General features: G+C 36.2%; 1 protein-coding gene, 2 long non-coding RNA genes, 2 other non-coding genes and 1 pseudogene across 6 annotated transcripts; 3 read left to right on the top strand and 3 right to left on the bottom strand.

Moving 5' to 3' along the window:
- Positions 1-502: 502 nt before the first annotated feature.
- On the top strand, positions 503-5,947 carry LOC140184707 (uncharacterized). The gene is made up of 2 exons (XR_011882159.1): positions 503-2,201; positions 3,565-5,947. It is a non-coding gene; the product is annotated as an uncharacterized lncRNA (long non-coding RNA).
- A 6,330-nt stretch (positions 5,948-12,277) lies between these two features.
- LOC112799718 (protein CRABS CLAW) lies at positions 12,278-14,700 on the bottom strand. Of its 2 annotated transcripts, XM_025841759.3 has the most exons (7): positions 14,472-14,700; positions 14,238-14,393; positions 13,724-13,829; positions 13,591-13,639; positions 13,336-13,411; positions 12,685-12,741; positions 12,278-12,558 (listed from the first exon to the last, which is right to left on the bottom strand). In XM_025841759.3, exons 1-7 carry the CDS (start codon positions 14,565-14,567, stop codon positions 12,553-12,555), a joined length of 546 nt encoding a protein of 181 aa, XP_025697544.1. In that variant the 5' UTR covers positions 14,568-14,700; the 3' UTR covers positions 12,278-12,552. The 2 variants fall into 2 exon arrangements, with proteins under 2 accessions (XP_025697544.1, XP_025697543.1); XM_025841758.3 differs by having other exon boundaries at positions 12,278-12,741.
- Positions 12,658-13,992, top strand: LOC140184591 (uncharacterized). The gene is made up of 2 exons (XR_011881671.1): positions 12,658-13,490; positions 13,613-13,992. It is a non-coding gene; the product is annotated as an uncharacterized lncRNA (long non-coding RNA).
- Positions 14,701-19,230: 4,530 nt separating the features above from the next.
- On the bottom strand, positions 19,231-19,440 carry LOC112804659 (small nucleolar RNA U3; annotated as a pseudogene).
- Positions 19,441-33,145: 13,705 nt separating this feature from the next.
- LOC112804936 (small nucleolar RNA R71) lies at positions 33,146-33,253 on the bottom strand. Its single transcript, XR_003203553.1, has one exon. It is a non-coding gene; the product is annotated as a small nucleolar RNA R71 (small nucleolar RNA).
- A 17,109-nt stretch (positions 33,254-50,362) lies between these two features.
- LOC112804495 (small nucleolar RNA R71) lies at positions 50,363-50,470 on the top strand. The gene has a single exon (XR_003203109.1). It is a non-coding gene; the product is annotated as a small nucleolar RNA R71 (small nucleolar RNA).
- The last annotated feature ends 10,478 nt before the right edge of the window (positions 50,471-60,948 follow it).

The following is a 60,948-nucleotide window of genomic DNA, read 5'->3' as shown; positions in this document are numbered from 1 at the left end:
CAACGAGAGTTTACTATAACTTCTAAACCATCAATCTTCAGTTCTTCAAAATGGCGCCGTTGCCGGAGAATTGCAAATGTGTGCCTTATTATTGGTTATTGTAAATATTTTTCAAAAAAAAAATTCTTTTACTTGTTTATTTGTTTCTTCTTTTCCCCCTTATTTCTGATAACTACTATGAATTTTCACCCCTCTCGCTTTGAGTTTAGTTCTAATTTTATTGCAAGGAATGGAAGCTATAACAGGAAGATGCATCAAGGTCAAAGCAATCAAAGATGGACGGAGCCAAGAGGATCTGATCAACCCTTTAGGCAACAACACCCTCCTAGATATCACAGACAAAGACCATCCTACAGTGCATACCAAGCTGATAGATATGGTGGACCGCCTAGTAGCTACCAACAAGCCCCACCGTATGCTCAGAGACCATCCTCACAACATAACTTTGAACCACCACACTCATAAGCCCCTTTCCACCATTCACCTCCATATGACCCCAATTCTCATTCACCACACCAACCACCATATGAACCATACCCAGAACCACCACCTCAATATACACCATCTCCATATCCTTATCAAGAGGAACCACTTCTGTGTTATGAACCTTTTCTCCCAACAAATGAACCCTCCTATCCACCCCAAACCTCCATGGAAAGCAAACTTGCCTCTATCACTAGTCTCGCCTCTACTCTTCAAGCACTTATATCCCGCTTGGGCCAACTCTCTATACCCAATATTCAACCCTCAAGCTCCAATGCACTTCCATCTCAACCACATAATGATCCACCCATCCCATAACCACCATCCGTGGAAGAGCACCAACATCCATCAATCCAAGAGCAACATGATCCCACTGATACAATTGACATGGAACAAGAGAGATAGGATCATCTTTGCGAATCCATACTTCATAAGGAGCTAGAGCAGGCACTAAAGGTGAAGGTAGTAGAGACCCTTGAAGTTGACAGCACAATTGAAGAACTAGTGAAGAAAGATGACAAGGAGGATTTTGTGCTTGAAGGTGAAGAAATAGTTGAAAAGAAAATCATCGAGGATGAATACGATTTCATACTTAAATACCTGGATCAAGCAAGAAATCGATTACCTTTATGACGTTCGGACATTCAACGAACCCCCATGGTTTCATGTGGGAAATCTACTGAAGAACGTAGCAGGAAAGAGAAATTGGGCACTCCGGTGGATAGTGAGCAGCATGGTTTGATATTGGAACAAGTGGAGGAAGCCAGAATTATTGAAAAAGAAGAGGAGGCAGTGGTTGAAGACTTAGGAGATGTTGAACCTCCATGGGAAAGTCAAGTTATAGAGCATCCTTCAAAGACGTTTGAAGCTGATGTTGAGGAGGGTGTATAACCTCCAAAGCATATCATAGTTGAAGACTTTGAAGGAGATGATCAAGAGATGGATTCAATCATTAATGCATTCTTATCTACATTTGAATCCTCTTCCATTGGACTTGACATGGAGATTAAAGAAGAAGAAGCACAACCTCCCATGCCCTTGGTGCAAAATGAAGAAGAAATTGAATCGGAAGAAATCCACCAAGAGGAAGAGGTTGATATTGAAGAAGCTTGCAAAGAGGTGGTAGTTGTCAAAGAAGAACACAAAAGAGTGGATCTTGCAAGTTCATTAGAAACCCCTCCCCCTAAGTTGCCATCATCCTTCACAACATTCAAGTGGGTAAAATTCATATCCCTTAGCTTTCTAATTCCACTTGAATACAGGCTACTGGAGACGGATAGTCAACTTAGAACTCTTTGTGGCATTAAGAGTAAGAGGAAGATGGTCAGTGGTAAGAATTGTCCTGCAAGGTTCATTATGGTTGTAAGCTATAAGTTTAAATCGAGCTCAATTGAATGGGTCTAGGACGTTGTTTGGTGGCTGTAGTGAGAATTCAAATTACTTATCACCCAGCTGGAAAAATATAGATCCCAACAAAAATGGGTGTAAAAGCAAGGTTTGGGATTCTGACATTTGTCACCCCGGGATCCTAAGAATCTGTTTGAAGCTTCTTAAGGGCTTTACATGCCTAGTTTAGGACCCCGAAGGTTACTGGAGATACAAACATTGGTGGAAATTCCTGGATGAGTTCAAGCACAAGCCATCATAATAGGGAGCTCGCCAAATGTCCAACTTAAGGACTTTAACTAAAAGTGCTAGGTGGGAGACAACCTACCATGGTATGACGTCCCTTTTCAGTTTTAATTCTAATATGTTTTGTTTGATTTTGAATTTTTATTGAACCTGGAATCATGCATAGCATTCATATTAAGCATTGCACTCTGCATACTGTATAATCATAAAAAAAATTTCGCACGCGATGCGATAGCGGTCGCTTACCCATCGGCGTCACAAGTGCGTTTGGAAGAAAAGAAAAGTGAACAGAGAGTCACGCGAGAGTGTGGCTAGAGGCATGCCTTTGGCACAAATTGCCCCACGCGACCGCGTCGCTGACGCATCCGCGTCAGTTGCGAAAAATGCCTCCCACGCGCCCGCGTCACCCACGCGAACGCGTGGCTTTGTAAAATCGACGTAAAGGGTGCATGGCAGAAAGTTATGATGGAGCGGGGCTGGAATGATGCTAGCAGCACAAGCCCTACCACGCGAACGCATCCGCGTCATATTGGAAATAAGGCCATTCACGCGATCGCATCACCCACGCGACCGCGTCACCCTAAAAATTGGCAAAAAGAGTTTCGAACAGGAGTTGCGCGACCGCGAGGCTGCCCTCTCGCCAATCACACAAATCAGGTCACGCAATCGCGAGATCCACGCGTCTGCGTCACCTGATCTTATCGCGCACCACGCGACCATGTCACTCATGCATCCGCGTCACATGCGACGCACAGCTTATCCAGATCAGTGCCAATTATCTTATCTTTTCTTTTCTAATCCTAATTTCTTCTATCTTTTCCTCTTTCTTTCTTACTTTATTTCTTTCACTTCTCATTCTTTTTCACCTTCATTCTATTTTTTTAATTTATTTGCATAGTTTCTTTCATTGCATTATTTTCATTGGTGTTAGAAATTTATTTATTTTGCTTGTGGATGATTCAAAGAATTGTTTGACAATTATATAACTTTTTAAAAGGTTGCTTGCATGTTCAATTTAATACTTTCAAATGACTTATTTACCATGCTTGCTATGTGTTTGTGAAAAAGCCCGTATGGCATCATGCACTTTTCTACATTATTCTATTCTACTATTCAATGCTTGCTTTTCACAAATTTCCTTTACTATTTTATTAGTTAAATATAATTGTCAATACAAACGTTATTGTTAGTTTCTCACGACTAATAATACATCTAGGCTTTTGATGCTTGATCTATGCTACTCATGCCTTTGCCAGCATGCCAATAAACATCTTGCATTTACTTGCCTCAATTTATCATGCCCTGTTTCTATTGTTGTCCTAATTTCATGGAGTCGCAACCATGTGTTAATGATATTCTTCTTTATTTTGGCATGATTCTTACTAGTACTGCCCTCTCCCTTGCTCTACCCCTTTGACTTCATGTCCATCTCTCTTCTCCTTTTTTCAGGCTGGCCACCGGGAAGAGTAAAGAGAAAGACTCTACAATGAGCATCGGCTGAGGAACCACAACCCCCGCCACCTGTACATCTTTGCATGCACCGAGGACGGTGCAATCTTTAAGTGTGGGGAGGTCGATACCGATCTCCACGGGTTAGTTAGTCCCTTCTCAACACCAATTTTTGTTTTTTATTGTTGCATTTGCATGTTTGATTGCATGTTTTTTTGCATATTTTACCACTTAGTTAAAGTAATATTTTCTTTTTCAAGAAATTTTTATAGTATTTCACTAATTTGAATAAAACTTTTTGAAAAACTTGTTTGAAGAAATCTTATTTTGGAACATGGTAAAGCTCAAACACACAAAACCAGTGAGATTTCGAGCCTATTTGATTGGTTGCATTTTATCAACCAATATTTTATTTTTGGTGTGTGTTTTTCTCTCTAAAATTGTGATCTTTGTCTTGCTTAATTCTATATTTCCATTGTTTGATGTATGCATGCACTGATATGATTGAGGCCCTTGTTTCACTAAGTTTACATACCTATATGCCCTTACCCTTTCATTATCCTTTGCAAACCAATTTGAGCCTAATATACCCATTTGTTCTTTACTCTAGCTCATTACTAACTCTAAGCGAAAAACAATAATGTCCTTAATTTGAATCCTTGGTTAGCTTAGACTAGTAAAAGTGCTCATGATTTAAGTGTGGAGAAGTTGGGTTTGAAAATATTTGGTTTGAATAATTGGGTGTTGTATATTTTAGTGAAAATGTGCAAAATAATGGTTGAGCACATATTATTGCATTCAATACTTTAATGATATGCATTGAGAAAAATAAAAAGAAAAAAAGTGAAAAAGAAAAAGAAAAGAGCAATTAATAAAAAAGGGACAAAATGCCCCAAACTTAAGTGTTGGTATCAATACATATGTACTGAACTCAAATTTAGGATGCATGAATATATGGAAAACACAGTTAATGGGAAGTTAGATTTTGCATTTTAATTAAATGTATTGTCTTAAGTTAGGTGGAAAGTTTATCTTAATTAAGGATTCAGATTTTAGTCCACTTGGCCAAATACAATCCTACCTTGACCCTAACCCCATTACAACCCTTAAAAGACCTCTTGATTTGTGTATTGGTGCATTAAATTTTTTTTGATTGTTAGATGAAGAGCAAGCTATAGAAAGTATGATTAGTAGAAAATTGAGAGAATTGACCCTAGACATTTGAGAGTTAGAATGATATACACCACCAAGTAAGGGTTCAGCGCTTAATTCTATGTTCCCTGCTTTCATGAGCTATCTTCTTCTTGAAAGTTATTTGTATTGTATTTTGTGATTTAAATTAGTGAATCCAGTTCATATTTATTCTTCAAAGATTTATTTACTTTTTCACCAAGTAGGTAGAATCATTTTAGCATGTGGTTGCATTCACATTCATAGGTTGCATTGCATGAGTCTTGCCTTTCCCTACTCATTTATTTGGTCTCCTTGAGTTTAGCATGAGGACATGCTAATGTTTAAGTGTGGGGAGATTGATAAACCACTATTCTATGGTTTATATTGTATTTAATTGAGTGGTTTTATCAAGCTTTTCACCCACTTATTCATATGATTTGCATGATTTTACAATTCCTTCCTAGTTTAGTTCTATGATTGAAAACATGCTCTTTGGTCTTAATTTAGCTAATCTTAATCCTCTCCTATTACCATTCGATGCCTTGATCTATGCGTTAAGTGTTTCAGGCTTCATAGGGCAGGAATGGCTTAGAGAATAAAGAGGAAGCATGCAAAAATGGAAGGAACACAAGGATTTGAGGAGATGACCAGCGAGAAGTCATGAGGTCGCATGGCTCACGCAACCGCGTGAAATGGAAGAAATCAGAGTGACGCGATCGCGTGCCTAATGCGACCACGCGGATTGGAAGCTACACGAATGACGCGAATGCGTGGATGACGCGCACACATGATACAAAAAACGCTAAGTGACGCGATCGTGCGGACGACGCGGACGCGTGACGTGCGCGATCTGCAGAATTACAAAAGTCGCTGGCAAAGATTCTGCGCCGCATTTCAACCCAGTTTTCGGCCCAGAAACACAGATTAAAGTCAGGGAACATGCAGAGACACAACATGCTATTCATTACTCACAATTTTAGGTTTTAGATGTAGTTTTTAGAGAGAGAGGTTCTCTCCTTTCTCTTAGGATTTAGGATTAGGATTAGGATTAGGATTTTAACTTCTTCATCACAGGTTCAATGTTCCTTCAATTTATTTTCTACTTTTATTTATTACTTTAGTTGATTATTTGATGTTGCCAATTTGGCTTATGGATTTCTATGTTCAATCTAACTTTCTATTTAATATAATTTGAGGTATTTCAGACTTATGATTAGTTTCTCTAATTTATGTTATTGATGTTTGGGCTCTATCCAAATTATTTTCATTCAAGTAGATTTTATTCCCTTTTGGCTTTGGTTGATTAATTGGTAACTCTTGAGTTGTCAAACTCATTGTTGACTGAAAATTGGGATCCTTAAAAAATTAATTCGAGTTCCAATAACTCTAGCCTTTCCCAAGGAAAGACTAGGACCTGAGGAATTAAAATCAATTCATCTACTTGAATTACCTTCATAGTTAAAGGTTGACTTAGTGGGAGAAAAATCCAATTCTCATCACAATTGATAAGTATAACTAGGATAGGAATTCCAATTTCTCATACCTTGCCAAAAGTCTATTTTACAGTTATTTGTTTATTTTACTTGCCATTTAAATTAATTGTTCCTCATCTTTAAAACCCCGATTTACAATCTTCATAACCAATAATAAGAACATACCTCCTTGCAATTCATTGAGAAGACGACCCGAGGTTTAAATACTTCGGTTATCAATTTATTTAGGTGTTTGTTACTTGTGACAACCAAAACGTTTGTAAGAAAGGTTGATTGCCTGGATTAGTAACTATACTTACAACGAGAGTTTACTATAACTTCTAAACCATAAATCTTCAGTTCTTCAGCAGCCAACAAAGTTATCTTAAAAGGGCTGAAGAAACGACTTGAAGGAAAGAAGGGCTCATGAGCAGACGAGCTAGCCTCAGTCTTATGTTCCTACAGAACCTCCCCACAATCTTCTACCGGCGAAACCCCCTTCTGACTCACTTATGGGGTCGACACAGTCATCCTAGTCGAAGTCGGGGAGCCAAGTCCAAGGTTACTCCTCGGAGGGGGAAGCAAGGCAGTCGAAAAAGATTTGGTTGACGAAACAAGACAAATGGCATATCTAACAAAAATAGCAATCAAGCAAAGGATAGCCCTAAGGTACAATGGCAAAGCACTGAAAAGAAGTCTTGGAGTAGGCGACTTGGTCTTACAGCGCAACGACATATGGCTACCAACCCCAGGAGAAGGTAAACTGGGGCCGCCAACTAGGAAGGCCCTTACAGGATAAGAGAAGTCATCGGCAAGGATGCCTATAAGTTAGAAAGGTTAGATAGAAGATAGGTACCGAGAACATGGAATATGGCGAACCTAAAAAAGCTCTACTCATAAGGTTCTACTCAATAGAAGAAGCAACCCCACGATCTAACGACCTTGCCCCTTCCACTTTAACTTCCTTTGCATTTCTTTCTCACTCTCATTTCTTTTACTTAAAATGTATTACATCAGTTTGTTTTAAATCTTATATATATGCGCATACAATAACTTTGTCTTTTGCAAGATATACGCCGACACGACAAAATAACAAACAACGACAGGTCGACCTAACGGAAACCCGGGATTGATCATCCTGGGAACCAAAGGGACCTAAAAGTCAAAATACAACTTATAAAAGTGGCAAGCGGCAAAAATGTAAATACCATAAAAATGGTAAACCAAACATCAAAAGGCCATGACGGCCCGAATAAGCGAAAACGACAAAGTAGTCAAAAGCCACAATGGTGCGAACGAGTAAACGATAAAACATAAACGGCTTAATCAGAATAAAATGTCAAAGTGTTTATTACAAATAAAAGGCGCCTTAAATAGGCCCAAAAATAAAGACAACAAGTTTCAAAAGGCAAGACAAGGAATACAAGAGCCGAAAGAAGTATCCATCTCAAGGCTTAAGGATATCAACGATCTTCCCATCTTCAACTATCTTGAGGGCCCCCACCAGAGAAATATCGAGGTCGGGAGCTAGCACGGCCACCTGAAGCTTAATCCCCTCCTCAGTCACCTTCACGGCCTTCCGGACCCCTTTTGCAAGCTCTTTGTTTTTCTTCTTCAGGACGGCCATCTCCTGACGGGCAGTCGCTGCTGAGCTCTCCGCCGACTTCAGCTTCTCCTCCAATTCTTTGACTTTCTTCTCAGCAGTGGCAGTCTCATCACGAGATGTATTCAAATCCTTCATCAATTCGAGGTCCCAGTCCACCAGCCTGTTGATCTCTTTGGCATCCTCCTCAACCTTCTTCTCCTGCTCAGACAACTTTTTCTTCAGAGACTCCTCCCAAGACTTTGAGTCTGTCAGATCTTTCTGGGAGGACCGAAGTTTCCCTTCCAGAACATGATAATTTCCCAAGATAGGCTCCACCTTCTTGGCAATAGCAGCAGCTCGAAGAAGGCTGCGGTAGATCCACCTCACCTGGCCAGAGAGGTCATCATCCCTGAAAAATCCTTCAGTACTAGGAAGCAACTGGGACTCGATAAAACCCCCAGCATCAAAGTTCTTTTCCATAATAAAGAGTGCCTTCCCAAAATCCCGCTTCTTCTTCTTCGGGTTACCAACGACTTTCAAACCGTCGTCATCAAGCCCCAGATCCTCCTCATCAAAAGAAACATCCGCCTCCACACTTGGGTTCCCTGAGGTGTTCTTAGGAGGGACCTCAACCTCCGCCGGTTGACTTTGACCAGCCCCGTCAACCCGACCACTCCCCACCCCAGCATCCTCCTAGTCCTGACTCGCCGAAGGAGTCGCTGAAGAGTCCTCACCACCCTCATCACCCCCTTGGATGAGGCTCATCAAGTCAGCCAAAGTTTTCTTTCCGCCAGCCATGGAAACTGTAAGCAAAATGGGCAAAGGCGTGAGCAATAGAAGAGCAAACATTAAAAACGCAAAAAAGTAAAGAACTCACCAACATACAACCGATAGGCCTCCCGATCCCCCATAACCGCACGAGGATTAAGATGTCTCTCGCCAAAAATTGCCAACAAGATGTTGGCGATATTACGATCTTCCGGGTTCAGCCAGTCATAAGATATTTTTATCAAATAATCGGATCCCACCCCAAAACTCCAGTAAGTCGGGATCCGCCTTTCCCCCTCGGTAGTAAGCCAGAAGGGTTGATGACCCTCGATTGGCCTAACCTTGAAAAAGGTAGATTTAAGACCATGGAAGGAGTCCTCAAAAAGGCCAAAGATCCTACAACCTTGTTGGGCCCTGAAGGACATATACCCCTTCTTCACCTTCCTTTGCCGAGAAGGGTTCGTAAGAAGGAAAAGGTAGAGAAAAACGTTCACTGAGGTTGGAAGCTCTAGATATTCACAAACCATCTCGAAGCATCGGATGGCAGCCCAGCTGTTCGGGTGCAATTGTGACAGAGCAACATCACAACGGTTCATAAACCCATGACGGAGGGGGAGAAGGGCAAACGAACCCCCAAAGTCGTGAACATGGGCTCATAAACCCACAAACAGTCAACAACTCGTGGAGCTGCCAGGTTTTTCTGGCAGACATGCTCCCGAGCAGCAGGAACATAAACTTGATAAAACGCTTCCTCAAGACCACCCCCACACAACAGCCTTGCTTGGCACAAATCCTGGAGGCCCTCCTTCGTGACCTTGGAAGGGGTGTCCTTCACATCGGAAGAAACCCAAGCATAATGATCAACGAAGTCGGCTAGCGGTCGCTGAGCCTGATTCGGAAGAACGAGGCGCTCGGCCATACCTACAGTGGGGGCACCAACTTAGTCAGAACGGGAGGACGGAAACCCTTGAAGCAGTAAAATAACAAAACTACAATTCCCTAAATCACCCTTTAGATACCCCCACACTAACCCAAAACTCAAGCAAAATCTAAGAAAAACCCAGTGGTGCCCCCTCTAAAAGAAGAAGCAGCAAAAACAAAGCAGAAACCTAGGCATGCATAAAGGAAAGCACACAAATACCAAAAGGAAAGAGCAAAACAAAAACTATAAAAATCAACGTACCAGGAAAGACGAAGATGTAGGCCGAAAAGTTAAAGCAGCAACAAAGCAAGATGAAGAAGGAAAAGCAGCATTGATTCGAGGAAATAGAAGGAAGAGAAAAAAAGGGTGGAGAAATGAGGGGGCTGTGAAAATAAAAAAGGGGGCAAAGAGTGTAACCATCGGGGAGGAGCGCCAAAAGACAGGGACATATCTGTCATTTCACGCAAATTTCAAATCATGACACGATGGGGCATTTAATGCCCCACGCAGAAGCCAAGGAGGCGGCGTCAGAAACGAGATAACCACGCGTGAGAAACATGAAACGCCATCAACGAACTCTTGAGAAGAGGAACACATCCTGTCTCAGCGAGTAGGACAAACGCGCCTAGCCACGAGCTCCAAACCTCAAAGCTAGCACGTCGGGGGCACTGTTACGAGCCATCACCTGCCTAGTCCAACCAGCCGCCGGGTCGGGGCGCCACCCCTGACCCAGGCCCAAACTATCCCTCGCAAGAAAAATCCAACGGGTCGGTTCCAAGCACCCGACATGGTCGACATCTGACTTTACCACCTGTACGGCCCGGCACACCACGCCTAGCAAACCGGTCGGGTCAGCTTCCTCGAGGCAACACCCGAAGCCCTGACCCGAAGTCCGAAATGATCTGCTCCTTCCACGTGGACAGGGACAGCTCACAAGCTTCCTGGCCAGTGGGCTAGGTCATCTTTGGGCCTGCCCAGTACAGTATATAAGGGGAGAGGTCAGCACTCCCCCCGAGGTACACCTCACCTTACCTAATTTGGCTGTCATTTCGTACGGTCACTGACTTGATCGTCGGAGTGTCTTTGCAGGTGGCCACCCCCTTCATCCGTTCTACCACTGGTTCCGTCATCCTCCAACCCCAGACCAGGAATTCGCTCCAAACCACTTCAGGGTCTCGCCCTGTCATCCCTTCACCATCATCCGACCCGTCAAGCACCCAAGATCATCTGGTAACGAATAATAATAACATAAAATTATAAATTTTTTGAAATTATGTGGTGTGTTCCTACTTCCCAGCTTTATGGATTACAACAAAATAAAATCCACATAGTCAAGGATCACTCTTACAAAAAAGTTACGGAGACAAATTTCTGTCGCCAAGAATTACACTAGCTCCCGTATATTTTAAAAAATTCAGTGATAAAGTTTTTAGTTATTATTTTTTATAAAAAAATTATTAACTTATTTAATTTATTATTATATAAAAAAATTTAATTTTATTAATAAATAATTTTACTATTAATTATCTTAAAAAATAAATTTAATGCGTATAAGTTAATATTTAATTAGATTTTAGATCTATTATACAAATAATAATTAATTTTTATATTTATTTTTTAAAAATAATATTTTTTTATATTTATAAAATTATAGTTAGATATTAGTATAAAAAATTTTATATTAAAAATAATAAAATTAACTCAAAATATTTTTCTTAAATAATTGAATCTTAACTCTAATTATAATATTGATATTCTTTTTGAATTATATATAATAAATATTTAAAAATAAAATACAAATTGAAAAGATAAATGATAAAAATTGAGCTGTAAATAAAAAATAAAAATAGTATGAATTTAATAATTATATATTTTTTATATAAATAATATTATGAGATCACTTTTTAATTATATTTTTATTATAAACTTAATATGCCTGTTATATTTTTGGAATTATATTATTCTACGTACTTTTGTTTTAATTGTAATGAGATATATTTTAATTATCACATTAGTTATATAATATAGATATATATAAAAGAGGTAGAGTAAATGGAAGAGAAAGAGAAATAAAAAAATAAAAGAGAAAGAAAGAAAGGCTTCTTTGATTTTGAAGAATATTTTAATTTAATTGTAATGAAAAAGTTTTTTCTCTGTAATAATTTTACAGAATCATAAAATTTTTAGAATACATTGTATCTCAATATTTTATTTTTATTGTAAAATTTAATAAAATTAATAATATCTAACGTTTTTATAATAAATATTAAAAATTTTATCAAATGAGAGAAATAGTGGAATATAAAATTCGTGTTCTCCTTCAGCGTGTATAATAAATGCTTTATGGGTTAGCATTTTTATTATTAGAAACGCTTTTCAAATAGATAATTTTCAGTCAGGATACCAAAAAAATGCTACAGCGGCAAAATAGGCATCTGGATAAAAAGTTTAAAAATATAATATTTTGATAATAACTTTTAGAAATAAAATGGGTGAAAACGGAAAAAAAATTCTTTAATTTTTTTAAAAAAATTGTTTTAATTATAATAAAATAAGATGTCATATGATATATTTTAAATGTTAAATTAATAATATATAATAAATTTTAATTTAATTTATTAAAAAAATGTTATATGATTAATTTTAATTATAAAATTAATAATATATAATTGATACCATAAATAATGAAAATTGGATTAAACCCTAGCGCTTTTGCCTTGCCAAAATGCTAACATAATAATCAGCAGAAAATTAACATAAAGACAATAAGTATTTCTACAACAATCAAACAGCTTTTGTGTCAAAGATCGATATATATTAATAATAATAAAATAAGTGGCAATTAAGTCTTGCCTTCATTAATAAACTGATGGTCTGGAATCTCGTACATGATGGCATAAAGTCCAATCCCAACACTAAAGGAAATTAAAGACAGCTATTTTAGAACATAACATATAGTAGGGTTTTTATTATTATATATTATCATTATAACTAACAAGAAGTGACACTACTGAGACACTAAATTGACTTGCTTTTCTCTCCGAATATCTCCTTTTGCCACCACTCTCTCATTCCTGCACAAATGAGAAAATAGAAGTTAACCAACATTTAATTTCTATTGGAGATCAATGCGTGGCAAACAAAAAATATTTTTTTTAAAATAATAGTAAATAGTGATAATTAAACAATTATATCCTTACATTGTTTTTACTTGCAGCAACTGAGCTTGTAGGCGAATTTGGAATGAACCTTGCCCACTGTGATGCAATTTTGTAACAAAAACACAAAAGTTAATTAGGAATAAGATATTAATTATTAGATCTGTCTATCTACAAGTTAAATATGAGTCACTAATTTCACAAATGCATACGAATTAAGAAATTATAATCTTAAAAAATCCAAACAGTTTGGATTAATTTAACCTATAATGGTATAAATTACTTAAGTTTACTGTAATGAATGAATAGTGGTATAAGTAAAAAGTAAAAAAAAAATTAAAACATTCCTAAACTATTCAAACAACTTATGCATTATGTAAGATATAATTATGCATTATGTAAGATCTAATAAGGAATATTATCAAGATGAATGTAATATATATAGATGAATTTTAGTATTATTATGTTATAGTAACGATGATGACTGTGTAAGTGTTGTTAAACTAACGTTAATGTCACTTAGAAATATTATAAAACAATAGAAACAATATTATCCCAAGATATTAATGTAAACTTATGTGTATATGAACTATGAATAAAGCATATGCAGTGGTGGTGGTAACCCTACATGTGCCTAAAGCCCTAAACGAAAAGAGAGAAAGAAAGAAAGAAAGAAAGAGAAAAGAGAGATACATTTTTGGCTGCAGCGCTGAAAGCTTCTCGATGTGGGATCTCAGGGTTGGCTGCTTTGATGCGCTGAATCTCCTCTCTGACATTTACATACATCAAATCAAATCAAAACAAAACAAGAAACCCAGTTTTACTTTAAAGTTGATGAATCTGTTAAGGTAATTTCTAGATCTATATATATCGATCTCAGCGTAGTAAAAGACAAAACAAACACACTGAACCTTTTCTTTTCTTTTTTTTTTTTTTTTTTGCACTTACTTCATGAAACGGTTGTATGCAGATGGAAGACGGTGCTTCTTCTCAGGTGCTGTATGCGTGTGTAATATTTGTTAATATTCAAAAGCAAATCACACAAACTTTTGATTGTTAAAGCTAATCAAGTAATACGTACGTTTGACAACAAAAGGTGCTGCTTTAGGGGAGACTGATTCGTTTGATGTAGTTGGTGAGGACGATGAAGATGATCCTTGCCCCTTCTTCGAATCACCGTAGAAACCCTGCTTTTACCAAGGAAGGAAACAAGGAACAAGAGTGAAATCCAATTATTAACTAATAAGTACTGTTAATCATAAATTCTCAACACAATGTGAAAGAGCATATATGGATAAAAAATGTTATCCGCGTTTCCAAAATCTATATTATATATATTTTACATTTTAATATTATTTAATTAATTATTAATTTTTATGTACATTTTTTTCTGGTAATTCAAATCCTCCAAAGATCGAACTAGAGTAAAATGACTCAAAAACAAGATCATATAAGCCATAAAAAACACAACATAAAATACTACCGAAACTAAAAAAATTAAGAAGACAAATAAAATCAATAATATATAGAACAGAATTAATTAAAAAACCAGCCACATACATGTCGACGCCAAAGCTGAATAATTTTGTGTGTACCTGGAGAGTGAGAGTGTGATCAATGGTGGTGGTTTGATGGGTGTGAGAGAAAGGGGCTGGAGGTGGAGGGGGCCTGGTGCTCAGAAACGAGAGGTTGCTGCAGTGACCACACTTCACTGTCACAGTATCCAGCAGCCTCTTGCATGGTATCCCAACCTAAAACAACAACAACAACCACACCATCACCCTCAACTCACCATGCTTCATACATACGAATTCTATTTTATTTATTACCGCAAGCACAGTGTTGCAGAAGTTGCAACGAACGTAGCAGAGGTGCTCAGAGGGTGGAACAAGATCCATGGTGGCTTTCTCGTCCTGCTGGTTCATATTTCAAATGAGAGCAAGTTAAAGAAGAAAAGCGACTAGTGCTAGTACAGTAGAGAGAATGAATAATGAATCAAGAAACAACGTTTATTTCAGTTTGTAGGGTTTTATTTATTCAAAGAGAGGGAAGTGGAGTAGTCATATATAGGAATAGGAAGATAGATTCATAGGTGGTGATTTTAGCTTAGCGTATAGACCCAAAAAGAAAAGAAAAGAAAACATGATTTATTTATTTTTATTTTATTTGTATGTAATTTACTATGATACATAGTAGTCTTGTTCATAGTACCATATTGCTTGCATGCTTTCTTTGCAGACATGAGCATAGCTGCCACCATGCGCTGACACTAATACAAACAATCCACATTCGCCAAAAATCATTCATTTTTCTTTTATTACTATATTCGTAAATGTGAATATATATATAACATCACGCCAATTTCTAATTTTAATATGGGAAAGTACAATAATAACTTTTAATTAATTAATATTAATTAATTTTTTTAAAATTAAAATTTTAAAATTTACTATTTAAAATCTAAAAATTTAAGATAAACAAAATAATTTCATAAAATAAGTTAATTCTCGTCTAACGTTATTCTTCTGATATCTGTGTTGAACTTTTTTTAAATTTAAGTGAATTAACTCTCATTATAAAAGATAATTCAATAATAATTTTAAAAAATGTAAAATAAATTAAAAAATGTAGTTGTAATTTTTTTATTAATATTAATAAAGATATTGGATCAATATTTTATTTTTATATTATCAGAATAATTTATAATTTAGAACTTAGAATTTAATTTTTAAGATTTTGAGTTTAAAATTTAATTAATAATATAATCTTTAGATATTATATATAAAATATATTTATTAACAAAATATTAATCTAAAATAATAAATATTATTGATTGTAACATTCATATTATAATATAATAGATATTATAACCACTTTAAACATACATTTACATAGTAAGAACTTTTGACTGAAAATTATATCGACTTTTTTTTTTAAAAAATCGAAGATATTTTTTATTTTATACATACGTACATACATACAAAATATATATATATATATATATATATATATATATATATATATACAAAAATATCTCATCACACTTTATATTCGAAAGAATAACTTCTATAAGCACATATGTATATAAAAGCCATCAAATCAAATACTCCTATCTTTTTTGACAAAAATTTAATAATAATAGCGAGAGAAAATCAATAACAAAGATAATATATCAAAGAAAAGCACGATCAAAAGCTTAGTAGAATCTTCATCGGCTTTTTCGTCTATTTTCTGAAAAAAATAAGACTGTAAAAAGATAAAAATGTAACCAAAAGATCTCACTAGAAGAGTTGAAGAATTGTTATAGAAATATATATATATATATATATATATATATATATATATATATATATATAATCAAAATTCGTTTAACAGCAACGATCATTGCTCGTCTTATGAATTTTTTTTCGAATTCAATTTATTTTATTTTTAAATCCATCCAATCTTTATTCATCAATTTACCAAACCAAAATCTCCATTTGAATTCATGTGACTGGAACCAAAATTATCAATTACACCACCACAAATCATAAAACATATCATATTTTACTAAAACTTAGTGGGACATATAATTTACCCAATTACAACCTCCGACCTAACATTTACGGCTTCAGATCCAAACAAAATCAAATTACGGCCTCCGACTTAACATATAGTCAAATCACGGCCTCCGCCCCAAATAAAGTCAAATTATAGTCTCTGATCCAACTATAATCAAATCACGCCTTTCGGCCTAAGCAAAACAATTAACACTCAACTACCACAATTTGAATCATCTAATCATAGTCACAAATAATGAAGTTCAGACATAGCAAATATGGCAATTAGTAGTTAAATAGAAATATTCACATAGGCAAACCAAAGACAATAAAGCACACCCAAACAATGGGCAAAAGATTCAGTATGTTGCATGTCTGTCCTATTAGTCATGAGCTTATTTGTCGGTTATAATGCCAAACCTGACACACATCCAATAGCTAATCCGGATGTAAAACACCACAATACAAAGCAAGTGGGATTAAACTGCAACCCTTACATCTTACCCGCTTAACTAGGAGTAAGTAGGACAAACCTCAATCCTTGCGTCTTACCAAAGCAGGTGTTTATAATCTCAACCCGGAACAAGTGGGACAAACCTCAACCCTTGCATCTTATCCAGGTGTTTCAAGTCTCAACCCGAAACAAGTGAGACAAATTACAACCCTTCCATCTTACCTAAGTGTCTTATACCTTTATCCAGAGCAAATGGGGCAAACCACCACCCTTACATCTTACCTAAGCATGTACTTATACCGCTTAATCCAAAATAAGTGGGACAAACCACAACCCTTGAAATTTCTTTCCGAATCGAAAGCACACCTCAACTAATGGCACTAGACCTCTATTAAGTGCTCCACAATCAGCCCAAGGGTCCAGCACGCACCGAAATAAACCAAACACCCAAGTTGCTCTATATAATCTGATCACAGCAATTATTCCAACTTTTATAGTAGGATATTTACTTAAAATTAGGGATAATAAAGAGATTAGACTTTCTTACCTTAATTTACTAAAAAATTGGGATAGAGCCCACTTAAAATCTATACTAGAGTATCTCTAAAGAACCAAAATCATAAGATTTTAACTCACATATACCAAAAATGCAAATTTAATGGGGAATTCAAAAATGAAATAGGGGTTTCGAATTTACTCACCACAACAGTTAGATAGAATTAAAGAAGATTAGGAGAGCAACGTGTGGCTACAAACGGCTTATCAATCAAAACTATGAAAGTTATGAGCGAAAAAGTGTGATGATAAATAGTACAATTGTTGGGCACAAGGTTGTAAGAAAAAGATAAAATACAGAAAATGAGGGACCTGACATGATCTTGAGACCCCAGATCTACTATTAATTTTGCATTCCTTTTGTAATTATACATGCATATTGCTTAGTTAGTGAATTTCGGCTGGATAGGAGGTTGAAGGGTTTTTTGTTACTGAAAAAACCTGAAAAGTTTTGTATGAGGATTAATGTATAAAGCAATTATACCAAAAATTGTCACTAATTACTGTTTGATTTGTTTTGTAATAAAAATTGCATACTATATTTATTGGTTTGTTAATTAAAAATGATAGAAAAAAAGGATTTTTTTTAAGTTTGACAAGGCTATCGCCGCACTTTTAAAGAGTGGCCGTATCTTTCGCTATCGTCACGCTTTAAAAGCATGGCCGTATCTCTCACATATGGCCACGTTTTTTAAGCGGGATAATCTGCAAAAGCGTGGCAAAAAATAAAGCGTAGCAATAGGTCACCAAAAGCGTGGTGATAGAGCAACTGCCACCTTTTCAAAGGTAACCTTTTCAAAAGCGTGGCGGTAGCTCAAAAAGCGTGGCAAAAAGTTATCGCCACGCTTTTTTTAGCTTTTCGCCATGCTTTAAAAGCATGACAATAGAACTATTTTCTTGTAGTATACACTTAGAATTCATCTTCTCTTTTCTTTGTGCTGAATGTGTATGAATGAAGAGAAAGTGTGCTGGATTGTGGAGAATGGAAGGCTTATATGTTTTGGATTTGGGTCCAACATAAACCTGTTTGTGAGTTTTAGATCTGTTAACCGTATGTTAGAACAAAATTTTTAAAATAAGTATCCAGTTTTCGTTTTAAATTTTTTTATCTTTCATAAAATAATATTTAAATTTTAAATAGCTCATATTTTAATTTTAAATACTTTGAGATCTTACAATAATTATATAGCATTATTCAGTGTTGGTAGTGACATTTAATCCCAAGCTCTCATTGCATGCCTAAGAAATATATAAAATCTAATTATACTCAAGATTGGACATGTAAATGGAAACATCAAGAATGAATGTTTACAGTTAACTTATTTAACAAATATGAAATAGATTATGACAGCGTACATACTAAAATTTTTAGTTCTAATTCAATCACAAAAAATTATATCACCTAATAGTTATGAAAAATTACTTCCAATTTATCTCATCATCAGTCATCACACTTAACTAGACATTTAGACCATATTTTTCTGTAGGAATAAATATTGTCTACGAGTAATTAGGATACTAATTTAAAAAAATATGACGCTAGATGATAAAAAAATATCAATTATTTTGGTCAATATTTAAGTAATTCTAAATCCTAAATAATAAGTTTTAAATTGTAAATTCTAATAATATAAAATAGGATGTTAATATAAAATATTAGCTAATATTAATATAAGGTGAGTTCTACCCAACCCCCTCTATTTCAACATGTAAATTACCCCTCATAACGTGACATGTTTTAATTGGATGCTTAGTTTTAGTTTGAGTTAATTTAAACTCAATAAGAGTTAATATGTTAACTAAAGTAGGGTAATTTTGTAATTAAATATTTTTATAAGAGGGATAAATATATAATTTCTATAAACATCAAAAAATAAAGTTATATTTTTATTATTGTGTAGAAATTCAATTTACTCCGGTCCCATTTCTTTCTGAAATGGAAAGAAAAAATCAACTCATTGGGTGTTCCATATTTTGATGAACCAGGAAATAAGTATTTAGAGAAAATAACTAATTAAATGGCTAGGGAAAAAAGATTTGAGTCTGTTAGAACACCGTGAGACCATCTCGACCACAAGGTTGTAGCGCAAACGATCCTCCACCGTTCAGATGGCATGCGCTTTGGAACAATTAATCACACTCTGACCTCACGGTCATAGTTCATCCGCCAGACTTTGGTTCCTGTCTTCTTAGAACTCAAGGATACAGATGTAAGAGCCTATAGAACAGATCCTGTTCAAGTAAGGTCGTGTTCTGTGTTTTGTGTTCTTTGTATTTAGTTATAAAAACTGCTTTTGTTTTGTGAACCTAGTCTAGGTGAGACTAAGTTTACGTTTGCGAAATTCAGAAAATCTTAAAATTTAAGAACGTGAAATCGATTATGATGGCTTTTTATGATGATAGTGTAGAAGGGGAAGACGAAAAAGATGAAAATAATGATGATGATGATGATAATGATAGTGATGGTGATGATGATATGGGATTTTTGGATGGCATTGAAATTAAATTTGGAGGTATTTAATTACATAATCACCCACTTTGGGCTATAATTTAATTACTAATAATTTAACCATAGTTAACATAGCAACCAATTAAAAGATGACATGTCACAGAGGGTAAATTATATGTTATTATAAGAAGGGTAGGCTAGAATTTACCTTAATAAAAAGTATTAGTTTCTTAATATTTTTCTTATAAAAAAATACCCAAAATAGACTTTACCACTATATTATGACTGATTTAGCATAAACCAGTGTGGCTATTAATTAGGGTATTCATGCTTCTTCTATTATATTTATTTATGTATTTTATTCTCGTTTTTTTTTTGGGGTGATCTGGTGTACTTTAGTTAAGTTAAAATTACATATATTATATATAGATAATCAAATACTATGTTATATTAATAAATCTGCCTTATTTGAATTCCTAACAAAACCATACCTTGTTAGAAACATGTGCTGCAAATTCTACTACACAATCTTATGTATCTTGTCACATGTTTCAGGTTTCTTCCTTCTATATATTTATTTTTTAAAAGTTGTGATTATATATTAGTTTGTTAGTTCATTATGAAATTTTGTTTACAATAATTGGAATGAATGCCTGCTGTTACTAGTTATTACCTATAAACGATATGATATCCTGATAAACTTGTTTACCGTACAACTCAAAGAGCCTTGACACTATTATTAATTGTACTTCCTAGCAACTATATAGAAGTTTATTACATTATTGAGGTGATGAAATAATAGCTTTGGTTCGGTTTCCAGTTTCCACAGCCACATGAAAAGTGGATAAAAATCGCAGAGTTGAAATTGAGACTCAAATCCAAAACATTCTGGCTTATTAACAACTGTGGTGTCAGTTTAATTAACTGGTTTGGACCAGCACTTGAAAGGTTTCAATGGGAACTTTTGCTTCTAATTTGTTGGTACATTATATCACGGATAATAAAAATGTTTGGTAAATAATAAAAAATTAATTTAAAATATTTTATTTTATATACGTTAATTACTACTGAAATAATCAAATAATATTAAATATAATAAATGTATAACTATAATATTACATATATAAAATTATATATGTTAAGTAGTTACATAAGACCATTTTAAATTATTGTCTCCTTAAGATTATAGTACACATAAAGGTATCATATGATATACTACCTTTGTTAAATATGTCTGTCAAATTTTTTTTTAGAAAATAATTATTAATGTTTAATTTAACGATAATATTAATTTTTAACAAACCTCTCATTTAATTAGGATAATGAAATAATTATTAATCATATATTTATTTATTTAATATGAGTGTTTTGATTTACTTTTTATTATTGTTATATTGAAGACAATTTTTTTTTTGGTAAAAATGACGTCTTAAAGTTAAAAAATTGTCTTACTATTTTTAATTATATATATGTACAACCTTAATGATACTATATATTATTTATAACATAGGAAAATCTTAGTTGAATGAAGGTGCATATATTCAATACTTTTAATATGAAATTAATTTTTAATCTCTCTTCAAAAATAAACTACTACTTGCTCACACTTTTATCGTGAAACCCTAGTCACCAAAAAAATGGTGAAACCCTAACATTCAACTAGCTCACCAAAGATATAAAATAAAAGTAAATAAATTGATTTTCTTCTTTTATTATTTTTCAACCATATTACGTACATATAAAAAGTTATTCACAAAATCAATTATTTATATATAATACATGTTAGAATATAAAAAAAATATTAAAAATAGTTAAATGATATATGTATTTATATATAAATATATGCTAACTGACTTAGTAACTAATTTTTGGTGTGTACATAATATTTTTTATTATCTTTTAATCATTTTATAATTTAATTTCTTCACAATAATTTCACTTGAGAAAAATAAAAAGCACCTCCCCTAGAATTGATGTTATACATTATTATATTTTTCCTACAAATGGGAACCAATCCCATAAATAATGTTCCTAATTTCAATTGAGGAAAAGAAAAGATAAGACTTTCCCACTGGCTATTATGTAGTTGCTACCCATTCAGCACCTTGCAACCCATGCATGTGCCTCAGAAGCAGTGATTGCACCAACTACTAAAGTGGATGGTGGTAATGAAAATCATTGGAATTAGAAGCCCACCCCGTTAAGGTGGGAGAGGTTCCATGAAATTCATGGCTGCACGCGCGCGCGCATATATTTGAGATGAGAAATAAATCCCACAAAAACAAAAAAGAAAAATAGAAAACTACAATAAAAATCTTCAAGTAACTTCTTCTTTGAACATAAACATGTACCTATGATGGATGACCCGAAAGAAGTCAACTTCAACACATTAGGCAGAACACAGATAATTTTGATTTGATAGAAATTGATTATCAAACAATTAAATTTCTTCATTTGGACCCCATCTTGATCAATATATAATGCTTTATATATATACACTCAGATCAGATCATCAATAATACAAAATAACTATGGTAATTCATGGATACAAAAAATCACGTGCAATATATGATACCATTGGATTCAAGTAATAATTGATATCATAAAAAGCTACTTACACAAAATTGAAAAAATTTTAAGATATAAGAAAAATGTCATTTTGGGATTACAAAGAGAAACAAACACAACTTATCCGGCAATGAATAGGACTAATGTTTTGTGTCTTTAATTTGTATACAATTATATATTCATTTCTTTTGATTACAAAATAAGACATTAATTAAATATTATCCAATTAAATTAGCATAAAATTTGTTATCTCAATTGGAGAAGGTGCATAAATACTTATATTCTTAATACACCTCTTTATACAAGAGTTTTTTTTTTTTTTTTTGAACTGTAATTGTGCACAATTTTTTTTTTTCATTTTTTCTACATCTTTTAATTATAAAAATTTTATACTATATTATGAAATTTTTTTTAATTTAAACTGATGATAAGATGATGTATATAAATAATTATATCTCAAACATAAATAAATTTTTTAAAAAATAGGTGTAAAAGAAAATTATTATTTTTATTGATATAAAATTGAGTACTCTAATTTCAATAAAAAATAATTTTTTTTAATTGATACTTCAATAATTAAATTGTTCAATATAGTCTCTAAAATTTTATTATTATAGTTTGATTTAATTCCTTTGTAATCTAAGAAACAAATTTTGAATCACAAAATATCATTTCAAGAAATAAATCAAACATTTTAAAATAATTTAAAGCTATATATAAAATGAAATTAAATGAAATTCAACCTTCAACCATGGTGATATGATATCACCAGGCGAAGTCCTTGGAAAAAAAAAAATAAAAAGAAAGAAAAGGAAATAGTAGTGAAGGGAAGGGGCCCTGTTATGCAATCCCTCTTTTTGTGGGTGCAGCACTTGAAATGGAAATACGAAAGTGACAGCTGCAAGAGTCACATGTCATTGTCACACTATATAATGGTAACAATAATAATGATAATAAGAATCGAAAAATGAAATAATGAAGAAATTAGGGTTAGCCAGGAGATGGGGTTTGTGTAATGTTTATGTATGTTATGTAGTGTCCTTTTGTGATGGGACGATTCCACAAAAATTTCCAAACTTAGTAACAAATCTAATTCCTCACTTGAGGCCCCTACCTTCCTTTGCTTGTATAAAAAACCACCACCACTTTCCCAATAAATAACCCTTTTCTCTAGTCCCATGAATTCAAATTTGCCAGTGAATCTCACCATCTTATTAACCCCTCTTCTGCTCCTATGCCTTCAATTGATTATTCAATTCAACAGCATATGGGAATTTCAATTTTTATTTTATTTTATTATTAGGTCATATGATACGAGATTCCCTTGTCTTGTTCGAAATCCTATCCTATTGCGCACACATCACATACAACACAATCCTTTTCTCTATTCACATCATGTTAGTTCCTAAATTTAGTTCTGTTCATTAACTTATTTGTACACAATCATTTGATCTATTGTTACACGAACTTGTTATCTATATCGGGAAATTGAAACAACACACGGATACACCATTACACGAATACACGTGTACACCGTCCTATCCTCCATTGTTTCTAGCTATTTACCTTTCACATAACAACAATGTGCCTCCAATCTTAGGAATTATATTCTTGTTTTACACACCCACAAAACACACTTATACACACTACATAAGTATTATGAGTTCCTAAACAATATCCAGTTTCAATTGGAATTTGAACCCGGATATAACTTACAAGAAGCACATAAATATACCATTTGTGCTAGGCTTCCGCTGCACAATAATATTTCTTGAACTTGTCTTTTAGAACACCTTGAGCTACTTACGCAACTTGTTTATTTGCTTTTGTGAAAAAAGAAACTTTCATAAAATTAGGATAAAATCCTGTTATAATTTTTAATGTTTAAACTAAATTTTAAATTTGTTATTAACATTTGAAATATTTTATTTTTATGACAAATATTTTATTTAAATTTTTTTTATCAAAATTAAAATTTATCATCTAAAAATATCTTTTTTAAATTATGATTTTCTTTTAAGTAATAGAAAAATTATAATTATAACGGCTAAAGTGATGATTCTAATGATTTCAGAGTAAATATGATAGAAAAATAAAAAAAATAAAAAGATAATAATAAAATATTTTAGAAGAAAAAAATTGATTTTAATAAAAAGACAAAAGTAAAATAAAATAAAATATTTAAAACAAAAATAAAATATTTTAAACGTTATGAAAAAAAATTAGAATTTAACCAAAGAATTAAGAATTAAAATAATATTTTATTCATAAAAATATTGTTGAGGTTTTATAATACACATATTTAAAAAAATTGCAAGAGATATGTTTAAATAGCAATTTTATTAGTATAAATTTTATTAGTATATATATATATATATATATATATATATATATATATATATATATATCAAAAAAAGGCCTTTAGTCACGAAAAAAATTATGACTAAAAAGAAAAGCAATGACACGTTAATAAGGAATGGAGATTCGTGGTTAATATAGACAATATATATTTTTATTTTGCTACAATTTTTGGCCTATTAACCATAATTTTGTGAACGACATTTAAATAGCCGCAATTTTTATATCATTGTCCATGCTCTACATCGTGGTTAAATAAAAATAATCTAAATAAAATGTATTATTCTACCACACTTTTTTCTGTAGTTAATATTATTAGGCTAGATTTTTTTATCACATTTTTTTCGTGGTTAATGTTAGTGAATTATGCTATGTTATTTTCGAAGTTAACCCAAATTATTTTATTTTATTTTTTCGTGGCTAGCCTGAATGGTCAGATTAAAAACGGTGGCTAATCATGATAGATAAATAAAAATAAAATAAAATGTTATAATAAAGAAAAGTTTCTTCTCGGCACAAAATTATATCATACAAAATTAAAAACATTAACCACATCCTTATAAGTAGTATCTATAGTAATATAAATATGAAATTAAGTAATATATAGTGTTAAAAAGGAAATATCTTAAACATAATACATTTAAACTATTACAAAATTAATCATCGAGGCACCATTATTAGATCTTAATTTTTTTTTGGAGTATCTGTAATATCATTTAAATAAGATCGTGTTATCTCTTTATTTTGTAAAAAAAATTGTCCAAATTTTTATTTAAAAATAATAGTTTAATGTAGTTAACTTAAAAATATAAAAATGCATACCCAATAGTTTTAGAAATGTCTGAAACAATAATTGCTAAAAAGTTGAGCGGTATCATCGATCAATCTAAATATATATATATATATATATATATATATATATATATATATATGGTCCAAATAAATTAACCTGTAAAACTAGGAAAATAACATAGCTATATCTATATATATGATATCTAAGAAGCACATTTGATAAAAGCATGTGACATCTTAAATTAATCTTTGTAGCACACATACACCCATAGCATAAATCATTTAGAGAATATAAGTAAGGAGCTTTCCTTTGCTTGCCTTTTTCGATAAAAATGACTAACTGATAATTATAGGAAATAAATTTATCAGACAAAAATTACATAGGCAAAATAAATATAACATTCAAATAAGATAATGTTATCTCTTAATCCAAGTGATAAAAATAGTAGAAAATACTTGAAACAGGTGACAGCCATAGCAACAAATATAAAAGTAAGTCAATACATAATTTTATAATTGATTTCACAATTGCTTTATGCTCTTCAAATAAACAACCTTCCTAATATATTTGAATATTTACTTATGCAAGCATATCTATATAAAATTGCACAAAAATATACTAATTATTCAAAATTCCTTTAAATAAAAATTCTATAAAATATGTAATTATATTTACTTTTGTTTTATGTAATCATAGAGGTGATCATTCTGGTTGTCCAAATAACTAAACTTGGTAGCCTTGCCACTTCTTCTAATAAGTGAAAACCATAGAGAAGGACGTGTCTTGGTCCTTCCTCAGTAAGCAGTATCAATACAGAGACATTCTACCGAATGAAATCCATTAGTTCTGTGAATTCTTTTATATTAGAATATATACATTATGACAGAAAAATTGCAATACTTGAAATATGAGAAATTTTAAACCTAAGGAACTAAATGGATAAGATCCTTCTAACTTTATATACATATATTGTAACACCCTAATTATCAAAGCTTACGCTTCTGGCTGTGCGATTCTGATAGCTCTGGTGTTACAACGACTTTCAGAGTATTTAATTCATAAATATGAGCTTGTTAAAACTTTAAACCGTATTACCGCTCCAAAATACGTTTTGATAGGTAACATACATACATACATACAATACAACTTATAATACTCACAAAGAATAATTATAAATACTTATTTTTTATTTACAAGTATTTCATATCAAAATCCTATCCCTCTTATAGAACTTGCAAAGTTTGAGACGAGGGAAACATAAATACTAAAACAGTCCAAAATATCGTCTAAACAGAAAAGAAATAAGCTCTTCCGAACTTCGTTGTCCATAACCTGAAAAAGAAAAGACCTGTAGGGGAGTGAGAACATCGTCCTCGATCGCTGGTTCTCACTATGGGGTTAGAGAATTACTATAATAGGATACGTGAAGTAAAATCATTACAGTGATTAATAACCATCTTATGCATACTTTCAAAACTCGATGATTTACCATTAAAAATCTGAAATCTTTTCTGAAAGAGGAAACTGTTATTTCTTCAAAAATTTAAAAGCCTTTCAAAAGGTTTGTCCTAGACAGTATGAATGACCGACTTGTTCCAAGTATAGGTTCATTAAGTCTATGCTGAACCAGTTTAGTTTTTCATACTTTTCTAAACCAGAAACACAAACCAAACATGGCCTTCGGCCCACCTTATGATCAACCACGGCCATAGGCCCAAACAATCCAAACAATAACCAATCACCACAATCCCACAGAGTTTTAGTCGCAAACACAAGTAGAAAAGCTAAAGCACAAACAAACAATTAGTAAGTAGAGCAAATAGCAATTAAACATAGTTAATCACATAAGCAAACCAAGTACAATATGCACACCCAAACAATGTCACGTAGATGCATATGATGAATGCCTGTCCTAGCGGCTAATGAGTCTCATCTGTCGGTTATAAAGCCAACCCGACAAGTCCTGATAGCTAACCATTGGGCTGTCCCTCTATCGTGCATCCCCAACTCTAGTTATTCACAAACATAATCATAATCACGCAACACCCACACTAGTGTTTATCCACGGGGGCGAGCTCATCCAGAAATTTCACAGTATCCGGCCACACTTATGACATAGGGTCAGCAGAGTATTGAGTCTCAACCTGGAGCACGTGGTGGCTAGCCACTGCTTTGACCCAAGGAAACTTATATCTCAGATATTTGGAAGTGCATCAAATCCCATTGTCAATCAATAATCATGTACATGTACATACCCAGCCATAACTCAATACTTATCATAGCCATCCAGCTCATAACATAATCCATAACCAGCCATAATTCATTATCAAATACAGCCATTCAACTCATAACATACACAACATTTCCTTCATAATCCATCTCAAGTTAAATCATCTTTCTTGCCTAAAATACTTTTCTCAAATCACTTTTCTTTGAAAATAACAATCAAGTTCATCTTCGTCTCAATTTCGAAATGCTCATTTCTCAAATAGTTTCAAGCTCATAAGCCACTTTTACTCAAAGTAGGTTCCTGATGAGCGGATAATTTGTACGCTTTTTGGCATTGTTTTTAGTATGTTTTTAGTATGATCTAGTTAGTTTTTAGTATATTTTTATTAGTTTTTAGTTAAAATTCACTTTTCTGGACTTTACTATGAGTTTGTGTGTTTTTCTGTGATTTTAGGTATTTTCTGGCTGAAATTGAGGGACCTGAGCAAAAATCTGATTCAGAGACTAAAAAGGACTGCAGATGCTGTTGGATTCTGACCTCTCTGCACTCGAAGTGGATTTTCTGGAGCTACAGAAGCCCAATTGGCGCGCTCTCAACGGCGTTGGAAAGTAGACATCCTGGGCTTTCCAGCAATATATGCTAGTCCATACTTTGCCCGAGATTTGATGGCTCAAACCGGCGTTCCAAATCAGCTCAGAATTGCCCGGCGTTAAACGCCGGAACTGGCACAAAAATGGGAGTTAAACGCCCAAACTGGCACAAAAGCTGGCGTTTAACTCCAAGAAGAGTCTTTACACGAAAATGCTTCAATGCTCAGCCCAAGCACACACCAAGTGGGCCCGGAAGTGGATTTTTATGTCATTTACTCATTATTTTTAAACCCTGGGCTACTAGTTCTCTATATATAGGACCTTTTGCTATTGTATTTAGATATCTTGGTAGCTATCTTCATTCTTATGCTATCTTAGATCATTGGGAGGCTGGCCTCATGGCCATGCCTAGACCTTGTTCTTATGTATTTTCAACGGTGGAGTTTCTACACACCATAGATTAAGGTGTGGAGCTCTGCTGTACCTCGAGTATTAATGCAATTACTATTGTTCTTCTATTCAATTCAACTTGTTCTTGTTCTAAGATATCACTTGTTCTTCAACTTGATGAATGTGATGATCCGTGACACTCATCATCATTCTCACCTATGAACACGTGCCTGACAACCACCTCCGTTCTACCTTAGATTGGGTGGATATTGACGATTGGATTTTTGACGGTTTAGAATTTCACTAATGAAATCTCGTTGTAAAGTATAGTTTCTAAACCAAACAATAATCCTTTCATACAAAAAGTTGTTTGTCACTAGTACAAACCCCTAAAATTTATAAACCGAAGTATTCAAACCTCGGGTCGTTCTCCCTAGGAATTACAATAAAGTGTCTTGTTATTGGGTTGAGTTATTTTGGGGTTTTGGATAAGAGGCATGAAAGTAAATGGAAATGAAAATAAACTAACAACTATAAAAGGCTCTTGGCAAGGTATGAAAATTAGAAGTCCTATCCTAGTTATCCTTCTCAATTGTGATGAGAATTGTTCATTGCTACCACTTAGTTAACCCTTACTAAATAAAGGAAAGTCAAGTGGATGAATTGACTTGAGCCACAAGTTCTAGCCAACTCCCAAGGAAAGACTAGCTTTAGTGCACTCCAAACCAATTAGAAATCTCTCCAATTATCAATCAACAAAGGAATTAGATAATTCAAGTGTCACTAATTACTCTACCTAGGCCAAGAGGAACAAAATCTACACTAAAATCCTACCAAGCATTTCATCAAACACTTGGAAGGCACAAAAGAAAAGCAAAGCAAATTGACAACAAGAAGAGAATCTAACAACAATTATTGAAAGAAATTAACAACAACAATCAAAAGAAACACAATTATTATGAATTACCTTGAATTGAATTGAAAGAAAGTAGAAGGAACAATACTAGATCCACAACAAAATATAAGAACAACATAAAAGAGATTACACCAAAAGAGTAGGAGAAGAATGAATGTAACTACAAGGAATTAAGAAGATAAAAGTAGAAGAAGATGAATCTAAATCTAGATCTAAGAACTAAACCTAATCCTAATCCTAATTCTAGAGAGAAGTGAGAGCTTCTCTCTCTAGAAACTAGTTCTAACTACTTCTAAACCTAAACTATGACTAATGGTAACTAACATGTGTTTCCCTCTTCACTCCTTGGGTTAAATAGCATCAGAAATGAGTTGGATTGGGCCCACAAGGCTTCTAAAATCGCTGGCCACGTTTTGCTTCAAGTGGACTAGGTGGCGGCAACGGCGCGTACGCGTACTATGCGCGTGCGCGCCACTATAATTGTAGCAACTATGGCAAATCTTATATCGTTTCGAAGCCCCGGATGTTAGCTTTCCAACCCAACTAGAACCGCATCATTTGGACCTCTGTAGCTCAAGTTATGGTCGTTTAAGTGCGAAGAGGTCGGCTTGACAGCTTTCCGGTTCTTTCATTTCTTCATGAGTTCTCCAACTTTTCATGCTTCTTTCTTCATTCCCTTGATCCAATCTTTGCCTCCTAAGCCTTAAATCACTTAACAAACATATCAAGGCATCTAATGGAATCAAGGTGAATTAGATTTAGCTATTTTAAGTCCTAAAAAGCATGTTTTCACTCTTAAGCACAATTAAAGGAGAATATACAAAACCATGCTATTTCATTGGATAAATGTGGGTAAAAGGTCATAAAATCCCTTAAATCAAGCACAAGATAAACCCTACAAATGGGGTTTGTTAGATATCTCTTGGATTCTTTAACCGGAATCTTCGTGGTATAAGCTAGAACTGATGGCGGCATTCAAGAAAATCCGGAAGGTCTAAACCTTGTTTGTGGTATTCTGAGTAGGATTCAATGATTGAATGACTGTGACGAGCTTCAAACTCCTGAAGGCTGGGCGTTAGTGACAGACGCAAAAGAATCACTGGATTCTATTCCAACCTGATTGAGAACCGACAGATGAATAGCCGTGCCGTGACAGGGTGCGTTGAACATTTTCACTGAGAGGATGGGAGGTAGCCACTGAGAACGGTGAAACCCTTGCATACAGCTTGCCATGGAAAGGAGTAAGAAGGATTGGATGAAGATAGTAGGAAAGCAGAGAGACGGAAGGGACCAAGCATCTTCATACACTTATCTGAAATTCCTACCAATGAATTACATAAGTATCTCTATCTTTATCTTTATGTTTTATTCATCATCCATAACCATTTGAGTTTGCCTGACTAAGATTTACAAGGTGACCATAGCTTGCTTCATACCAACAATCTCTGTGGGATCGACCCTTACTCGCGTAAGGTTTATTACTTGGACGACCCAGTACACTTGCTGGTTAGTTGTGTTTATGCCATGGTATTGAACACCAAGTCTTTGGGTTCATCACCGGGGATTATTGGAGTTGTAGTGATCACAATTTTGTCCACCAAGTTTTTGGCGCTGTTGCCAGGGATTGTTCGAGTATGGACAACTGACGGTTCATCTTGTTGCTTAGATTATGTATTTTTTTTTCTTCAGAGTTCTTAAGAATGAATTCTAGTGTTTCAAGGTGATGTTCTTATCATCACCAAAGCTGATTGATTTTCATCAATTTAGCTCTTGAATGCAATGTCCTGCTAAAGCTTGTTCAGCCATGTCTAATTTCTTTAGACTGAAGCGTTAGACTAACATTGCATGAATCCTGGAATTCTCATTAAGAATTTTGATACCCTTATTTTTCCACTTAAATTTCGAAAAAAAATCCAAAAATATTTCTTGTTTGAGTCTAGAGTCTCATGTTAAGTTTGGTGTCAATTGCATGTTTCTGTTCTTTTTGCTTTCATGCATGTGTCTTCATTAATCTTCAAGTTGTTCTTGATGATTTCATTGCTCTGATCTTTGAACTCTATTGACTTGAGTGTTTATGTGTCTCATATGCATTCTCATTTTGTTAGTGTCAGTAGTATACAAACTGCTAAGTTTGGTGTCTTGCATGCATTGTTATTTGATTTGAGTTGCATTTTGATTATTCCTTATTATTAAAAATCCAAAAATATTTTTAATTTGTGTCTTTTCAAGTCAATAATGCAGAGAATTGAAGATTCAGAACATACAGCAGAGGAATTACACAGAAAAAGCTGGGCATTCAAAACGCCCAGTAAGGAAGGCAAACTGGCGTTTAAACGCCAGCCAGGGTGCCTGGCTGGGCGTTTAACGCCCAAAAGGGTAGTAGTTTGGGCGTTAAACGCCAGAATGTGCACCATTCTGGGCGTTTAACGCCAGGATGGCACAAGAGGGAAGATTCTGTTTTTATTTCAAAAATTTTTTTTTCAGGTTTTCAAAATTTTTCAAAATCAAATCTTTTTCAAATCATATCTTTTCAATCATATGTTTTCAAAATCAATTTCTTTCCATTTTCAAAGATACTTGCTATCAATTAATGATTTGATTCAACATTTCAAGTATGTTGCCTTTTCTGTTGAGAAAGATTTAATGTTTGAATCATATCTTTTCTTGTTAGCCAAGTTATTAATTTTTAAAATCAAATCTTTTTAAAATGTTTTTCAAATCATATCTTCTCAATCACATCTTTTTAAAACCAATCATATCTTTTTAATAACATCTTTTTCAAAATAGTTTTCAATCAAATCTTTTTAATCTCTAATTTCAAAATCTTTTTCAAAAATCACTTGATTTCTTTTCTATTCTTGGTTTTCGAAAATCAATTAAAGTTTTTCAAAATATTTTTAAAATCTTTTTAATGTTTTTGAAAATTTCTTCCCATCTTCTCACATCCTTCTATTTATGGACTAACACTATTCCTTAATGCACAATTCGAATTCTATCTTTCTTGATAAGTTCGAATTTTCTAACTCTTGCTTCCATTTTTCTTTTCCTCTGACACCTCAAGGAATCTCTATACTGTGACGTAGAGGATTCCATATTTTCTTGTTCTCTTCTCTTTCATATGAGCAGGAGCAAAGACAAAAGCATTCTTGTTGAGGCTGATCCTGAACCTGAAAGGACCTTGAAGCGAAAGCTAAGAGAAGCTAAGGCACAATTCTCTGTAGAGGACCTAACAGAAATCTTCAAAGAAGAAGAACCCATGGCAGCCGAAAACAACAACAATGCCAACAATGCAAGGAAGGTGCTGGGTGACTTTATTGCACCTACTCCTGACTTCTATGGGAGAAGCATCTCTATCCCTGCCATTGGAGCAAACAACTTTGAGCTTAAGCCTCAATTAGTTTCTCTAATACAACAGAATTACAAGTTTCATGGACTTCTATTGGAAGATCCTCATCAGTTTTTAGCTGAATTCTTGCAAATCTGTGACACTGTCAAGACCAATGGGGTTGACCCTGAGGTCTACAGACTTATGCTATTCCCTTTTGCTGTAAGAGACAGAGCTAGAATATGGTTGGACTCACAACCTAAAGAAAGCCTGAACTCTTGGGAAAAGCTAGTCAATGCCTTCTTGGCAAAGTTCTTTCCACCTCAAAAATTGAGTAAGCTTAGAGTGGAAGTCCAAACCTTCAGACAGAAGGAAGGAGAATCCCTCTATGAAGCTTGGGAAAGATACAAACAATTAATCAAAAAGTGTCCCTCTGATATGCTTTCTGAATGGAGCATCATAGGCATTTTCTATGATGGTCTCTCTGAACTGTCCAAGATGTCTTTGGATAGCTCTGCTGGAGGATCTCTTCATCTGAAGAAGACATCTACAGAAGCTCAAGAACTAATTGAAATGGTTGCAAATAACCAATTCATGTACACTTCTGAAAGGAATCTTGTGAACAATGGGACTAATCAGAAGAAAGGAGTTCTTGAGATTGACACTCTGAATGCCATATTGGCTCAGAACAAAATATTGACTCAGCAAGTCAATATGATTTCTCAAAGTCTGTCTGGAATGCAAAATGCACCAGGCAGTACTAAGGAAGCTTCATCTGAAGAAGAAGCTTATGATCCTGAGAACACTTCAATGGAAGAGGTGAATTACATGGGAGAACCCTATGGAAACACCTATAATCCTTCATGGAGAAATCATCCAAATCTCTCATGGAAGGATCAACAGAGACCTCAACAAGGTTTCAACAATAATAATGGTGGAAGAAACAGGTTTAGCAATGGCAAGCCTTTTCCATCATCTTCTCAGCAACAGACAGAGAGTTCTAAGCAGAACACCTCTGACTTAGCAACCATGGTCTCTGATCTAATCAAAACCACTCAAAGTTTCATGACTGAAACAAGGTCCTCCATTAGAAACTTGGAGGCACAAGTGGGTCAGCTGAGCAAGAAAATTACTGAACTCCCTCCTAGTACTCTTCCAAGCAATACAGAAGAAAATTCAAAAGGAGAGTGCAAGGCCATCAACATGGCCGAATTTGGAGAGGAGGGAAATATAGTGAACTCCATTGAGGAGGACCTCAATGGACGTCCACTGGCCTCCAATGAGTTCCCTAATGAGGAACCATGGGAATCTGAGGCTCATAATGAGACCATGGAGATTCCATTGGACTTACTTCTGCCATTCATGAGCTCTGATGAGTATTCTTCCTCAGAAGAGGATGAGTATGTCACTGAAGAGCAAGTTGCTAAATACCTTGGAGCAGTCATGAAGTTAAATGACAAGTTATTTGGAAATGAGACTTGGGAGGATGAACCCCCTTTGCTCACCAAAGAACTGGATGACTTGTCTAGGCAGAAATTACCTCAAAAGAGACAAGATCCTGGGAAGTTCTCAATACCTTGTGCCATAGGCACCATGACCTTCAAGAAGGCCTTGTGTGACTTAGGGTCAAGTGTAAACCTCATGCCTCTCTCTGTAATGGAGAAGCTAGGGATCCTTGAGGTGCAAGCTGCAAAAATCTCACTAGAGATAGCAGACAATTCAAGAAAACAAGCTTATGGACTTGTAGAGGATGTTCTGGTAAAAGTTGAAGACCATTACATCCCTGCTGATTTCATAGTCCTAGAGACTGGGAAGTGCATGGATGAATCCATCATCCTTGGCAGACCCTTCCTAGCCACAGCAAAGGCTGTGATTGATGTTGATAGAGGAGAATTGATCATTCAAGTGAATGAAGAATCCTTTGTGTTTAAGGCTCAAGGATATCCCTCTGTCACCATGGAGAGGAAGCATGAAGAGCTTCTCTCAAAACAGAGTCAAAAAGAGCCCCCACAGTCAAACTGTAAGTTTGGTGTTGGGAGGCCACAACTAACTTCTAAGTTTGGTGTTGAACCCCCACATTTAAACTCTAAGTTTGGTGTTGGGAGGTTCCAACATTGCTCTGAGCATCTGTGAGGCTCCATGAGAGCCCTCTGTCAAGCTACTGACATTAAAGAAGCGCTTGTTGGGAGGCAACCCAATGTTATATTTTATCTATTTTTCCTTTGTTTTCTGTAGGTTGATGATCATGAGAAGTCACAAAATCAATTGAAAAAGCAAAAACAGAAAGAAAAATAGAAAGAAAAACAGCACACCCTGGAGGAGACTTAGCTGGCGTTTAAACGCCAGTGAGGCTAGCAGATGGGCGTTTAACGCCCAGTCTAGCACCATTCTGGGCGTTTAACGCCAGAAAAGGGCACCAGACTGGCGTTAAACGCCAGAAATGGGCAAGAACTTGGCGTTAAACGCCAGAAATGGGCACCAGCCCGGCGTTTAACGCCAGATTTGGCACAAGGAGCAATTTTGCTCGCCACTTGGTGCAGGGATGACTTTTCCTTGACACCTTAGGATCTGTGGACCCCACAGGATCCCCACCTACCCCACCACTCTCTCTCTCTTCTTCACCCATTCACCAATCACCTCAACACCTCTTCCCCAAAAACCCTTCACCTATCAAATCCCATCTTTCTCTTCACCACTCACATCCCTCCTTCATAAAACCCCACCTACCTCACCATTCAAATTCAAACCACTTTCTGCCCCACTCCTATATAAACCCATCTTCACTCCTTCATTTTCACACAACCTAAACACTACTTCTCCCCCTTTTGGCCGAACCACAAAGCCATTCCCTTTCCCTTCATTTCTTCTTCTTCTACTCTCTTCTTTCTTCTTTTGCTCGAGGACGAGCAAACCTTTTAAGTTTGGTGTGGTAAAAGCATTGCTTTTTATTTTTCCATAACCATTTATGGCATCCAAGGCCGGAGAAACCTCTAGAAAGAGGAAAGGGAAGGAGGCAAAAGCTTCCACCTCCGAGTCATGGGGGATGGAGAGATTCATCTCAAGGGTGCATCAAGACCACTTCTATGAAGTTGTGGCCTTGAAGAAGGTGATCCCCGAGGTCCCTTTCAAACTCAAAAAGAGTGAATATCCGGAGATCCGACATGAGATCCAAAGAAGAGGTTGGAAAGTTCTCACCAACCCCATTCAACAAGTCAGAATTTTAATAGTTCAAGAGTTCTATGCCAATGCATGGATCACCAAGAACCATGATCAAAGTGTGAACCCGGACCCAAAGAATTGGCTTACCATGGTTCGGGGGAAATACTTGGATTTTAGTCCGGAAAATGTAAGGTTGGCATTCAACTTGCCCATGATGCAAGGAGATGAACACCCTTACACTAGAAGGGTTAACTTTGATCAAAGGTTGGACCAAGTCCTCACAGTCATTTGTGAAGAGGGCGCCCAATGGAAGAGAGATTCAAGAGGAAAGCCGGTTCAATTGAGAAGGCATGACCTCAAGCCTGTGGCTAGGGGATGGTTGGAGTTTATCCAACGCTCAATCATTCCCACTAGCAACCGGTCCGAAGTTACTATAGATCGGGCTATCATGATTCATAGCATCATGATTGGAGAAGAAATAGAAGTTCATGAGGTTATATCCCAAGAACTTTATAAGGTGGTGGACAAGTCCTCTACCTTGGCAAGGTTAGCCTTTCCTCATCTCATTTGTCACCTCTGTTATTCAGTTGGAGTTGACATAGAGGGAGACATCCCCATTGATGAGGACAAGCCCATTACTAAGAAGAGGATGGAGCAAACAAGAGACCCCTCTCATCATCAAATCCCTGAGATGCCTCAAGGGATGCACTTTCCTCCACAAAATTATTGGGAGCAACTAAACACTTCCCTAGGAGAATTGAGTTCCAACATGGGACAACTAAGGGTGGAGCACCAAGAGCATTCCATCCTCCTCCATGAAATTAGAGAAGATCAAAGAATCATGAGAGAGGAGCAACAAAGACAAGGAAGAGACATTGAGGAGCTCAAGCACTCCATAGGATCTTCAAGAGGAAGAACAAGCTGCCATCACTAAGGTGGACCCGTTCTTTAATTTCATTGTTCTTTATTTTTCTGTTTTTCGAAAATTATGCTTATGTTTATCTATGCTTGTGTCTTGTGATCATTAGTGTCTTAGTGTCTATGCCTTAAAGTTATGAATGTCCTATGAATCCATCACATCTCTTAAATGAAAAATGTTCTTAATTGAAAAAGAGAAGAATTGCATGAATTTTGAATTTTATAACAGATTAATTATTTTGATGTGGTAGCGATATTTTTGTTTTCTGAATGTATGCTTAAACAGTGCATATGTCTTTTGAATTTGTGGTTCATGAATGTTGGCTCTTGAAAGAATAATGAAAAAGGAGACATGTTACTGAGGATCTGAAAAATCATAAAAATGATTCTTGAAGCAAGAAAAAGCAGTGAATACAAAAAAAAAAGAGAGAAGAAGAAGAAGAAAAGAAAACGAAAAAAAGGAAGAAAAGAAAACAAAAAAAAAGAGAAAAAGAAAGAAATAAAGTTGTGATCCAAGGCAAAAAGTGTGTGCTTAAGAACCCTGGACACCTCTAATTGGGGACTCTAGCAAAGCTGAGTCACAATCTGAAAAGGTTCACCCAATTATGTGTCTGTGGCATGTATGTATCCGGTGGTAATACTGGAAGACAGAGTGCTTTGGGCCACGGCCAAGACTCAATAAGTAGCTGTGTTCAAGAATCATCATACTTAACTAGGAGAATCAATGACACTATCTGGATTCTGAGTTCCTAAAGAAGCCAATCATTCTGAATTTCAAAGGATAGAGTGAGATGCCAAAACTGTTCAGAGGCAAAAAGCTAAAAGACCCGCTCATCTAATTAATACTGATCTTCATAGATGTTTTTGGAATTCATTGTATATTCTCTTCTTTTTATCTTATTTGACTTTCAGTTGCTTGAGGACAAGCAACAATTCAAGTTTGGTGTTGTGATGAGCGGATAATTTGTACGCTTTTTGGCATTGTTTTTAGTATGTTTTTAGTATGATCTAGTTAGTTTTTAGTATATTTTTATTAGTTTTTAGTTAAAATTCACTTTTCTGGACTTTACTATGAGTTTGTGTGTTTTCCTGTGATTTCAGATATTTTCTGGCTGAAATTGAGGGACCTGAGCAAAAATCTGATTCAGAGACTAAAAAGGACTGCAGATGCTGTTGGATTCTGACCTCTCTGCACTCGAAGTAGATTTTCTGGAGATACAGAAACCCAATTGGCGCGCTCTCAACAGCGTTGGAAAGTAGACATTCTGGGCTTTCTAGCAATATATGATAGTCTATACTTTGCCCGAGATTTGATGGCCCAAATCGGCATTATAAATCAGCTCAGAATTGCCCGGCGTTAAACGCCGGAACTGGCACAAAAATGGGAGTTAAACGCCCAAACTGGCACAAAAGCTGGCGTTTAACTCCAAGAAGAGTCTCTACACGAAAATGCTTCAATGCTCAGCCCAAGCACACACCAAGTGGGTCCGGAAGTGGATTTTTATGTCATTTACTCATCATTTGTAAACCCTAGGCTACTACTTCTCTATATATAGGACCTTTTGCTATTGTATTTAGATATCTTGGTAGCTATCTTCATTCTTATGCTATCTTAGATCATTGGGAGGCTGGCCTCACGGCCATGCCAAGACCTTGTTCTTATGTATTTTCAACGGTGGAGTTTCTACACACCATAGATTAAGGTGTGGAGCTCTGCTATACCTCGAGTATTAATGCAATTACTATTGTTCTTCTATTCAATTCAACTTGTTCTTGTTCTAAGATATCACTTGTTCTTCAACTTGATGAATGTGATGATCCGTGACACTCATCATCATTCTCACCTATGAACACGTGCCTGACAACCACCTCCGTTCTACCTTAGATTGGGTGGATATCTCTTGGATTCTTTAACCGAAATCTTCGTGGTATAAGCTAGAACTGATGGCGGCATTCAAGAGAATCCGGAAGGTCTAAACCTTGTCTGTGGTATTTTGAGTAGGATTCAATGATTGAATGACTGTGACAAGCTTCAAACTTCTGAAGGCTGGGCGTTAGTGATAGACGCAAAAGAATCACTGGATTCTATTCCGACCTGAGTGAGAACCGACAGATGAATAGCCGTGCCGTGACAGGGTGCGTTGAACATTTTCACTGAGAGGATGGGAGGTAGCCACTGAGAACGGTGAAACCCTTGCATACAGCTTGCCATGGAAAGGAGTAAGAAGGATTGGATGAAGACAGTAGGAAAGCAGAGAGACGGAAGGGACCAAGCATCTTCATACGCTTATCTGAAATTCCTACCAATGAATTACATAAGTATCTCTATCTTTATCTTTATGTTTTATTCATCATCCATAACCATTTGAGTTTGCCTGACTAAGATTTACAAGGTGACCATAGCTTGCTTCATACCAACAATCTCTGTGGGATCGACCCTTACTCGCGTAAGGTTTATTACTTGGACGACCCAGTACACTTGCTGGTTAGTTGTGCGAAGTTGTTTTTATGCCATGGTATTGAACACCAAGTCTTTGGGTTCATCACCGGGGATTATTGGAGTTGTAGTGATCACAATTTTGTCCACCAGTTCCCTTTTCAAAACAATGCCACGCTCAACATCATCTTTCCAAAACTTCTAAAACCATGGCAAATTAAAAATCTCTTCTGAAATATTCAAAATCATCTATCCTAAAATAGGATTTTGTAACAAAAGTTCCTCGGTAGAGTCTCAAGACTTTAGAGGAGAATAACATAACTCATTTTCTCAAATTCGTTTAAAATCTATAAAACCTTAATTTTCTTGATTTGAATAAATAAAAATAAGAATAGAATTTAAGCCAAACCGAGTCGTGTAATCAGTTACTCCAGCCACATTTTCAAAATCCTTTCTTTTATTTAAACTAAAACTAATTTCAACCCTATGTTAAAAATTTGAAACGTTTCCAACGGCTTAGAAATCATTTTAGTTTTTCTAAACCAGAACTTTAAAGGATACTTTAAACTTCTCCCAAAACGTCGTAAAAATAAGGTTTATCAATCAAGATTTAAGTTCTTTCAAAAATACTGAAACTCCTCTAATTGAACTCCTCAAGTTAATTTCAAAGACATAAACCTTTTCACCTTTAAAACAGCTTAAGACACAAGCTTTTTTTAAATGTCTTGTACCCAAAGGTAAAAATACTTTTCTTAAGAAACAAAGCTGAATCATAGTTCTCTTTTCTATAATTCATTTCGAAACACAATTCATAACCTTTGTAAACAGTTTAAGTAAAATAGTACAAGTTTTAGACTCATAACTCTCCAAGTAACATTATGAATAGAATCTTGGATTTTCACAAAAATTTTGTCAGCACTTCCCCTAAAATATAGACTCTGCCACCCTTTCGGGTTTAAAATCAAATCAATTCAAAATCAAGTTGTTTCCAAAATTGCATCCTTATCAGATTTCAAGAGCACCAATTCAAACTCAAATCAATTTCCAATAGGGTACACTCGATTCAAAAGCTTTTACAAAATAACTTTAAAGAAGCATTTCAATAACAGTCCATTTCACAAAACTGAATAGTAACGTAGCCAAACAAGCATTCATAATCATCCAAGACAACCAATAATACATAAGACTTATACAATCACTCAAAGATACATTTTCTCACATCAATATCCATATATAATAATTCCAATTCATAAAGTGTAGTTTTCTGAAAAAGGCCCCTTCCTCGATAAGCAAAACCATAACCCAAGCGTGTCAACTGAACTCTTTTTGCTCAGCCCGAAATTAACTGCAACCGAAATCTCAACTCCGCTTGCTTTCTCAATGGCAGAACAACCTCAACCGCAACATGCAAACTCTTTTTGTAATTCCTAAGAACATTAATATTGCAAAAATCTTAAATCACGTAGCGGGAAAACTAATGTCGAGGATTCCGAGATAGAGACACTTATTGGAATAGAAGGAACAGCACAGTAGCCACAACAACACTTACGCGTCATGCTGATAAACCCCATTTTTAGGGTTTATCTTGTGTTGAATTTAGAAGATTTTATCACCTTTTTCCACATTTATCCAATGAAATAGCATGGTTTTTGTTATTCTCCTTTAATTGTGCTTAAGAGTGAAAACATGCTTTTTAGGTCTGAAAATAGCTAAATTTAATTCACCTTGATTCTATTAGATGCCTTAATATATTTGTTAATTGATTTCAGGTTTATAAGGCAAAGATTGGATCGAGGGAATGAAGAAAAAGCATGTAGAAATGGAGAACTCATGAAGAAATGAAGGAATTGCAAAGCTGTCAATCCTGACCTCCTCGTACTTAATCGATCATAACTTGAGCTACAAAGGTCCAAATGAGGTAGTTCTAGTTGCGTTGGAAAGCTAATATCTGGGGATTCAAAATGATATAAAATTTGTCATATTTTCCTGGTGTCTAGGGACACGTACGTGTACATGATGCATACGCGTGGGAAGCTGCACGTGACTCACTAAAGGCAACTCGTGGCCAGCGATTTCTGAAGTATTTTGGGCCCAATCCAACTCATTTCTAATGCTATTTAACCCAAGGATCAAAGAGGGATGAACTAGTTAGTTACCAATTAGTTTTAGTTTATAATGCTTTAGGTTAGTTTTCTAGAGAGAGAAACTCTCTCTTCTCTCTAGAATTAGGATTAGGTTTAGATTAGAATTTTTTAGATCTAGGTTTAATTTCTCTTCTCATTTACTCCTCCTTCTTAATTTCTTATTCCTACATCTTGTTCCTTTATTCTTTTGTAATCAATTTCTCTATTTTGTTTACTTTGTTGTTGATACACTCTTGTTCTTTTTATTTTCTTTTAATGCAATTTGAGGTAATTCATGTTAATTGTGCTTTAATTGATTGATTGTTGTTAATTCTTTGCAATTAGTAGTTCCTAGATTTTATTCTTGTTGTCATATTACTATGCTTTCCTTTTATACCTTCCAAGTGTTTGATAAAATGCTTGGAAGGATGTTAGAGTAGATTTTTCTCCTCTTGGCCGAGGTTGAGTAATTGGAGAATCTTGAGTTATCCAACTCTTTTGTTGATTGATAATTGAGAGTTGCTAATTGACTTGAATGCCACTAAAGCTAGTTTTTCTGATGATTTTACTAGGACTTCTAGAATCAATTTGATTATATCCACTTGACTTTCCTTCATAGTTAGAGGTTAACTAAGTAGAGGCAATGAACAATTCTCATCACAATTGAGGATGATAATAAGGATAAGACTTCTAGTTCTCACACCTTACTAGGAGCTTTTCTAATTGTTAATTTATCTCTTTTGCCATTTACATTTCTTGTTCATCATTTCAAAAACCCCAAAGATACTTCATAGCCAATAACAAGAACACTTTATTGTAATTCCTAGGGAGAACGACCCGAGGTTTGAATACTTCAGTTACTTTTATAGGGGTTTGTTACTTGTGACAACCAATTGTTTGATTGAAGGAAGATAGTTTGTTGGTTTAGAACTATGCTTACAACGAGATTTCATTAGTGAAATTCTTTACCGACACTCAATTTTCATTCATCAAAATGGCGCTGTTGCCGAGAAATTACGATGGTGTTACATTATTGGCCATTGTGAATATGTTCATATTGTGAATATCTTACTTTTTGGTTATTTCTAGGTCTTGTTAGTAATTAGGAGTTTACTTTTTCTTTACTTTTTTGAGATTTTTGTTTTGATTTCCTCTTTTTCATATGAATTCTCATCCTTGTGGTTTTGGATATGATTGTGACTATGTTATAGGTGATGAAAACTTTAATGATGGCTTACATTATGGGAGAGATGAATTCTTGAGAAGGGAGCCACATCCATATGAGCAATCACCATAGCAACCTCCTCATTCAAGCTACTATGATGGTAATGCCTCCTATAATGCATATCATCCCAATGGATCTGATGGTTCTTATCATGATTATGCTACTCAACCACCATCATTCCATGCACCATACTCTCAATATAGTCCTCACACACCATCATTCCAACCACCATATTCTCAATCCACATCCTATTTCCATCAATCACCTCCACATAATCCTAATCCATATCTCCCTATACATACCCTTGTGATAATTATGACCAAGCATCCATTGAACCACCACACTCCAAAATTTCTACTCTTCCAACCAAGTTCCCATGGATGATACACTTGATATTATCCTTCAAGAGCAAAGGGAACTTCAAACCTCACTTAATACCACCTTCACTGATTTTGCTTCTACTCTCCTAGAGCTTATATCCCGTATACCTCTACCTTCTACCAACAACCAAAGCACCTTCCAACCTCCAAGCGTTAGTGCATCTCCTCTTCAACCACATGATGAATGTGACAAATCAACTGAGGAGAGGAGCATGAAGGAGATTTTGGATTCTCAACTTGAGAATAAGGAAATAAAGTGTGTTTTGCAACAAGTGGAAGGGATGGAAATTGTTGAAGTAGAAGAAGTTGAAGAAGACCTAGGGTAGGCTGAACAAAAAGAAAACTTCATCATTGAAGATAACTCTACACCAAGTAATAATGGTGATCTTGTCGAAGCTTCTTCCATTGAATGTGAAACCGATGTTGAGGAGGGTGCGCAACCTCCAACACATGACTTGATCAATGAGGAAGAGTTGCAAGAAGTTAGCAAACAAGTGGAAATTGAAGAAAGTTTTCAAAAGATGGAAGTCATTAAGGAGGAGCCAAGGGGAGTGGAGCCTACAATGTCAAGACCATTGGATATCTCCCTTGCTAAGTCACCATCCAAATTACAAGTTGAATGGGTAACCATCTCATCCTTTAATTTCCTTGGTCCATATCAATTATGCATTGCTAGAAACGGATGGTCAACTTAGAGCTATGTGTGGGTTGGAAAGTAGAAAAGAGTTGGGTGTTGGTTGGCAACAAGAAGCAAGGTGCATAGTGGAAGGAAGCTTAAATTTTAGGATTCAAAGGTGGTGTGGAACTCAAGTCAATAGAATTAGGATGATGAGTAGGAGTTACAAAGAGAATTCAATAAGTTTGTCACCCTATTGGAAGCATGAAGATCAATAAGAAAGGGGGTTGACAAACAAAGTATGGGACCCCGGAATATACATAGACAACCATCAACTTTGGGGCCTTGTCACTTGCTTAAGCCCCCTTGAAGGCCTTGTGCGCTTAATTTAGGATCCCGGAGGCTATTGGAAGTGCAAACATTAGTGGAGATTTAAGGAAGAGTTCAAGCATAAGCCAACGTAGAAAAGCCGCTACCAAAGGTCCAACTTAAGGACAATAAATAAAAGTGCTAGGTGGGAGACACCCTACCATGGTAAACTATTTCCATTCTCTTGTAGATATAATCTATGAATGAATTGAGTTGCCATTGTAGGTAGTTCTTTTCTTAGTTTCTATACTCTTATACATTTTGTTTTGATTGATAGATTGCTTATTAGATTCATGATTTGTTTAGAATAGTTGTTGTTGAATAGTATTTTGCTTGGAGTGTAAGTTTTATTTGTAGTGTATTTGAAAATTTTTCAAAAACCAAAAGATTTTTGTTAAATTTGAATTTTGGCTGCTTTAGAATGTTTATAGGTTAGGAGAGTGTCAAATTCTATTTCTATGCTTCTTAAAAAAAATTTCAATCCACGCTTAAGCATGCATGACGCTTACGCGTGGATTGCACTTCCGCAACTCCTGGTACAAAAACTCGAGAGTTGTGTGAGATTTGTGCTGGGATCACAATCTCAATCCACGCGTAAGCATGCATGACGCTTGATGCACGGAAACTTGTCTCTCAACAAATCTCCCTCGGCAAGTATACCGAATTGTCGTCAAGTAAAAACTCACAATTGAGTGAGGTCGAATCCCACAGGGATTGATTGGTCAAGCAAATTTAATTGGAGGAATGTTCTAGTTGAGCTAAGCAGAAGTTGAGTTGATAATTGTAGAAAATTAAATGGCGGAAAAGTAAATTGCAGAAAGTAAATTGCAGAATCTTAAATGGAGATTTGGGGAGATGAACATAAAAGTAAATGGCAGAATGTAAAGAGAATGGGTAAGATCAGAAATGGGGTATTCATTGGGCTTAGGAGATGTTGCATTCTCCGGATCAAGCTCATTCTCATCTCTTCCTCAATCAATGCATACATTGATCTCCTTGGCAATCTTAGGTGATTGGATCCCAATTCCTTGACAACCCAATCTCTCTAAGCTTGAACAATTGCCCAATTCCTTGATTTAATTACTCATGGGAAGAGATGAAGTATGGTCACTGATTATACCACATGTATTTTCAAATCAAAGTGTTGGAAGGATTATATGTCATTGTATCCGTCCAAACCCCAATTTGGTCCAACATGAGAAAGCATTTCTAGCATGAAAGCTTTCTAGTAAATCAAGGGAAAAGAAAGATGAAGAAGAATGAAAACTATAATTGATCCATCAAATTACAACAGAGCTCCCTAACCCAATGAAAAAGGGGTTTAGTTGTTCATAGCTCTGAAAATGGAAGATGATAGAGAAGAATACATTCTATGTAAACTAGAAATTGTAGGAAAAGTAAATATACAAAGTGTAGTTCTCGAAAATACCAAACTTCTTTCTAGTTCAAAACTACTCTTATATATACTACTCTCCTTGATCTTCTAGTCAGCTCTTCAAGTCTTGGATATGGGCCTTTGATCTTGAGTTGAAGTAGTTACAATCTTCAGTAGGCTCAGCTTTGCTTGCAGAAAAAGTGTGAGTTAGGCATGGGTGGACGTTAGTTAGGATGTTAGTGGTGTTAACGTTTAGTGAAAATGTGGGTTCGAGAACGTTAGTGACGATAACCTTTTTCACTAACGCTCCAAACCAAATTGATCCACGTTAACTTCAATGTTAGTGGCACTAACGTGACCACTAACGTTGCCTCTTAGCCCTTTGCAAACGTTATTGGCATTCACCTTTACCAATAACGTTGCCTCTTAGTCCTTCACAAACGTTATTGGCATTCACCTTTACCAATAACGTTGCTCTTTGCTTCTTTTCCCCACGTTAGTGATCCATGTTAGTGTAACTAACGTGGCCCTTAACGTGGGCATGCCCAAGCTTCGAGGGCGTTAGTGACACTCACCTTTGTCACTAAAGCTTCAAACGCTCCTTCTTCCCACGTTAGTGTCTCACGTTAATTGCATTAACGTGACCACTAACGTGGTGGTGATTGCCATCTCCAACGTTAGTGACAAAGGTGAGTGTCACTAACGTTGTTCTATCATTCCTTGCTCCACGTTACCCTTCATGTTAGTGGTCTTAACGTGACCACTAATGTGGGCAATATTGGCTTAGTCCAACGTTAGTGACAAAGGTGAGTGTCACTAACGTTGGCGATTGCTTTCTCCTCCCACGTTAGAGTTCACGTTAATTGGATTAACGTGACTCTTAACGTGGCTAAGTGTGCCCTTTTGGAACGTTAGTGGGATTCACTTTTACCACTAACGTTAGAGCTCCCCTTTTCCTCCACGTTGGCTACCACGTTAATGTAATTAACGTGGCAACTAACGTGAGCTATGATGGCTTCGAAGGCATTATTGGCGATCACTTTTTCCATTAACGTTGCAAGCTTATTCCCATTCCATGTTAGTGGTCACGTTAATTAGATTAACATGGCTGCTAACGTGGCTCTTTCTTACTTCCTTTGTCCTGAAATCAAGCAAATAAAGTGCATCAAAGCTCTGTTCCAAGTCATGAGATCATGCATTATGCATTTTATCATTCAATTCCTGCATAATTCTCATGAAATCATGTAAAGTTCACAATGTTTGCTTGAATCAAGATGTAAGTGTATTTTTATCCAAAACTTGCTTATTTACTAAGAAAATGCATGAAACTACCCTAAAATAGTAAAGAAAAGGTCAGTGAAACTGGCCAAGATGCCCTGGCATCACAACACCAAACTTAAAGCTTGCTTGTCCCTAAGCAAGTACTGAAGCATAAGAATGATGAATGAAAGAACAAGAGAAACAAGTTCTTATTATAGAAGTCAAGTTCTTGGCTTATGGGGTTTTATGCATAGCAACTTAGGTTCATTCCTTTACTGGTTTTCAGGTCCTTATCATGCTCTTGAATATTTGCTTGATTGCATCCGATGAGATCCTTATTCATTGATCCCCCTTTCCTTCTAGGGTTTATTGTCTTCTTAGGCTAAATGCTCTGTGAAGGGGGCGACTCTTTAAGATAAGCTTTCAGCCAACACTCTCGAACCAGTTGGTTTAAGGTGCTAGGTGTTGAGACACCCCTAAGGACCTACTCCCTCAAGTCTCTCTCCCCCATACGTGCACACTACAGGCATATGGTTTGTTACTTTCTTTCTTGAGACCTTGGTGTCCAGCACCTCTTTGGGTTACTAAGTGCTCTGTAGCAAAGGTTGCTCTTGATAGTGGACTTTCAGCTAATAATCCCGGGTTAGTTAACCCAAGTTACCAAGTGATAAGGCATCCCTGAGAGCTTATTCATCCAAGCATATCCCTTGCACAGGAGCATCACAGACACATGCCTCAAGATTCAAACCCTTGGTGCCTAGCCTTATTTCTTATTAATTTTCTTTCTCTTTCAAACTCTTATTGTTCTTTTTCTTCTTCTTATTAGGATCTTGTTGTTTGGCTAATCTCAATAGGATGTGCTTCTAGCATGTGATTTAGAGCATATAGTTGCCTATATACCTTGTTGGTGAACCAACTTAGCTAATCAATTACTATGCCACAAACATTGATAACTTACTTCACAAGATAAACCTCACTCTTGTTTTTCATAACATTTTCTTTTATTTGACTTAAAGGACAAGCATACATGTAAGCAAGATGAAAATGAAAGCCAGGGACTTAGACCAGCGACACTTCTCTGTGAATAAAGAGGAACAAGCAGAATATGAATGTCCCTGAGAACAATATTCAATCATACTTTCAATTAAAGTACTACAACTCAGAGACAGTTAAATACAATACAACCTCTTGATGTCTTCCTATTTCTTCCTTGTCATCATCATCCTAGCTTTTGCATCCTTATTTGTCTCCTTGGATGATGATGTATGATTATTCCATGAGATTGATTGAATTCCTGTAAAACTATTGGAAGTTGCTTGTTCCCCAAGCACTTGGAAAATAGTAAGCATGCATGTATGCTTGTGAATTTCTGAACTTAACTTGGTGTGTGAACACCAAACTTAGTTCCTTGCCTAATGCAACAAATTGAATACATGCAGAAACCTCATGTGCTTTTATTAAGAAAAAAAAATATAACTAGAAAAGCAACTATGCGTTAGAGATTAAACATCTGTCAAGTAGTTTTTCTGTTTGTTAGAGCAAATACTTTATCATTGAAGGGCTGCAATGCACTCTTCAGATGGAGTCTTTGGTGGAACACCAAACTTAGAGTTCCACATTCACCCTTGGATTGTTTTGGTGTGCAACACCAAACTTAGCTCCTCACAATACAGAGAACTCAACTTGAATCTTTTATTGAGACAATAATGAAAAGAAAACTACCTCACGTTGGGTTGCCTCCCAACAAAGCACTTTTTTTAGCGTCGCTAGCTCGACAGTTGCTTCTTTAGTTGAGATTATACTTCTGTTTGGGGCCTTCCCCCATGTTGCCCAAGTAGTGTTTGAGTCTTTGCCCATTCACAGTGAATGTCCTCCTTGAGCTTTCTTCCATGATTTCTATGTGTTCATAAGGTGAGACCTTTGTGACCAAAAAGGGTCCCGACCACCTTGATTTGAGTTTTCCAGGGAAAAGTCTCAGTTTGGAGTTGTAGAGGAGTACATGTTGTCCTTCTTCGAAACTTCTTGGTGCCAGGTTGAGATCATGTCTCCTTTTTGCTTTTTCCTTCTAGATCTTGGTGTTTTCATAGGCTTGAGACCTAAACTCTTCCAGTTCTTGCAGCTGCAAGACCCTTTTTTCACCAGCAGCAGTGTTGTCGAGGTTTAGTATCTTGAGAGCCCAAAAGGCTTTGTGCTCCAGCTCTAATGGTAAGTGACAGGCCTTTCCATACACCAGTTGATATGGGGACATCCCAATTGGTGTTTGGTGCACGAAATTGTGATCATTAATGGCACCATCAACATGGTACGCACAATTGTAATCTCAAGTCTTTATCACAACTTCGCACAACTAACCAGCAAGTGCACAACTAACCAGCAAGTGCATTGGGTCCATAAGCTTGTTTTCTTGAATTGTCTGCCATCTCTAGTGAGATTTTTGCAGCTTGCACCTCAAAGATCCCTAGCTTCTCCATTACAGAGAGGGGCATGAGATTTATGCTTGACCCTAGGTCACACAGAGCCTTCTTGAAGGTCATGGTGCCTACTATATAAGGTATTGAGAACTTCCGAGGGTCCTGTCTCTTTTGAGGTAATCTCTGCCTAGTCAAGTTATCCAGCTCTTTAGTGAGCAAAGGGGGTTCATCCTCCCAAGTCTCATTACCAAATAACTTGTCATTTAGCTTCATGATTGCCCCAAGGTACTTGGCAACTTACTCTTCAGTGACATCTTCATCCTCTTCAGAGGAAGAATACTCATCAGAGCTCATGAATGGCAGAAGTAAATCCAATGGAATCTCTATGGTCTCAGTGTGAGCCTCAGATTCCCATGGTTCCTCATTAGGGAACTCATTGGAGGCCAGTGAACGTCCATTGAGGCCTTCCTCAGTGGCACTCACTGCCTCTTCCTCCTCTCCAAATTCGGACATGTAGGTCATGTTAATGGCCTTGTACTCTCCTTTTGGATTCTCTTCTGTATTGCTTGGAAGAGTGCTAGAAGGGAGTTCAGTAATTTTCTTACTCAGCTGACCCACTTGTGCCTCCAAGTTTCTAATGGGGGACCTTGTTTCAGTCATGAAACTTTGAGTGGTTTTGATTAGATCAGAGACCATGGTTGCTAAGTCAGAGTGGCTCTGCTTAGAATTCTCTGTCTGTTGCTGAGAAGATGATGGAAAAGGCTTGCCATTGCTAAACCTGTTTCTTCCACCATTATTGTTGTTGAAACCTTGTTGAGGTCTCTGTTGATCCTTCCACGAAAGATTTGGATGATTTCTCCATGAAGGATTATAGGTGTTTCCATAGGGTTCTCCCATGTAATTCACCTCTTCTATTGAAGGGTTCTCAGGATCATAAGCTTCTTCTTCAGATGAAGCGTCCTTAGTACTGACTGGTGCAGCTTGCATTCCAGACAGAATTTGAGAAATCATATTGACTTGCTGAGTCAATATTTTGTTCTGAGCCAATATGGCATTCAGAGTATCAATCTCAAGAACTCCTTTTTTCTGATTCGTCCTATTGTTCACAGGATTCCGTTCAGAAGTGTACATGAATTGGTTATTTGCCACTATTTCAATCAATTCTTGAGCTTCTGCAGGCGTCTTCTTCAGATGAAGAGAGCCTCCAGCAGAACTATCCAATGACATCTTAGACAGTTCAGACAGACATCATAGAAGATACCTATGATGCTCCATTCAGAAAGCATGTCAGAAGGACACTTTCTGATCAATTGTTTGTATCTTTCCCAAGCTTCATAGAGGGATTCACCTTCCTTTTGTCTGAAGGTTTGGACTTCCACTCTAAGCTTACTCAATTTTTGAGGTGGAAAGAACTTTGCCAAGAAGGCATTGACTAGCTTTTCCCAAGAGTTCATGCTTTCTTTAGGTTGTGAGTCCAACCATATCCTAGCTCTGTCTCTTATAGGAAAAGGGAATAGCATAGGTCTGTAGACCTCAGGGTCAACCCCATTGGTTTTGACAGTGTCACAGATTTGCAAGAACTCAGCTAGAAACTGATGAGGATCTTCCAATGGAAGTCCATGAAACTTACAATTCTGTTGCATTAGAGAAACTAATTGAGGCTTAAGCTCAAAGTTGTTTGCTCCAATGGCAGGGATAGAGATGCTTCTCCCATAGAAGTCGGGAGTAGGTGCAGTAAAGTCACCCAGCACCTTCCTTACATTGTTGGCATTGTTGTTGTTTTCGGCTGACATGTCTTCTTCTTTGAGGATTTCTGGTAGGTCCTCTACAGAGAATTGTGCTTTAGCTTCTCTTAGCTTTCGCTTCAAGGTCCTTTCAGGTTCAGGGTCAGCCTCAACAAGAATGCTTTTGTCTTTGCTCCTGCTCATATGAAAGAGAAGAAAACAAGAAAATATGGAATCCTCTATGTCACAGTATAGAGATTCCTTGATGTGTCAGAGGAAACGAAAAATAGAAGGAAGAGGTAGAAGAATTCGAACTTATCAAGAAAGATGGAGTTCGAATTGTGCATTAAGGAAGAGTGTTAGTCCATAAATAGAAGGATGTGAGAAAAGGGGAAGAAATTTTTGAAAATAAATTAAAAAGATTTTAAAAACATTTTGAAAAAGATTAATTGATTTTCGAAAACTAAGAGTGGGAAAGAAATCAAGTGATTTTTGAAAAAGATTTTGAAATAAGAAATTAAAAAGATATGATTGAAAACTATTTTGAAAAAGATGTGACTTAAGAAGATATGATTGAAAAAGATGTAGTTTTAAAAAGACATGATTGAGAAGATATGATTTGAAAAACAATTTAAAAAGATTTGATTTTGAAAATTAATGACTTGGCTAACAAGAAAAGATATGATTCAAACATTAAACTTTTCTCAACAGAAAAGGCAACATACTTGAAATGTTGAATCAAATCATTAATTGATAGCAAGTATTTTTGAAAATGGAAAGAAATTGATTTTGAAAAAGATTTGATTGAAAAGATTTGATTTGAAAAAGATTTGATTTTGAAAAATTTTGAAAACTTTAAAAAAATTGGCATTAAAAACAAAATCTTCCCTCTTGTGCCTCACCATTTTGGGCGTTTAACGCCCAAAACTCACCCCGTTTGGGCGTTAAACGCCCAGCCAGGCACCCTGGCTGGCGTTTAAACGCCAGTTTTCCTTCTTCACTTGGCATTTTGAATGCCCAGCTTTTTCTGTGTAATTCCTCTGCAGTATGCTCTGAATCTTCAATTCTCTGTATTATTGACCTGAAAAGACACAAATTAAAATTTTTTTGGATTTTTAATAATGAGGAATAATCAAAATGCAACTGAAATCAAATAAACAATGCATGCAAGACACCAAACTTATAAGTTTGTATACTATTGACACTAACAAGTTGAGAATGCATATGAGAAACAACAAAACACTCAAGACAAGAGAATTTAAAGATCAGAGCAAGTAAATCATCAAGAACAACTTGAAGATCACTAAAGACACATGATAAATGCAAGAAGAACAGAAACATGCAATTGACACCAAACTTAAAATGAGACTAGTGTCTCAATAAGAAACATAAAATATTTTTGGTTTTTTTTTGTAATTTTTTTGGTTTTTTCAAAAATTAAGTGGAAAAGAAAATAAAGATATCAAAATTCTTAATGAGAATTCCAGGAATCATGCAATGTTAGTCTAAAGGTTCAGTCTAAAGGAATTAGACATGGCTAGCCAAGCTTCAGCAGGACATTGCATTCAAGAGCTAAATTGATGAAAATCAATCAGCTTTGGTGATGATAAGAACATCACCTTGAAACACTAGAATTCATTCTTAAGAACTCTGAAGAAAAATACCTAATCTAAGCAACAAGATGAACCGTCAGTTTTCCAAACTCGAACAATCCCCGGCAACGGCGCCAAAAACTTGGTGTTGTTGCCGGATCAAAACTTGGCACTGTTATTGCAGGGAACAAATGCGAAACTGTAGTTAGGACATTTAATTCCCTGGCAACGGCGCCAAAAACTTGGTGCATGAAATTGTGTTCATCAATGGTGCCATCAACATGGTACACACAATTGTAATCTCAACTCTTTATCACAACTTCGCACAACTAACCAGCAAGTGCACTGGGTCGTCCAAGTAATAAACCTTACGCGAGTAAGGGTCGATTGATGAGAGAACGTTTGCGTGGTCTAGAAATTTGCGGATAAATCCTCGTTGCAAGTATAGTTTCTAAACCTTCAAAAGTCCTTTCATACAAACGTTTTGTGTGTCACAAGTAACAAACCCCTTTAGAAATTGTTAACCGAGTATTCAAACCTCAGGTCGTCTTCTCAAGGAACTGCGAGGAAGTATGTTCTTATTATTGGTTATAAAGGTTGTAATCGGGGTTTAGAAGGTGAGAAGCAAGTAATTTAAATGATGAGTGAATTAAATGGCAATTAAAAATAAATAATAATTGTAAAACAACTTTTGGCAAGATAAGGGAATTTAGAGGTCTAACTTAGTTATCTCTCTCAACTATAATAAGAGTTGAATCTAAACTCCACTTGGTCAACCTTTGCCAGGGTAAAGGAAAGTCAAGGGACTAATTAAATTGACCTTTGAATCCTAATTATTTCCGAAGAAAAGGTTGGGATTATTCAGGTTCAGCTCAATTAGCAACATAACTGTTATTAATTATGTTGAGTCTAATAACTGTTGAGTTACTAAATTCTTAATCAGAACCAAAAGGGGAAAAAGTAAAATTGCTGGAATTAAATATCTTCAATTCGTAAACAATGATAATCATAAATTAACAAGAGCAATAATAAACTGAAAATACCTCAATATCATTAATTCAAATAATAATTTGGAACATGGAATAATTCATAAATTAAATTATAAAAGTAAATGATCAATTCAAATGCCGGAATAAATAATTATGGAACTAAAATAGAAGAACATTAAAACCTGGATCCAGAGTTACTCTTAAAACAAGAAGAAATCCTAAATCCTAAAAAGAGAGAGAGAGAATCTCTCTCTAGACTAAATCTAAATCATGGAAAAGTAGAATTAATAATAAAAAAATTGGAAAAAAAGCAAAAATTGGAAAAATGAATAGAAATAATAGAAAAAAGCAAAAATTGGAATCAGTGAATCACAAATGCAGTTTATGAACCAAGAAATCAAAGAGGATAAGAAAGTCTACCATAGCATTCATGAAATGGGCTGGGTAAAGCAGAGTAAAATAGAGTTCAGAAATGCAAAACCAAAACATGAATGAAAATAATTTTCAAAAAAAAAAAAAATTTGGGCAGCATTCCGGCTAAAATTGGATTGTCCCGGAAAATAAACAGCAATCATACCAGTTCATATGAATTAAAAGAAAGCAAGCTGCATGTACATAGATATAAAATAAACATTAAAAACTCAATGTAAACAGCAGCAACATACAAGAAAGCAGCAGATGAATCATGAATATAGCAGCAACAGATTTGCACATAGGATAAAACAGAAGTAAGAACAGGGTACGGAAACAGACCTATATCCACTAACCACAGCCTAAGCTACCTAACAACCTAAAAATCCACTACAACATGCAAGTCTAGCTATCCTAATTATGAACAGAAACGGAAAAAATACAGAAAAAAATGACGAACGGATAAAAATGGTTGCGTGTTGCGGAACCTGGTAAGCGGAAGGGGTGGAACAGGGAAGAAGTGACTGCGGCGGCATCCGGCGCGGTGGTGGGCGGTGCTCGCGGTGGGAGTGGTGAAGAGGGAAGAGGAAGAGGAGGAAGGGAAAAGAAGGGAGGGAAGGTTGTTGGGGCGGCGGCGTACGGGGTGGTCGGCGGTTTCTGGGTGGTCGGCGGTGGCGGCCGGGTGGTGGTTGGAGGGAGAGGGAGCAGAGAGGGAGAAGAGGATTGGGGGTGGTGGGGCTGAGCAACTGATAGGGTTCGCGTGGCTGAGGGGGTTATACTTTCGAATCCACGCGGCCGCGTGGGGCACGCGGTCGCGTAGTTGGGGCGAAAATGGGAGTGACGCGATCGCGTGGGGCGCGCGATCGCATGAGAAGGGGGAAGAAGGTTGACGCGATCGTGTGGGGCTCGCGATCGCGTCGCTGGAATTCGTGCTAAACGCACGACTCCAGCACCGTTTCAGCGCATCTCTCTGTCTCTTTTTGGGGTGATGTGCAATCCATGCGACGCGATCGCGTCGGTCACGCGGTCGCGTAGGGTTGGTATTGTGCAAGTGACGCGATCGCATGGGGCATGCGATCGCGTGGGCCAATTTACGCGAAACGCACAAGGGCCGCACGATTCCAGCCTAACTTTCTGTTCGTTGGATCCTTACGCCGATATATATATCACGCGGCCGCGTGACTCACGCGGCCGCGTGACTCACGCGGTCGCGTGGGTGGTGTTTTCGCAATATGACGCGATCGCATGGGGCATGCGGTCGCGTCGTGCAACCCTTTTTTTTATGCATGAAAAAATGCAGAATACAATGACTATCATGAATGTTTATGCATGATTCCAGGTTTAATACATTAAAATAAAAAAGGAAAAATGAAAGCAATTAACAAGGAATAAATTAAAAAAGAAGCGACCATACCATGGTGGGTTGTCTCCCACCTAGCACTTTTAGTTAAAGTCCTTAAGTTGGACATTGGAAGAGTATCCTGTTATGGTGGTTTATGTTTAAATTCATCCAAAAATTTCCACCAGTGCTTGGGATGCCAATAGCCTCCGGGGTCCCAAACTAGGCATGTAAAGCTTCTGAGCAGCTTTAAATATATTGTTCGGCTCCCGGGATGACAAATGTCAGAATAAACTCCAGGATTCCAAGCCTTGCTTTTAAATCCGCCTCCGTCCTGATCTACATGTCTCCATCCGGGTGGTTTAAAACGTAGAATCTCACCGTGGTGACCAAACATTCTCCATGATCCGTGCAATTGAGTATGATACCAATCCGTGTACTTCGAGGTGAAGCCTGGAACCTTATTGAACCTTGTGCACCAGCTCTGAGTACGAGCCATTTCCCTCTTACTCTTAAAGCCGCAGAGAGCTCTAAGCTGGCCCTCTGTTTCAAGTAAACCATATTCAAGTGAATAAGTAAAATTGTAAGTTAAGGATTGTACCCACTTGAAGCTTGTATTAGGTGGTAGTGGCCTTGGGATAGGTGTTTCTGGTGGTTCTGTAAGTTCTACTCCCGTATGCTCTTCTGTGAATTCCTCCACTTCTTTGCAAGAGTCCTCAATTGTATCTGTGTTCAAGTCAAAGTCTTCTATGTCTTCCTCATCACTCAAGTCATAGATTGGAGGTAGAGAGAAATCCACCTCCGCATCATCTTCATATTCACTTGGGAAAGATTCTTCGATTTCAGAGAATTTACTTGCGGATGCAAGTTCATCACCAAAAGAGCTAGACTTGTGAATATCATCATCAAGGGAATTTGCTTCTTGGATTATTCCGTCTGATTCCTCATAAACGACTTGCCTTGGAGATTTTACAGTATCTTCCTTAGCATCAACTGTAGCATCCTGGATGGAGTTTCCTCAATTCTGGATTCCCAAGGAAGTTCAGCATCGCCTAGATCTTCAACCAACTCTTCTTCTTGAACAATGACAACTTCTTCCACTTGTTCTAGTACGAATTCATTCTCTGCCTTGTCCACTGGAGTCTCTAGTATTTCTTTCATGCTACGCTCTTCATCGGGTTGTCCACATGGAACTGTGGTTGATCCTTGTATATTTGAGCGTTTAGTGGCCCATTGGATTAGTGCGTGCTCCAGTTGTTGAATGGTTGTTTGAAATTTAGTTATTGTTTCTTTTAGACGATCTTCTGCTTCGCGGTTTGCTGGACTTAGACATGGTACATAGGGAAGTAGTGATGACTGGGAATGATTGGATTGGTATTGGGGTAAGGAAGGATCATATGATGGCGAATGGTGACGAGAAGCTTGTGAGTGTGGTGGTTCGAGGTTATGTTGAAAGGACGGTTCATATGCACGGGGTGGGGCTTGTTGGTAGTTATAAGGTTGTCCACCATGTCTTTCAGCTGGGTATGCACGGTAGAATGGTCTTTGTGCAGGATATCTCGGAGGGTGTTGCTGTCAAAAGGGTTGATTAGATCCTCTTGGTTCCATCCATCCTTGATTGGTCTGACCTTGATGCACATTCCTGCTGTAACTTCTATTTCCTTTAACAATATCAAAACCAAACTCAAAGCGAGAGGGGTGAGAGTTCATAGTAGCAAATAAAGATAAAAAGGAAGGACGAAAATAAATAAACAAGCAAAAGAAAAATATTTACAATAACCAATAATAAGGCACACGTTAGCAGTTCCCCGGCAACGGCGCCATTTTGATGAGAGAACTTTTGCGTGGTCTAGAAATTTGCGGATAAATCCTCGTTGCAAGTATAGTTTCTAAACCTTCAAAAGTCCTTTCATACAAATGTTTTGGGTGTCACAAGTAACAAACCCCTTTAGAAATTGTTAACCGAGTATTCAAACCTCGGGTCGTATTCTCAAGGAACTGCGAGGAAGTATGTTCTTATTATTGGTTATAAAGGTTGTAATCGGGGTTTAGAAGGTGAGAAGCAAGTAATTTAAATGATGAGTGAATTAAATGGCAATTAAAAATAAATAATAATTGTAAAACAACTTTTGGCAAGATAAGGGAATTTAGAGGTCTAACTTAGTTATCTCTCTCAACTATAATAAGAGTTGAATCTAAACTCCACTTGGTCAACCTTTGCCAGGGTAAAGGAAAGTCAAGGGACTAATTAAATTGACCTTTGAATCCTAATTATTTCCGAAGAAAAGGTTGGGATTATTCAGGTTCAGCTCAATTAGCAAGATAACGGTTATTAATTATATTGAGTCTAATAACTATTGAGTTACTAAATTCTTAATCAGAACCAAAAGGGGAAAAAGTAAAATTGCTGGAATAAAATATCTTCAATTCGTAAACAATGATAATCATAAATTAACAAGAGCAATAATAAACTGAAAATACCTCAATATCATTAATTCAAATAATAATCTGGAACATGGAATAATTCATAAATTAAATTATAAAAGTAAATGATCAATTCAAATGCCGGAATAAATTATTATGGAACTAAAATAGAAGAACATTAAAACCTGGATCCAGAGTTACTCTTAAAACAAGAAGAAATCCTAAATCCTAAAAAGAGAGAGAGAGAATCTCTCTCTAGACTAAATCTAAATCATGGAAAAGTAGAATTATGCCAGCTCTCTTGAATGGATGCATTCTCCCACTTCATAACCTCTCGTCTATGCCTTCTGGACTTAGATTTGGGCCAAAAAGGGCTTTAGAACTCGTTGGGGCGTGTTGTATAATTTTCTGGTGCGTGGCCTCTGTCACGTGTCCGCATGGGTCACACGGTCGCGTCATTCGGAGCTTTTCCTTGCCACGCGGTCGTGTCAGTCATGCGACCGCGTCATGTGTGTTCTGCTAGAGGCGCGCGGTCGCGTCAGTCATGCAGCCGCGTCGCTGCTGATTCGTGCTTGGCACGCGATCGCGTCGTCCATGCGATCGCGTGGATACCAGTTTCCTTAAAGTTCCGTTTTGCTTTCTCCTTTCCCTTTGGTATGTTTCCTTTTTCAACCTTTAAGTCATTCTGCCTTAGAAACTCTGAAACTACTCAACACACTAATCATGGCATCGAATGGAAATAAAGGTAATTAAAATAATTAATTTTCAAAGCTTAGAAAACATGTTTTTCATGATATGACATAATAAGGGAGGGAAAGTAAAACCATGCAATTAATGTGAATAAGTAGGTGAAGGATTGTATAAATCACTCAAATTAAGCACAAAATATCTCATGAAATATGGGTTTATCAACCTCCCCACACTTAAACACTAGCATGTCCTCATGCTAAATCCAAGGTAAATAAATAAGGTTACAGTGATGGAATGCAATGCAATCTAAATTAAATGCAACTACCTAAATGAATGATGCATCATGCAACTCTAATTTATTCACTCATATATAAAGCTTACATGTAGCTAAGTTAATTCACATTCTCAAGGAGTTATGTATATATATATAGCCAACCCTTAAATAATAAAGCATTTTAGCAAATGAGATGGGAAAGAAAACAATGTACAAACTTGCAAAATAATTAGTAAATTTGAAGCACAGATATATGTTGATGAGTTATTGAACCCTCACTAGATTTTGTGTTTACTCTCTAGTCACTCAGTGTTTATTGGGTTTATTCACTCTATTTTTCTTTTTATTCTTACTTTCTTATAGCTTTGTTTTTCATCTAACCAATCAACAATTATAAAATATAGTCATACCAAAAGTCATGAGGTCTTTAATTAAGGTTGTAATGGGGCCAAGGTAAAGGTAAGAATTTATGTATATGGTCAAGTGAGCTAATAAGTGAATCCTTAATTAGACTAAGATCTCACCCAACATACATATTTAGCAAGAAAAAACTTCTTTACCTATTTTCCCATATTTCCCACTTATTGTTACATGCTCATGTTTCACTTTATATATATATGTTTCACTTTATATATATATATATATATATATATATATATTATGCACATGGTAATTGAATCACTTTGATTTTCTCATGAGCATGCTTCCAAATTTATTTTTATTTCTTTTTTTTCTTTAATCTTCCTAACCCTTTGTTTCTATCACTCATGTTCCCACAAGGTTTCCCATAATTAATTCTATTCATGATTTTCTATCTTAAGCTAACCAAGGATTCACTTGGGGTTTTCTTTTGTTTTTCTGCTTAAGGCTAGTGATTTGGCTAAATAGAATAAAGGGGTTTTAAAAGGTTCAAGGGAGCTAACAAGGGTGATGTAAAAGGTAGGCTAATTTGGGGTAAGTGAGCTAAAATCAAATGATGGCCTCAATCATTCTCTTGGTATGTATCTATTCTATATTCTATAATTGGACATATAGATTAAAGCAAAGGAAAGAACATCAGAATAAAAAGAAATGTAACACACAGAAATGAAATTATGGTTTGAATGCAACCATACAATTTAAGCTCAAGACTCACAGGCTGTGTGTTCTCTAACTCAAGCATCATATATCATTTATATATTGTATGCAGGTTTAGTTAAAAATTCCCATTATTCTCATAAAAAAAATTTACTTAGGGTAGCTTTTAAAGTTTTAATGTTCCTCCTTGATGAAATGTTATCAGCTTAACTACATCATGTAATGCTATATACAATGTTTATGGATTTAAATCTGATATGTTCAATTACCTAGCTTACTTCCTTTTTATATTTTTCTATTTAAACTATACTATCTTATGCTAAAAAGGGGTAAACTATACTAATTAATCCACTAATAAGTCAGAATTGCAAACTAAACTAAATAACTAAAATAAACTAAAGGGTCTAAAATATGAACTAAAGATGCAAAATGCAGAAAATAGAGTAAAAATACATAAAAGCAATGTATAAGTACTCAGAAAATAATAGTAAAAAGAAAAATACAAAAAATATCCAAAATAAAAGAAAAAGTATGTAGTGGTTCACCAAAATAAACGCCAGAGATGGCGACCTCCCCACACTTAAAATGAAGCATCGTCCCCGATGCTCAATCAAGCCGGGTGTGAAGGAGTGTCATCACTGGGAGGGATGGTAGCAGGGGTCTCTGTGGCGGTGGTAGGCTGAGAGTCTGCCTGCTGTAGAGGAGGGACTGACTGGAGTGGGATCTCCGGATCCGCAACCTCAAGCTGGGGCATAGCCTCTTGATGCGGGGCAGCCTGCTCAGTGGCTGCCTGCTGATGAGTCTCCTCCTGGAAATGAGTCTCTTCCTGGGAATGAGGTTCCGCCTCGTGCTCATCCTCCTCCTCCTCTGATGGATCTGATGGAGTGTCGGGCTCAGAGGGGATGTCGGCGCCCTGTCTGATCATCAGCTTCAGATGGGAATAGCGTCGCCTGCTGCGGCGCTCCAATCTCTCATATCGGCGCCTGTTACGGCGCTTCATCTGATCAAGCTGGCGGAATAGATGGTGCACGAGGCGATAAACCGGCTCAGAGGCGGGTGGAGGTGCAGTGGTGGAAGCAGGGGCAGCTGTGGATGAAGAGGGTCCAGCAGACGGAGGGGCTGTCTCCTGCTGTGCGGGATGATCTTCTTACAGTCCGCTGCTGGTGGTCGCTCATCGACATTCTCCCAAGGTACATCAGCCTGACGGCCTAGCCGTGTAACCAGATAAGGAAAGGGGAGGGTGCCTTGGACGTGGGCCCTGGCCATATAAAGCCGGATAAAATGAGGCAAGTACATGTCCTTACCCTCCAGTACACACCAGAGGAGGGTAATCATGGCAACCGGGA

The sequence above is a fragment of the Arachis hypogaea genome, chromosome 5, assembly GCF_003086295.3.
Source record: "Arachis hypogaea cultivar Tifrunner chromosome 5, arahy.Tifrunner.gnm2.J5K5, whole genome shotgun sequence".
In the NCBI taxonomy this organism is placed as follows: Eukaryota; Viridiplantae; Streptophyta; class Magnoliopsida; order Fabales; family Fabaceae; genus Arachis; species Arachis hypogaea.
This window is presented reverse-complemented; position numbering and strand designations above follow the sequence as displayed.

What these genes read in the sequence shown, in the direction of transcription:
- LOC112799718 (XM_025841758.3), bottom strand. Translation starts at nt 14,567, where the DNA reads ATGAACCAGCAGGACGAGAAAGCCACCATGGATCTTGTTCCACCCTCT. An exon ending in TCTGCAACACTGTGCTTGCG is followed by an intron (nt 14,394 to 14,471) that starts GTAATAAATAAA and finishes TTGTTGTTTTAG; the next exon opens with GTTGGGATACCATGCAAGAG. An exon ending in TCAGCGCTGCAGCCAAAAAT is followed by an intron (nt 12,742 to 13,335) that starts GTATCTCTCTTT and finishes ATTGCATCACAG; the next exon opens with TGGGCAAGGTTCATTCCAAA.